The sequence below is a fragment of the Heterodontus francisci genome, chromosome 49 (assembly GCF_036365525.1).
Source record: "Heterodontus francisci isolate sHetFra1 chromosome 49, sHetFra1.hap1, whole genome shotgun sequence".
Classification (NCBI taxonomy): domain Eukaryota; kingdom Metazoa; phylum Chordata; class Chondrichthyes; order Heterodontiformes; family Heterodontidae; genus Heterodontus; species Heterodontus francisci.
The window spans coordinates 1,183,748-1,255,836 of NC_090419.1; the positions used below are offsets into that span (position 1 = coordinate 1,183,748).

The 72,089-nt window shown below is 44.7% G+C and overlaps 2 protein-coding genes across 2 annotated transcripts; both read right to left on the reverse strand.

Moving 5' to 3' along the window:
• Positions 1-27,076: 27,076 nt before the first annotated feature.
• On the reverse strand, positions 27,077-31,600 carry LOC137358269 (probable G-protein coupled receptor 139). The gene is made up of 2 exons (XM_068024172.1): positions 31,336-31,600; positions 27,077-27,975 (listed from the first exon to the last, which is right to left on the reverse strand). The coding sequence occupies exons 1-2, from the start codon at positions 31,598-31,600 to the stop codon at positions 27,077-27,079; spliced, it is 1,164 nt and encodes a 387-aa protein (XP_067880273.1).
• A 17,544-nt stretch (positions 31,601-49,144) lies between these two features.
• LOC137358270 (probable G-protein coupled receptor 139) lies at positions 49,145-55,003 on the reverse strand. The gene is made up of 3 exons (XM_068024174.1): positions 54,886-55,003; positions 50,538-51,394; positions 49,145-49,201 (listed from the first exon to the last, which is right to left on the reverse strand). Exons 1-3 carry the CDS (start codon positions 55,001-55,003, stop codon positions 49,145-49,147), a joined length of 1,032 nt encoding a protein of 343 aa, XP_067880275.1.
• Positions 55,004-72,089: the final 17,086 nt, after the last annotated feature.

Sequence of the window (72,089 nt, forward strand, 5' to 3'; positions counted from 1 at the left end):
CCCCTCAAACTAAGGTGGCCCCTCAAACTTATGCGGCCCCTCAAACTGAGGCGTCCCCTCAAACTAAGGCCGATCTTCAAACTAATGCAGTCCCTCAAACTAAGGCAGATCCTCAAACTAATGCAGTCCCTCAAACTAATGTCGACCCTCAAACTTAAGCGGCCCCTCAAACTTATGCGTCCCCTCAAACTAAGGCGTCCCCTCAAACTAAGGCAGATCCTCAAACTAATTCAGTCCCTCAAACTAATGCAGTCCCTCAAACTAATGCAGTCCCTCAAACTAGTGTAGACCCTCAAACTTAGGCGGCCCCTCAAACTTATGCGTCCCCTCAAACTAATGCAGTCCCTCAAACTAATGCAGACCCTCAAACTAATGCAGATCCTCAAACCAATGTAGCCCCTCCAACTCATGCAGACCCTCCAACTAATGCAGACCCTCCAACTAATGCAGAACATCAAACTAATGCAGTCCCTCAAACTAATGCAGACCCTCAAACTAATGCAGAAGCTCAAACTCATGCAGACCCTCAAACTAATGCAGACCCTCAAACTAATGCAGAAACTCAAACTAATGCAGACCCTCAAACCAATGTAGCCCCTCAAACACATGCAGACCCTCAAACTCATGCAGCCACTCCAACTCATACAGACCCTCCAACTAATGCAGACCCTCAAACTAATGCAGAACCTCAAACTCATGCAGACCCTCAAACTAATGCAGACCCTCAAACTAATGCAGAACCTCAAACTCATCCAGACCCTCAAACTAATGCAGACCCTCAAACTAATGCAGAACCTCAAACTCATGCAGACCCTCAAACTAATGCAGACCCTCAAACTAATGCAGAACCTCAAACTCATGCAGACCCTCAAACTAATGCAGACCCTCAAACTAATGCAGACCCTCAAACCAATGTCGCCCCTCCATCTCATACAGACCCTCAAACTAATGCAGACACTCAAACTAATGCAGAACCTCAAACTCACGCGGACCCTCAAACTAATGCAGACCCTCAAACTAATGCAGACCCTCAAACTAATGCAGTCCCTCAAACTAATGCAGCACCTCAAACTAAAACGGCTCCTCAAACGAAGGCAGCCCCTCAAACTAATGCAGCCCCTCAAACTAAGGCGGCCCCTCAAACTAAGGCGGCCCCTCAAACTAAGGCGGCCCCTCAAACTAATGCAGCCTCTCAAACTAAGGCAGCCTCTCAAACTAAGGCGGCCCCTCAAACTAAGTCGGCCCCTCAAACTAATGCAGCCTCTCAAACTAAGGCAGCCTCTCAAACTAAGGCGGCCCTCAAAATAAGGCGGCCCCTCAAACTTAGGCGGCCCCTCAAACTAAGGCGGCCCCTCAAACTAAGGCGGCCCCTCAAACCTAGGCGGCCCCTCAAACTTAGGCGGCCCCTCAAACTTATGCGGCCCCTCAAACTAAGGCATCCCCTCAAACTAATGCAGATCCTCAAACTAATGCAGTCCCTCAAACTAATGCAGTCCCTCAAACTAATGCAGATCCCCAAACTAATGCAGTCCCTCAAACTAAGGCAGATGCTCAAACCAATGCAGATCCTCAAACGAATGCAGTCCCCTAACTAATGCAGTCCCTCAAACTAATGCAGTCCCCAAACTAATGCAGTCCCTCAAACTAATGCAGTCCCTCAAACTAATGCAGCTGCTCAAACTAAGGCAGTCCCTCAAACTAATGCAGTCCCTCAAACTCATGCGGCCCCTCCAACTCATGCAGACCCTCCAACTAATGCAGCCCCTCCAACTAATGCAGACCCTCATACTAATGCAGTACCTCAAACTCATGCAGACCCTCAAACTAATGCAGACCCTCAAACTAATGCAGACCCTAAAACCAATGTCGCCCCTCCAACTCATACAGACCCTCCAACGAATGCAGACACTCAAACTAATGCAGAACCTCAAACTCATGCAGACCCTCAAACTAATGCAGACCCTCAAACTAATGCAGAACCTCAAACTCATGCAGACCCTCAAACTAATGCAGACCCTCAAACTAATGCAGAACCTCAAACTCATGCAGACCCTCAAACTAATGCAGACCCTCAAACTAATGCAGACCCTCAAACCAATGTCGCCCCTCCATCTCATACAGACCCTCAAACTAATGCAGACACTCAAACTAATGCAGAACCTCAAACTCATGCGGACCCTCAAACTAATGCAGACCCTCAAACTAATGCAGACCCTCAAACTAATGCAGTCCCTCAAACTAATGCAGCACCTCAAACTAAAACGGCTCCTCAAACGAAGGCAGCCCCTCAAACTAATGCAGCCCCTCAAACTAAGGCGGCCCCTCAAACTAAGGCGGCCCCTCAAACTAAGGCGGCCCCTCAAACTAATGCAGCCTCTCAAACTAAGGCAGCCTCTCAAACTAAGGCGGCCCCTCAAACTAAGTCGGCCCCTCAAACTAATGCAGCCTCTCAAACTAAGGCAGCCTCTCAAACTAAGGCGGCCCTCAAAATAAGGCGGCCCCTCAAACTTAGGCGGCCCCTCAAACTAAGGCGGCCCCTCAAACTAAGGCGGCCCCTCAAACCTAGGCGGCCCCTCAAACTTAGGCGGCCCCTCAAACTTATGCGGCCCCTCAAACTAAGGCATCCCCTCAAACTAATGCAGATCCTCAAACTAATGCAGTCCCTCAAACTAATGCAGTCCCTCAAACTAATGCAGATCCCCAAACTAATGCAGTCCCTCAAACTAAGGCAGATGCTCAAACCAATGCAGATCCTCAAACGAATGCAGTCCCCTAACTAATGCAGTCCCTCAAACTAATGCAGTCCCCAAACTAATGCAGTCCCTCAAACTAATGCAGTCCCTCAAACTAATGCAGCTGCTCAAACTAAGGCAGTCCCTCAAACTAATGCAGTCCCTCAAACTCATGCGGCCCCTCCAACTCATGCAGACCCTCCAACTAATGCAGCCCCTCCAACTAATGCAGACCCTCATACTAATGCAGTACCTCAAACTCATGCAGACCCTCAAACTAATGCAGACCCTCAAACTAATGCAGACCCTAAAACCAATGTCGCCCCTCCAACTCATACAGACCCTCCAACGAATGCAGACACTCAAACTAATGCAGAACCTCAAACTCATGCAGACCCTCAAACTAATGCAGAACCTCAAACTCATGCAGACCCTCAAACCAATGTAGCCCCTCCAACTCATGCAGACCCTCAAACTAATGCAGACACTCAAACTAATGCAGAACCTCCAACTCATGCAGACCCTCAAACTAATGCAGAACCTCAAACTCATGCAGACCCTCAAATCAATGTAGCCGCTCCAACTCATGCAGACCCTCCAACTAATGCAGACCCTCAAACTAATGCAGACCCTCAAACTCATGCAGCCACTCCAACTCATGCAGACCCTCCAACTAATGCAGACCCTCAAACTAATGCAGAACCTCAAACTCATGCAGACCCTCAAACTAATGCAGAACCTCAAACTCATGCAGACCCTCAAACTAATGCAGACCCTCAAACTAATGCAGACCCTCAAACTAATGCAGAACCTCAAACTCATGCAGACCCTCTGTCAAAGCGTCAGTCCTGAAGGTGTGCTGCACTGTCGGAAAATCAGTAGTGAGGGATTGCTGCACTGTCAGAGGGTCAGCACTGAGGGATTGCCGCACTGCCAGAGGGTCAGTACTGAGGGAGGGCCGCATTGTCAGAGGGTCAGTACTGAGGGATTGCTGCACTGTCAGAAGGTCAGCAGTGAGGGATTGCCGCACTGCCAGAGGGTCTGTACTGAGGGAGGGCCGCACTGTCAGAGGGTCAGTACTGAGGGATTGCTGCACTGTCAGAAGGTCAGCACTGAGGGATTGCCGCACTGCCAGAGGGTCAGTACTGAGGGAATGCCGCACTGTCAGAGGGTCAATACTGAGGGATTGTCGCACTGTCAGAGGGTCAGTACTGAGGGATTGCTGCACTGCCACAGGGTCAGTATTGAGGGAGCGCCGCACTGTCAGAGGGTCAGTACTGAGAGAGTGTTGCATTTGGGAGGGGCAGTACTGAGGGAGCGCTGTACTCTCGGAGTGTCGGTACTGAAGGAGTGCCACACTGTTGCCACAATAACCTCAACAGGAGAAAAACACCAACAAATCCAACAACAACCTCAACAGTGGAAAAACATCAACAAATTCAACAACATCAGAAGGGGGAAAAATTCACACCGATAAGCACAAGCTGTTGAGGGACGGGAAATCGTTTACGAAGGGCCAGAGTATCTGATCACAGCCGGGATGGTGTAATTGTTAGCAACAAAGCCCGTTTCAGCCTGAAAAATCGAGAGAGAGCAAAGCTGAGAGGGAATGAGTTGATTTTGACTGAGTTAATGAGGGGCAATGGCCTCCTGCGGCTCCCACAATGCCCCGCGACTGGGAAAGGCCCCTATCTGTGGTACAGGCCGCGTTGCACTCTGGGAGGAGCTTCCACACATGCGCATCTCCACAAGCGCGTTAACCGCCGCTTTTTTTCATTCTCCCGCGGCTCAGACGTTCAAGTTTCCTTCATTGAGATTGACGACTGAAGCCGCTTCGGCTTTTCCTTTAAGCTGCTTTTTGCGGAAACAAACGGTCGACGGGCGACGTAACGCAAACATGGAGACTGATGACGCCCCGTCCCAACCACTGTGTCCTGAGCTCTGATTGGCTGCGCTTCCCCCAGTGTTTGGAGGTCAAAGGGGTCAACTGGCACTCCAGCCTCCGCGCAGCCGCAGTTTAAGCGACCTGTGACCCCTCCTGGGGTGGGGGAGGGGCCAGCACCAGATTCTTAAAGGGACCCTGCACCGCCAGAACTGTACCAAACTCTTAAAGGGACCCAACAATGACAGACAGAGCAAGAGAGTTAGAGGGAAATAAAAGAGAGTGATGGAGAGAGAGAGAAATGAGATTGAAAGAATAATAGAGGGATGGAGAGACTGAGAGTAAATAGGTGATAGGGAGAGAGTGATAGAGCAAGAGATGGTGAGAAAGGGAGGGAGAATTTCCTCAATTGGACAGAGATGGAGAGAGAGTGAGAGAGATGTGAAGAGAGATCAAAGAGAAAGGAAGGTGGGGAGTGAGGGACAGGTAGAGTTTGAGAGTGAGGAAACAGATAAATGGAGAGATAAAGGTGAGGAGAGAGTAAAAGAGCGAAAGAGAGAGAGAGAGAGAGATGGAGAGAGAGTGGGAAGGTAAATGAGAAATTAGAGGAAAAGAGCAGACACAGGGTGTACAGAAAGAGTGAAAAATGAATGAGAGATAGAGTGCCCGTCAGAGAGAGAGGGAAAGTCCGGGATAGACGTGGGCAGAGAGAGAGGCAGATAGTGTGTGTGTGTCTGCGTATGTGTCTGTGCGTCTGCATCTGTGAGTGTGAGTGTGTCTGCGGCTGTGTGTGTGTCTGTGTGGGTGTGTGTGTGTCTGTGTCTGTGTCTGTGTGTGCGTGTCTGCGTCTGTGTGTGTCTGCGGCTGTGTGTGTGTCTGTGTGTGTGTGTGTGTGTGTGTGTGAGTGTCTGTCTGTCTGTGTGTCTAACTGGGTGTGCGTGTCTGTGTGTGCGTGTCTGTGTGTGAGAGAGAGAGATCAGCACACGTTCACAGTAAAAAAATGTCTTGCGGTGTCACACACTCATTTAATTGGGTGCACAACCAGACAAAAGTAACTTTATCCCCGGGCGAATGAGTGGAGTCAGACATATAAAAACAGATTGCAGGTTAATGCCCAGATAAGTCAGATAAAAGTTGCGGAGAGAAATCACCCAGTAATCCTGGTTGTAACCCATTGGACTCAATACAATGATCCAAAAATATTATCACTGCCAATCAAACAAATTCATCAGCTCAACAGCAATGAGTGAAATGATCCATAAACTGCAGTGTTACATGATTCAAGGAAGATTACAGAGCATGATAGAGAACATGTAAACAGACACAAAGTGTTTGTTTAGTTTCTCTGCCATTGTCCGATGATGAGAGGCTGAGTAAGTTGGACCTGTATTCTCTGGAGTTTAGAAGAATGAAAGGTGATCTCATTGAAACATATCAGATTCTAAAGGGACTGGATAGGGTCGACACTGAGAGATTATTTCCGCTGGTTAAGAAATGAAATTCTCCCTTATCCCTGCCTAACCAGCATATCCACTTGTCCTGTCAGCCTCAGGAATCAGTGAACATCAGTGAGCTTTCCTCTGTATCCTTGGAATTTAGAAGGTTAAGGGGTGATCTGATCAAAGTTTAAAGTGGTGGATGGGGTGCCAATCAAGTGGGCTGCTTTGTCCTAGATGGTGTCGATCTTCTGTAGTGTTGTAGGTTCTGCACTCATCCAGGCAAGTGGAGAGATACCATCACACACCTGACTTGCATCTTGTAGGCGGTTGAAAGGCTTTGGGGAGTCAGGGGGTGAGTCACTTGTAGCCACAGTATTGATGTGATTTCTTCAGGTCAGTTCCTGGTCAATGTTTCCCCTGGATGTTGATGCTGGGGGATTCAGCGATGGAATAATGCTTTGAATGCCAAGGGGAGGTGGTTGGATTCTCTCTTGTTGCAGATGGCCATTGCCTGTCGGTGTTTTTTTCTGTGTGTGTGTTTTTCTGTGCTCTGGGACCAATTTCCTCATGGGGACGTCATACTGGTGCCCCATAATTGACTAGTTAGCAAAATGAATACTCATGGAATGAACGGGACAGGGACAGAGTGGATACGACATTGGCTAAGGGACAGAACACAGAGAGTAGTGGTGAATGGTTGGTTCAGACTGGAGGACAGTATCTATGCCTGATATAATCTTATACACTTCTATTCAATCTCCCCTCAATCTCCTTTGTTCTAAGGAGACCAAACCCAGCTTTTCCAACCTAACTTTGTAGCTAAAATCCTTGAACCCTGGAACCATTCTGGTAAATCTCCTCTGCACCCTCTCAAGGACTCTCACCTCCTTCCTAAAGTGTGGTGACCAGAACTGGACACAATTCTCCAGTTGGGGCCTAACCAGAGATTTATAAATGTTCAGCATAACCTCCGTGCTTTTGTACTCGCTGCATACAATGTTCATTGTCGTACAGGGGTATTCCCCAGTGGTTTGGATTAGGACCACTGATCTTTTTGATATATATTAATGACTTGGACTTGGGTTTACAGGGCATAACTTCAACATTGTGCCATCTGCAATGTAATAAACAGGGAAGGGAATAGTAGTAGACTTCAGGAGGATAGAGGCAGTCTGGTGAAATGGTTAGACAGATGGCAGGTTAACTTCAATGCTGAGAAATGTCAAATGATGCATTTTGGAAGGAAGGCTGAGGAGAAGTGATATAAACTAAATGGTGCAATGTTAAAATGGGTGCAGGGACAGAGAGATCTGGGAATTTCATTTGTGTCACTTTTTACATCTAAAAGATTCAATTTGGGGCTTGCAATCTCTCAGTTGAATTTAGCTTCATCCTGAAAAGTGTTAGCAAACATGTTGGGAAATGTGTCAAAAGCTGTTTCCATTCAGACATTCCTGCATTGTGGAAATGTGAGCTATCTTTGCAGAGACAGGAAATAGGGGTGTTTGAATGGACCTGCAGGTTTTGGTTGATGCAATAAGGTGAGAATTTGAATTGTGTCCCTTGCAGATACACAGAATTGAAGGTATTTACACAACACCACATGAAGTAGTTTACCAATGTCTGATAAACTTCAAAGACTTCAGACACATGGAAGAAGAGGAGAAGGGAACAATATTTAAAACCTGAGACAGTCAGACAACAGCAGTAGGGAAATGAATCTTTTTTATGGGTTTTAATTTGAAGGCCTGAGCTGATGATTGAAAAAGCAGGAGTTCAAATCCCACACAGGGCTGTTGTGAATTTGAATTATGTTTTTTCCAACAGAAAAAACATATCTCTGGAAGTTTACCAATGACACAAAAATAGGCAGCATTGTAAGCAGTGTAGCTGGAAGTATCAAATTACAAAGACATATTAATATCTGAAGTGAATGGGCAAAACTGTGGTAGATAGATTTCAATGTCAGTAAAGAAGACTAGAACAGAGTACTTTATAAATGGTGAAAAGATAGAAACACTGGAGGCCCAAAGAGACTTGGGAGTGGGGGGTGGGGGGCGGGTCCATGTCCATTTGGGTGCAGTGTAGATTTCCCAGAATGATAACTGGACTCCAAGGGTTAAATTACAAGGTGATATTACACAAACTAGGGATTTTTTCCCTGGAATTTAGGAGGATCAAGGTGATTTGATCAAAGTTGTTGAGATATTAAGGGGAACTGATGGGGTCGTTTGGGAGAAACTATTTCAGCAGCTTGGGAACATAGGAACAGGAGTAGGCCATTCAGCCCATTGAGCCTGCTCCACCATTCAATAATATCATGGCTGATCATCCACTTCAGTGCCTTTTCCCCAGACCATCCTTATATCCCTTTATGTCTTTGAAAGATGCTCACCAATGCATTGACTATCTCCATAGCGACCGCTTTCAACACTCTGGGATGTAGAATATCAGGTCCTGGGAACTTCAGTCCCATTAATTTATCCAATCCAACCTTCTTACTAATACTAATTTCCTTCAATTCGTCATCACCAAGGCTGATTAAAAGTTCGAGTTTACCTCAGTGTTTTGGAAATATCAAACCCTGATCCCACACCCAGTAAAATATTTTACATGATGGGACGCTGCAAATATTGTTATATTCAGTACACACGGTACCTTCATGTTACAATAAGATGTTATAATCTCTATTCAGATAACTCTCATCCCACAGGGGCAAAATTCTACTGGGTCAACATTCTGACCAAACACTAAAACATTCCAGAAAGCGAGGCTCACAAATTCAACACAAGTTTCCTTTTCTGAGTCTCGCTGGTCTGTTCTGATTTTCTGTTGGGTGGCATCAGCCTAGATTTTATGTTCAGACCTGAACCCACAAACGTATAACTCAGAGGCAGGATTATTACCCACTGAGCTACATCTGGCTCCAATGTTCCCAGAAAATTTAATTGTTGTGCAGGGCCAGTTATCTTTTCCGTGCCCTGTCCTTTTAAATTTTTAAGAATCTTTGCAGACGTGTGTTATTTATCACGGAACAGGACCTGCGTGGTACCTTCCAGGCTGCTGCACACAGCTTTGCAGTAACACTGACCGACACTCTCCATCCCAATCTCTTCCTCTTTCTCTCTGGTAATCTCTCCCCATTGCTATCCTTCCCTCTATCTGTTATTCTCTCTCTATATCTATCCCTGTCTTTCTCACTTTTACTCTCTCCATCTGGATGGAGGAGGAGAAAGAGATGCATATATAGAGGCAGCTTTACTCTGTATCTAACCCCACACCGTACCTGCCCTGGGAGTGTTTGATAGAACAGAGAGGACAGAGATTTACTCTGTAGATAACTTGGCTTGGCAGCATTTGATGGGAAAGTCTAGACAGAGCTTTACTCTGTATCCCTGGAATTTAGAACGTTAAGGGGTGATTTGATCAAAGTTTACAAGATAATAAAGGAAACTGATTGGGTAGATAGAGAGAAAATCTTCTCACTAGTTGTGGGAGTCTTGGACGAGGGGCACAGTCGAAAAATCAAACATTAGTCGAAAACCCTTCCCAGGGTGAAATTTATTATCACTTCTACACACAAAGGGTGGTGGAATTTTGGAATTGTCTTCCACAAATGACCCCTCCCTATCTCTGCAATCTCCTCCAGCTCCACAATCCACCAATATCTCTGATCCTCTAATTCTGGCCTCTTGAACATCCCCAATTTGAATCATTCCATTGGTGGCCGTGCCTTCAAGCTGCCAAGGCCCTAACTCTGGAATTCCTTTCCTAAACCTCTCCGTCTCACTAACTCTCTTTCCTATGTAAAGACACTCCCTCAAAACAACCTCTGACCAAGTTTTTGGTCGTCTAGTCTAATATCCCCTTAAGTGGCTCGGTGCTGAATTATTATTTTTTAAAATTGATTCGAGTGACGTGTGTGTCACTGTCAAGGCCAGTATATATTGTCCATCCCTAATTTCCCTTGAGAAGGTGGGTGAGCCATGTTCTTGAACCACTGCAGTCCATGTGGGGTAGGTAGACCCACAGTGCTGTTAGGAAGGGAGTTCCAGGATTGTGACCCAGTGCAATATCGTTCCAAGTCAGGATGGTGAATGACTTTAGTTGTTGTCTGTGGCCAGCTTTTTCAGTGCACTGTTGCTTTCAATTTGTGATATTATCGCAGTTAGATGTAAATGTTCTCCTACAATCTGCCTGTCTCTCCCTCCCTCTTTCTGCCCATCTCTCCCTCCCTCTCTCTCTCTGTCTCTCTGAAGGCCAAGATCGCATATGTTTTGCTAATTACTCTCTTCCTATCTCCTGCCGCCTTCAAAGATCACTGCTCGTGAACCTCCAGCTCCCTCTGTACCTGCACACTCTTGGGAAATATGTCATCGTGTCATCAAACCAAGTCAACATGGATTCACGAAAGGAAAATCTCCTTTTAATCTTCTCTGTTCGAAGGAGAACAAGCCCAGCTTCTCCAGTCTATCAGTGTAACTGTAATAATCTCATCCAGGAACCGTTCCAGTAAATCTCTTCTATACATTCACAAAAGTCTCCATGTTCTTCCTAACGTGTGGTCCCAGAATTGGTCACAATACTGCAGCCGAGGACAAACTATTATTTTATAAAGGTTTAGCATCACTTCCTGACATTTACACTCAAGACCTGTTTATAAAGCTCAGGATCCCATCTGTTTTATTAACCCATCAGCAAAGACAGACATTCTCTCCATTGACCAGTTCCATTAGACATGAATCTTTGAGTCGATCCAAGGCTGGCGGGAGGGTTTAGGGGAGACCAGAGAGAACCCTGACCTGGTCAGCTTTTTTCAAACAGGAAACCATCAGTACATTGGCAGTGATATTAATAAATCCCTGAGGAAGACAGGAGGAGGCCATTCGTCCCTCGAGACTATCCTGCCCATTCACTCAGGTCATGGCTGATTTGCTCCTTCTCCACATTGAGCTGTCTCGGCTCCGTAAACATCAATACCCTTTCCTAACAAATCTCTACCGGCAATCAGGAATTAATGTCACTGCCTGTTAACACTGGGGAATTCCTTCCCTAAAGCTCTCCATCTCTATCTCTCATTCCTGCTTAAAGACGTTCCTTAAAACTAACCTCTTTGACCAAACATTTGGTCATCATCCTTAATCTCACCTGATGTGGGTTTGGCATCAGATTTTGTTTTATAATGCACCCTGTGTAGCACCTTTCGGACTTCTTATTCCTCCTCCTTCTCCCTCACCCATCTCTCTCTCTCTCTCTCTTCCTCCCAACATTTTATAAATAGAGGGGAAGAGTGTGTGTGTCTCTGTCACTAGTCCCATAATGTTACCCCAGGGTCTCCACACAGCCTGTCTCCCCGTCTCCCTGCTTCTAAAGTGTCTCAGGATCTCCTGGCACTTTCTATCTCTCTGCTTCTGTCTCTATCCCTCACTATCTCTCTGTTCTCTCTCCCTGTCTCTCTGTTACTCTACCTCTGTCCCTCTCTCTGTCTATCACTCTCTCCCACCTTGTTGGTTATCTTTAGGGGTCGAGTTAAATCACAGACAAAATAAACACTTCACCTGTCTGCCCCGGTATAAATAGCAAAATTTGTGGCTATTTTGTGTCTGTATTCACACAATATAGACAGGAGTGTACATTATATGATGGGATGCTGCAAATCGATTTACAATCATACTGCCGGAAAAACAACTTAAAAAGGATTATTCACAAGTCTAGTCCAACTTAACTACAGATTCGACCCGATGAGGTAATAAATGCCAACACTCTTGAGTTTGTTGCAGTACCTTAAACTTCACTCTGTATGGCTTTCAGAAATTAAACATAACACGTGCACTACAAGATTAAAGATTACACGTAGGTTAGGTTTCATAGAATTCCAGTAAAGTAGCACGAAAATCCCAGAGAATATTCCTGGAAAAATCAATGCTGCAAATGATCCCCACAGACTCTCACCTAGTCTGTGTCTTTAATCTCACCAAGTTCCCACTGTTCGATGATCAGTCGTTCAGGAGGGATCTTCTTCCACTAGCTGGCCCAGCTATCTGGACTGCAGTGTCAGATAAAGGAAAGGGACCCCCTTATATCCAGGACTGACCCTCACTCTCCCCTCGTGCACCATGTCACTGGGCTCAGTGTTAGGGTCTTTCCCTGCATGATCAATCACTGTGTGTGATCAATATATTTTCCTATACTGCCTCGACCACCCCACACACACATTGCATTTGTTTCTACATTCCAAGCCTCACCCGTAACTAATTTCTTGTCATTAAAAAACTCCATTTTATTCTCCATATCCTGCCTTCTTGTAATTTCCAGGTCATTTACTGTCCATATCTTGTCTTAGGAATGCAGCACATAGGACATTCCAGACCCATTTCTGTTGAGTGTTTACTTGTACAAGTGAATTGACCATTTAATATTTTTAACTTAGTTAACCCTTGTGTTCCCACAAAGATCAAGCTAGCAAATTCAACAGTGTCCACTTTGACTTCATCACATCGTGTCTTATGTACATTCTCACAGGATAGCAGGTATAACTGTAGTCATAGTATTCAGCTGAAAATTGATCAGTTACATTGTGATTTCAGTCCATATTTACAGTACACACGGGACCTTACTGTTGTAATGAAGTCATATAGTATCTATTCATCCCACTTGGGAAAATTACACTGGCTCAACATTCTCACCAAATACTAAAACATTCCAGAAGGCGAGACTCACAAATTCAACACAAGTTTCCTTTTCTGAGTCTCGCTGGTCTGTTCTGATTCTCTGAGGGATTACTGATGCTTATCCTCCACATGAGCAGTCGTCCTAATCCTGGGTGCCTATTCTGCCATGCTTTTCTTACGTTGCCTGAGTCTGAACATTGGATTATTTACGAGTTGGGTCATTGCGTGGGAAACCGTGAGTGTTTGACCTGACCCGGGATGACAGATGGTTCAATTTTTTTTTGTTTCTTTGTAATTGAGCCATTCAAGTAATTACGAGATAATGATTGTTTAAGATAAAAGCAAAATTCTGCAAATTCTGGAATGCTGAATTAAAAACACAGAATGATGGAAATACTCAGCAGGTCTGCCATCAGTTGTGCAGAGATAAACAGAGTTAACGTTTCAGGTCTGTGATCTTTCATCAGAGCTGTTAAATGATAGAAAAGTAATAGGTTTGAGAAAGCGATTGGGGTAAATCGGTCTCCATAGCATTTATTGTGTCAAGAAAACATAAGGAATTTTCGTGTGCCCAGGCATGGTAGCGATATTGTGTCACATTGAATGACATAATGTACCTGGGGCAGCGAGTATTACATGGAGATCACTCTTCTACACAGTGTTTAATGGTATTACTGTTGTTCTTTGATATTGCTGTTCATTGCATGTGTGAGGTCATAATTGTAGTGAATAGAATATAACCACTGTTATATTCGAGTCACTTCAGAATTTGGAACAATAGTGCAAAAGAATAATTGAAGGGTAATTGACTCTCGCACCCCGACATCCAACAACTGACGAGCCGGTCAGGAATGATAAGAAAGTTGCTTCTAATTTTAAATATATATTCCAAATAAGCAGGATCTGAGGGCATGTGACATAGGAAGTGAACCTTCAGGAGTGTAGGTATTTGCATATCCAGTCGTTTACTGAATTGGAAAAAAAGAATGGCTGACTAGATGTAGGATTAGCTTCCTTTTCTTTCCTTCTCTGCCGCTTCTCTGTCTCATCATTAAAGCGTTTGGACACAAAAATAACGCAGTTTGATGGACAGGTTGTCGCCATATTGAACCAGTCTTAGCAAGCTCCTCCAAGCCATCAATGTCAATGCTGCCGCATTTCAAAGAGAGCTTCAGATTTTCCTTGAAGGGTTTTTTTTTCCTTCCTTGGAAACCCTGGCCATTTGAGAGTTGGCAAAACAGAACCTGGCTGGGGAGACGCAGTTCAGTCATCTTTACAGTGTCCAGTCCATCGAAGTTGGTTTTTCAGGAATTTTGCCTGAATGCTTGTGGATCTGGCTTCAAGAAGTACACTAGAGTTTGTCCAACTGTCCTCCCATTGAATCCAGAGTGTCTGACAGAGACATTTCAGCTGGAATTGCTCCAACACTCTTCTGTTTATCTGCTCTATAGTCCAAGTCTCACTGCAGTACACGAGTGTGCTGACAACTGCTCTGTGCACTAGGACTTTATTTGACTTGCAAGGCCTTTGCTGTCAAACACCCCCGGCCATAGTTTCCAGAAGGCTGAGCTGGCACAGCTGATCTGGTGTTTGATCTCCTCATCAATGGTGGCCTTTTGAGAAAGATAATGGGAAGTGCTCAACATTTTCCAAAGTCTCTCCTTCAAGTTAGATGGGAGGTGGATTATTTGGCCGACCAGGTGTCGGTAAAAAAAATCAGGTTTGTTTTGGTAAATTTCAAGGATAGGCCAAACCTCCTGCATACAGAATTGAAGAGATCAAACGCAGCTTGAAAATCTGGTGCAGTGTCGGCAACGACACTGCAGTCATCCACAAACTGTGGATCTGCATGCCTATGGTGGTCACTTTTTAGTTTAAGCACGGAGGTGAGTGAGGTTAAAGAGTTTGCCATCTAGGTGGTATTTACTACTCACACTAGAGGGCAGCTGATCTTTGTTGAGGTGAATAGCCACAGTCAAGAAGATTGCAAATAGTATGGGGACTATGACAGTACATCGCTGGAACCCAGTCCTTGGATTTGCCTGGCAACAAAGACCATGTTGGAGGTTCCTCTGGAAAGTCGAGAGTAACATTTTGGCTCTGGGAAGATTTCCTCCATCACAGGAAGTAGATGATTCAGGCGAAAGAGTGTCAGGATTTCCCCTGCTGTGCACAAGAGGGAAATACTGCAAACTTTCCACTGCATGATTTCTATCCCTTCTTGAAGATAGTTGCAATATCACATTCCTGAATTTGTAGGGAGTTATTGTCCTCCCAAATCCGTAAGATGAGTGCATGGAGCTTTGAGGTGATCAACAACCCACCGGCTTTGAGTACACAGCTGTAATAACATCGAAGAGGCAAAACACTGAGCCAGGCATTATGGATTCAGGGTCATTGGCTCAGGGCTTAGATCTTTAGGGTCACTAGCCAAGGGCATCGAGTGTTACACGTATTGTGGTTCAGGGTCACTGATCCAGATCATTGAAGTTTAGTCTCACTGACGAAGGGCATTGAGTTTTCATGATTACTGATCCAGGCTTTGTGGTTCAGGGTCAATGATCCAGAGCATTGAAGCTCATTGTAACTGACACGGGATAGTGTGGCCTCAGGGTCACTGACCCAGGGCACTGTACCTTCAGAATCACTGACCCAGGCCACTGTACCGTCAGAATCATTGACCCAGGCCATCGGGGGTTCAAGGTCACTGAGCTAGACATTACCGCGTCAGAGTCACTGACCTAGGGCTTAGTTTCAGGATCACTGACCGAGGCATTGTTGGCAGAGAGTCACTGACCCATGCATTACAAGTTCAGCGTCACTGCTCCAGGCATTATAGGTTCAGGGTCATTGACCCAGGGCCTTGTTGGTGCAGGGTCATTGACCCAGGGCTTTACAGATTCAGCGTCACTGACTCAGACGTTGCAGGTGCTAGGTCACTGACCCAGAGCCTTGTTGGTGCAGGGTCATTGATCAGGGAAGTGAGCGTTGAGGTTTAATGCCACAGGACATTCTGGTTTCGAGGCTACATTCTCAGGGTATTCAGGTTCAGGGTCAGTGACCCAGGGCATTGAGTATTCTGGATCTTTGACTGGTGTGTTAGTATGTGTATCAATATTAATGTAAATCAATGGGCCCACAGGAAAGGACTCTTTCTCAGTATATAATGTCGGAATGAGTTCTGATGTTGAACGATTTTCAATTCTTCTCACATTTTAATGACTTTAACAATTAGTTTAAAGGGATACTTGACCACATCCTTCATCTGCTCCCTGATCTTAGTTTGCGTCACGGCATAAATAAAAGTATTTGTGCAGCAACTCAGCTGTTGTAGCATGAACCCCAGTTAGTTTAATGTATTCGGTGGCGATATCGTATCATACCCAAAAACAAACATTTGGTACCATATTGAATGCAATGCAAACACTGCCCATAGCAATATGAAATTCCACGAGATAACAAACAATAAAATAATGGATTTCCTTCGACTCTCCATCTCTGGGTCTTTGGGACGGTCCCCAATGCTTTTCCCCCGGAGTCTCCTGCGAGCTCTGCTACTCACTAAAATGTTCCTGACAGTGAAAACATTGAGCAGCAGAATCAAAATAAATGGGAGAGCGGGGTTTAGAAGATGATGAATGGCTATCACTATTAACCAGAAGAAAGATCTCATAACAACAATTGGCATAAAACAAAACCAGGGGAAATTGATAAATGGATAGTAATTTTTGAACACAAAATACCAGAAAATGTTGCTTAAACAACACAGTACAATCACTGTTCCCAGAACCACAGCCGCTATTCTCTCAGTACAATATTTTCTCCAGTTTCTGGCAAGTAATGGCTACAAAACGATCAAAGGTGAAAGTGACAGTGGCCCAGACAGAACAGTCAGTAATGGCATAAAGCAAGACGGCGTGGATATTACACACACGGATGTAATTCATGAAACGAAAATGTTCCCGATAAACAATTGGAATGTGCCTTAATATCAGGTCGAGGAAAACAACCAGTAAATCCATCACTGCCATGGTCACCAGGTAGCGAGTGACACATTTGGAAAGACCACACTTTCCTCGATACAGGATCACAATCGTCATCAAGTTAGCTGTGAGGATGGGAAATAAAAAGAGAAATGATGCATCAGGCTGGGAACCAGCTTTAGGCAAATGTTTTATTCTACCCATTGATGTATTGAAATGATTATACCTGTAAGAACACAGGGGAAGGTCAGGGATCTGGTGGACGGTAGGAGAAGTTAAATGGCAAATGAATGATACTGAAATTGTTGAACTTACTGTTGATCATCATCCTCCCGTCCACCTTTGGCTGCGTGTCCTACAAATTGTGACATCTCCATGTACTCCCAGTTCTAACGCAGGGTCATCAACCAGAAACGTTATCTCTATTTGTATCTCCACAGATGCGGCTGGACCTGCTGATTGTTTCCTGCATTTTCTGGTATTATTTCAGATTTGCAGATAATACAGCACTTAGCTCTCGGATAAAAAGACTGACAGAGAGATTCTCTGACCCGTGACAGTCAGCATGGTTTCAAAAGAGTACTTTGCACGCCTGGTGCCTGGATAAAGGATGTACAGAAAGCATGCAGTACTTTCTACAATAGGAAGGGAATGAGGCAGATGTAATGATACACTTTGGTGCCAATGACACAGAGAGAGTAGGTATTGAAGTCCTAGGTCAGGAACTAGTTTGGAAGTTAAGGAGGAGGACCTCGAAGGCAAACATCAGTGGCTTACTCCCAGTCCCACGTATTAGTGAGAGTAGAAGTAGAAGTTTAGGTGTATCAATGCGTATCTTGACGATGATGTCGGAGGGAAGGCTTCAAACTCTGAGGTAATTAGGACCAGTAATGAGGCAGGAGTGGTGCAGTGGTTCGCACTGCAGCCTCACAGCTCCAGGGACCCGGGTTCAATTCTGGGTACTGCTTGTGTGGAGTTTGCAAGTTCTCCCTGTGTCTGCGTGGGTTTCCTCCGGGTGCTCCGGTTTCCTCCCACATGCCAAAGATTTGCAGGTTGATAGTAAATTGGCCATTATAAATTGTCCCTAGTATAGGTAGGTGGTAGGGAAATATAGGGACAGGTGGGGATGTGGTACGAATATGGAATTTGTGTAGGATTAGTATAAATGGGTGGTTGTTGGTCGGCACAGACTCGGTGGGCCGAAGGGCCTGCTTCAGTGCTGTATCTCTTTAAAAAAAAGGAGGCACCTAATCACAAGGGACAGGTTGCACCTCAACTGGAGTGGACCAACATCCTCGTGAGGAGATTCATTAATGTGATTGGGGACTGTTCAGACTAAATTGGCAGGGGATGGGCACTAACATGTAGACGTAGAAAGGAGGAATAAGGTGCATATTGTGAGACTGTTGGACAGTAATATAGAAGGAAATGCTTCCGTCCTCGATGGGATTGGACTAAGAAGGACTATGAGGAATGTGAATCCAGGATTACAATGTAAGTTTGTAAGCACCAAATGTGTGGTAAATAAGGTTGGTCAATTACAAGCACAAAAAGCAGTTCGGGATAATGATGGTGTGGCAAAAATGGAAACATGATTTCGAAATGGTGAGGACCAGGCGCTTAATATGCAAGGATATAAAGTGTTCAGAAAAGTTAGGGAAGGAGTGAAGGAGAGGTGGGATGGCAGCAGTGATTAGGGCAGACATTGCAGTTTAGGAAAGGGAGGATGCCCTTGAGGGAGCAAGGACAGGCTTTATTTGGTTAGAATTAAGAAGCAACAAGTGTATGAACACACAAATAATGATACTCGATAGGCGTCCAAATAGTGAGATTGAGATAGGATTAAATTTGCAGGAAAATCACAGAGATGCGCAAACATTATAGATGGTGATATTGGGGGGCTCAACTATCCATTAGGATAATTCGAGAGTGAAGGGTAAGGAGGTGGAGGAATTCCTGAAATGCGTTCAGGAGAGGTCCCTCGATTAGTATGTTCTCAGCCCAACTAGAAAGGAGGCAGTGTTAGATCTGGTGCTGCATAATGAGTGGGACAAGTGGACCAAGTGTCTTTGGGGGAGAACTTGGGTGAGAGTGATCATCACATGCAAGGATTTTGACCATTAATGCAGAAGCACCGTGAACGAATTAAGGGAGAACGTCTGGAGTGGAAGAGGACAACGTTCAGTGAGATGAAAGGGATCCAGCCAGGCTCAAATGGAACCAAAAACTAACAGGCAGACAAAGTGTCGTCTTCAAGGAAGAGTGCCTTCAGCTACAATCTAGTCACATTCAAATAAGGCCAAGACGTTAGGAGACCAGCAACAAGGCTCCTTAGATGACGAGGGTGATAGAGATTATGATGAAATAATGAGTGGTTGTATGATATATGTCAGTTAAACTCATCAAGTGAGAAGCAGGCCAAATACAATCTATTGAGAGGGAAGATGACGAGGAAGGTCAGACTGTCAAACAGAGAATATGAGAATAGAAAAGCAGAACAATCTTCTACCGGCGTGTAAATGGAGAGTTGGTAGTAAGAGGTGGATTGGAGTGCTTAAGGACAGGGAGACTAATATCTGCCTGGAGGCGCAGCGACAGGCTAATTTATATAATGAGTACTTTATGAGTACTTTGTATCAGTTTTCCCTGAGGAAGTGGCATCTGACAAAACATCTGTCGAAGTAGAGAGGGTAGAGGCGTTGGATTGGGTCAAAATTAAGAGGTGGGAGGACGAAAACAGCAGTCTATGCATATGGTAGATATGTCACCTTGTCTGGATGGCTTGCATCCAAGGTTAATAAAGGAAGTGGGGATGCAGAGAGCAGAAAGGCGTGCCATAACCATCCAATCTTCCTGGATGTGGAGGAGGTACCTGATGATTGGAGATTGGAAAATGTGACTATCTTATTCCAGAAAAGGTGCAGCGACAGTCGCAGCAACTACAGGTCAGTTAGGTTTAACGTTAGTTACTTAGATCTTGAGTAGGTTAAAGATTCGGCATAACATCGTGGGCCGAAGGGCCTGTACTGTGCTGTACTGTTCTATGTTCTATGTTCTATGTTCTATGCTGGTGGTAAGTAAGTTATTGGAAACAATTATAAGGGAAGAATCAACAGACACTTGGAATGATAGTCAGCGAGGATTTGTAAAAGACAGATGATGCTTGACTGACCTAAATTAATTTCTGTTGAAATATGAGAGAAAATTGATGAAGGGAATGTGGTTGATGTTGTTTCTATGTATTTTGAGGAAGCTTTTGAGATGGTGCCATCTGAAAGGCTGGTTCACAAAATTAAGGTTGTTGGAATAGGAGGCTCCCGATCATGTTGGATACAAATGTGACTCAAGAACAGAAGAAAAGCGAGTTGTCGTAAAACGTTTCTGCTCAGACTGAAGGATGGTACACAAGTCAGGAATGTGACGGAATACTCTCCATTTGCCTGGATGGTTGGAGCTCCAACAACACTCAAAAAGCTCGACACCTTCCAGGACAAAGCATACCGCTTTATTGGCACCCTTCGACATATATTCACTCCCTCCACCACCGGCGCACAGCGCCAGCTGTGTGTACCATCTACAAGATGCACTGCAGCAATGCACCAAGGCTCCTTAGTCAGCACTTTCCAAACCCGCGACCTCAACCAACTGGAAGGACAAGGGCAGCAAATGCATGGGAACATCACCACATGCACGTTCACCTCCAAGTGACACACCAGCCTGACTTAGAACTATATCACCGTTCATTCACTGTCGCTGAGTCAAAATCCTGGAACTCCCTTCCTAACAGCACTGTGGGTGTACCTACCCCAAATGTACAGCAGCAGCTCAACCAGGCAGCTCATCACCACCTCTCAAGGGCAATTAGGGATGGGCAATAAATGGCCAGCGACGCCCAAATCCCATGAATGAATTAAAAAAACATGGCATCTGCTAACCTCCACAGCACCAATATTTCGTGCTGCTCGATGCACTACACTTTCACACACATTCTGACTATGCCAGCCGGGCACCTACCTCTCACTAGTTCCACATGCCTCCAGATAGTCACCAAAACTGTGCAAAACAAACACTGATATTATTCCCTCTCTCCTGCAGGGCAAAGTGGCCTATAATAGCAGGCAGCCATAATGAACCAATGTGGGTCAAGCATAACTTCATCCCCGAGCCTGAGGGAGGAGATGGTTCTCTGCATTCTGAGGCCAGCTGTAATAGAGCACGGAACACTCAGCATCACCGAGAGCATTCAGGATGACGCCATGTTCCTGCATTATGCACTTCTAAAGCCCCAGCTCACCTTCATTCTGATATCTTGAATGATGTGCAAGTTGCCGACAGTAGAAGCATGAATATTTTGCTTCCTATCCCCAGTTCCTCACACCAGCCCTTCCCTTCTGAATTTATTATTTTCATTGACAATCCAAAACTGTCATGTTCCTAGCTGCATGAGCTCCAGGAGTCCGAAAGACAGAGAGATAGATAGATTGAGAGAGACTAAGTGACAGAGAGAGACAGAGGGAGAGAGAGAGAGAGAGCAATAACACAACACTGATGATGAAGCCCCGTCAATTTGTCTGATGCTCTCAGCCATCAACTCAAATTGCATGTTCCTTAGAGGCTAGTATAGAGTTTGAATCTTCACGTGGTGTGGGACAGAGCACAAGTGGTGTGCAGACAGGCCGGAAGGAATGTATAGCTCGTGGGCCACTTCATCAGGGGACGATATCACAAGCGAATTTTAATACATGGGACTCAGGTGAGAAAAAAAACATCTGCTGTAGCTAAACAGGAGCATGGAGGTGTCCAACTCCAATGTGGCACAGGACATTGTTGTTGAGCCTATGCTCAGCTGATCCAAAATGTACCTCAAAAGCTGCTGAATCGCCTTTCCTAGTATGGAGGACCACCTGGGGCACGCTGGAAGTGAACAGCAGCATGCCCTGCACCATTAGATGTGTTTCCAGCTTTATAGCACTGACACCAGTGGATCTCCATAGCCACAAATTGTGGCCAGGCTGAGATACAGATGAATCGAAATGTTCTTTACAAAATGAATTAGATAACGAGTGAAAGGAAACAAGCTGCAGGAATATGGGAATGGGAGTAACTGAAGGGTTGAGGCCATGGAAGCAGGTGAAAATATTAGAATTAAGGGATTTCCAGAGTGGAAACCTATGTAGTTCAGTGAGCATGGGGTTTTGAATGGGATTTGGCGCTAGTTAGGATATGGGCAGCAGCTTTGGATGAGTTTTGGTCTATTAAATGTTGCAAATGAAGGGTGGAACATTAGGGCAACCGAGTCTGGATTTGACAGAGGCACAAATGAGGGTTTATATTGCAGATGGGTGGAGGCAGAGGGCAATATTATGGAGGTGGTCGTCAGCATGATGGGTGAGGGAGAGAATGTTGAATCAGAACTCAGCTCAGGGTGAAAGAGTCCGTGAGTTTGTGAACAGTCAGGGTCAGCCTCAGACAACAGCCTGAGTGGGGAATAGATTCGGTAGACACGGTGCAGCGTTGGTTTTGGGAACTGAAGTTAATTTCATTTTTTCCAATGTTGACATGACAAGAGCACTAGTATAGTGATATAAGATGTATCGATTTAATAGCTGGATATAGCGAATTACCAGGGACCCCAGAAACAGCAAAAATGAAAGAGCAAATTACCTCTGCAGTCATAAAGTTAGAAATGATTTATTGCTCTAATAGCTGCATACAAGGTCTTACCAAAAATACCAACTGCAACAAAGTGAGAGAATAAGTGACAAAAGCAGTAACATGGTTAAACCTTGTTTATAGAATTAATATCTGAATTGAAAGACTTACTAGGGACACCGATGATAGCAAGGATGGGATAGTAACTGTACTGAATCATTTTCAGTCCGAAATAGATCCGTAGATCTAATGATCGCCGATCATCATCTTCAGTAAATAGGTGAAACCAAACCAATATATTCCTGACGACTGTTGCACCATTCCAATCTATGGTTCTCAGCTTCTGATCCATCATTGTAACATTCCAATCCATTGTTTTGAAATTCCAGTCTATCCTCTCCCTCTCTCTGGAGCCGCAATCCCCGTTAGTGCTAGAGGTGATGTTCACGCTGACACATTGAAATAAGTCCCTTATTAATAGAAGTGGGAAATCCTCCAGTGACACAATGACTTGCCCACGGAGATTGACATTAATTCCAGTCACTGAACAAATAGGTTTAGTTAACTCCTTTCAATTCAAAACATTTTCTTTAATTTTATAAAGTAGAACTTTTATGCAATATGGTTGGGATGTATGAAGGTTGCTGAGGGAAAGAATGGTGGACATTGCAGTGACACTGAGATAATCTTTCAATCACCTTTTGGCAATGGAAGGGGTGCCAGAAGGCAGTGATTTACCAATGTCAAACCCTTTTTAGAAAAAAAACTGTATTAGGTAAACCCCATAACAAGGATAAATGTGTCTTTTTCAGAATGGCAGGCAATGACGAGTGGGGTATCGCAGGGAACGGTGCTAGGATGCTAGCTATTCACTATATACAAGGGTGATTTGGACAAGTTGAGTGAGCGGTCTAATGCGTGGTAGATGCAGTATAATGTGGATAAATGTGAGGATATCCACTTTGGTAGCAAAAACAGGCAGGCAGATTATTATCTGAACGGCTATAAACTGAGAGAGGGGAATATGCAGTGAGACCTGGGTGTTCTCGTACACCAGTCGCTGAAGGTAAGCATGCAGGTGCAACAGGTGGTAAAAAAGGCAAATAGTATGTTGGCCTTCATAGCGAGAGGATTCAAGTACAGGAGCAGGGATCACTTGCTGCAGCTACACAGCACCTTGGTGAGGCCACATCTGGAATATTGTGGGCAGTTTGCGTATCCTTATCTGAGGAATGATGTTCTTGCTATGGAGGGAGTGCAGCAAAGTTTTACCAGACTGATTCCTGGGATGGCGGGAGTGACGTATGAGGAGATATTGAGTCGGTTAGGATTATATTCGCTGGAGCTCAGAAGAGTGAGAGGGGATCTCATAGCAACTTATAAAATTCTAGAAGGGAGGATTTCAGATATTTGGAGCATTGGGATCGCGTCAGGGACAGATGGGACCTGTACAAGAAGGACGGGTTGCATCTAAACTGGAGGGGCACAAATATCCTGGCTGCGAGGTTCACTCACGTCACTCGGGAGGGTTTAAACTAGTGTGGCAGGAGGGTGTGAACCAGTGCAGGTAAATAAGGCCAGTAAGACTAAGAGGAAAAGCAGGCATGGGGATGTTGCGGGCTGGTGGCCTGAAGTGAATTTGTTTCAATGCGAGAAGCATAACAGGTAAGGCAGATGAACTTAGAGCTGGGATCAGTGCTTGGAACTATGATGTCGTTTCTATTTCAGAGACACGGTTGCGAGAAGGACAGGATTGGCAGCTAAATATTCAAGGATTTAGAATCGTCAGGCGGGATACAGGGGGATGTAAAAGGAGTGGGGGAGTTGCATTACATGGTAAGGAGAGTATCACAGCTGTACTGCGGGTGGACACCTCGGAGCTGTCGTGCATCAAGGCAATATGGGTGGAGCTCAGGAATAGGAAGGGTGCAGTCACAATGTTGGGGGTTTTGTACAGTCCTCCTAACAGCCAGCGGGAGGTCGACAGATACGTGAACAGAATTTGGAAAGATGTAAAGGTGGGTAATTTTAACTTCCCCTATATTGACTGGGGCTCACTTAGTGCTGGGGGCTTGGATGGGGCAGGATCTGGATGGAGCATCCAGGAGGGCTTCTTGAAACAATATGTAGATAATCCAACGAGGGATGGGGCCGTACTAGACCTGGTATTGGGGAATGAGCCCGGCCAGGTGGTCGACTTTCAATAGGGGAGCATTTCGGGAACAGTGACCATAATTCCATACGTTTTAAGGTACCTGTGGATAAGGATAAGAGTAGTCCTTGGGTGAAGGTGCTAAATTGGGGGAAGGCTAATTATAAAAATATTAGGCAGGAACTGAGGAATTCAGATTAGGGGCGGCTGTTTGAGGGTAAATCAGCATCTGACATGTGGGAGTCTTTCAACCATCAGATGTATAGAATCCAGGACCAGCACATTCCTGTGAGGAAGAAGGATAAATTTGACAAGTTTCAGGAACCTTGGATAACGTGGGATATTGTGAGCCCAGTCAACAGGAAAAAGGAGGCATTCTAAATATCCCCCAGGAACAGACTCCCATCTAAATACCTCCCCAGGAACAGACTCCCATCGAAATAAGCCCCCAGGAGCAGACTCCCATCTGAATACCACCCCTCCCCCCGGGAATGACCATCCCTCCATCATAAGAACAGAATTAGTGATGTTGACTGATAATTTCAGTTTTCCATACCATTCACAACTCCTCACATACGAAAGCAGCCCATGTCCAGATGCAGCAAGAATTGGACAACATCCAGGCTTGGGTGGATTCGTGCCACACAATTGCCAGGCAATGACCATCTCAAACAAGAGGGAATCTAACTCCTTGAAGTTCACTGGCGTCACCATCACTGAATTCCACACTATCAACATCCTGGTCTTACCATTAATCAGAAACTGACCTGACGAACCACATAAATACCAAAGCAGGTCAGAGGTGGGGAATCTTGCAGTGAATAACTCAACTCATGATTCCTCAATGCCTGTCCATCATCTACAAGGCACAAATCAGGAGTGTGATGGAATACACTGCACAAGCCTGGATGAGAGCAGATCCAACAACACACAAGAAACTCGGCACCACCCAGGACAAAGCAGCCCTTTTGACTGGAAGCCCACTTACCACCTGCAACATTCACTCTGTTCACTACTGATGTACAGTGGCAACAGTCTGTACCATCGACAAGAAGCATTGCAGAAACTCATCAAGGCTCCTTAGGCAACAGCTTCCACCTAAAAGGGCAAGGGCTGAACATGTTTCCCTTCAAGCCACACACCATTCTGACTTGGAACGATATCGCTGTTCCTTCACTGACGCTGGGTGAAATTCCTGGAACGCCCTTCCTAACACGTGTACCTAAACACCAGCACTTCAGCAGGCCAAGAAGGCCACTCACAGGTCACGGATGAATAAAATAAGCTGTTGAGTAGGGTTTTAAAGTGTTATGAATTTAATTAAGTGTTATAAAAGATGATAAAGAGTACAATGTTTGCAGTCGATTATAAAAACAATACAAAAGTTCATGAAAGATTACGAAGTGTCATATCTTGTTATAAAGGTGCTTATATTATTATGAAGGATGATAAAGTTGATGAAGTTTCAAAGGATTATAAGGTGTTATAAAGGATGATGAATGGTTACCGATCATCATAAATATTATAACATTCTATTAAAAACTATACTCAATGTGAAAAAATGGTTATAAAGAAGTACAAAGAATCCAGGCTCAGTCTTCACACCATCATCGGTCTTCTTGGTTTTGTTGTTCTTTATGTTGCTATCCTGGTCGAGATGGAGATCACCAATGGACAGGGCTGCTGGTGGTGCTTTTCCCTTATACTTTCCACTGCATCATTGGCTGTGCATGGTGGGCGAGGCTGGAGAGCCTCAGACGCTGCCCCCGTCCATTGTGCCATTGCCATGTGGAACAGCCTCTGCTACCACTTCACAGTCACCATGGGGAACAGACCCCGCCCAATCCCAGTCACAATGATGAAGAGACCCTGCTCCCACACATCCGCTGTGATGTGAAACAGGCACCGCCCATAATCTCCAGTCAACATGGGGACCAGGCACCGACTCTCTCTTCATTGAGCAGGGCAACAGGCCTCGGCAAATCCCAGTCACCACGGGGAACTCCGCAAAGCTTCATTCCCCCGGCCACCATGAGTAACAGGTCCCCTCCCCACTCAATTTCCACCATGGGAAAGAAGCCCGACCACCACACCCCACTCACTAATAGAACAGGCTCTGCCGCCACTCCATCATAACCATGCCGAGCAGGCCTCACCGCCCCCACCCCCGCCCTCCCCCGGCTGTATGCATGGAGAATGGGCCCTGCGACAAGTCCCTCATCACTATAGCGACTTTCCACAGCTCCAAATTATCCGTCACACTAGGGAACAGGCAATGCCCACCCTGAGACGTCACCATGGGGGACAGGCCAAACTGCTTCTTCAACAAGGTGAACAGGGCACTCCCAGCACTCTCATCATAGTGACACAAACCGCAACTGCTCCATCACCTTGGTGGAAGAACATGACCCTGCTCTGTCACCAAAGTAACAGGCCCCACCCCTAGCTCTGGCACTACAGCGGTAGCCTCCACCCTCGATCTGGCACCATGGCAGCAGACTCTGGCAATGGTTGGTGGAAGTGTGAAAGAAAATGACAAGCTGCTGGAAATAAGCAGTCATTTATTTATTTAATTAATAGAACAATTTGAGAAAAGGGATATGTCAGCACATTCTTCAACTGCTCTCTGAACTGAGTCTGGGTCAGTGCATAAATCGCAGTGTTTGTGCAGCAACTCAGGAGCTGCAGCATGAAGCTCAATTGGATCAGATAAACGGGTACTGATGGAGCCACCGGCTCCAAATCCTGTATTCTTTGCCACATCGTATTCACCATTAACACAGCCCATAAGAGTATGAAATTGGCCGAGATAACGAGCAGCAAAATTATGGATTTCCTTCGATTCTCCAGCTCTGGGTCTCTGCGACACTCCCTTCTGCTGTGGGCTCGGAGTCTCCTGCGACCTCTGCTGCTCACAAAAATGTGTCGGATGGTGAAAGCATTGAGCAGCAGAATCACCACAAATGGGACACAAGGGGTTAGAATGTGATGGAGGAACTCGATTGCTGCCCAGACATGAGAGAAATAAACATACATATTTGCATAACAAAACCAGGGTCTGTTCGCCTTCAAGTACCAACCTGTCAACATAAAATACCAGAAAATGTTCTTTAAGCAGCTCAGCACATTCACAGTTCCCAGAACCACAGCCGCCGTTTTCTCGGTGCAATATTTACTTTTCAGCTTCTGGCAGCAAATGGCCACAAATCGATCAAAGGTGAAGGTGACCGTAAACCAAACAGAACAGTCTGTAGCTGCATGAAGCAGGACAGCATGGATATTACACATGCGTATGGCCAACAGGAATTGAAACTGTTTTGGATAAACAATGGGAATGTGCCTCAATATAAGGTCGATGATAATGACAAGTAGATCCGCCACTGCCATGGCCACTAAGTAGCGAGTGACACATTTGGAGAGCCCGCACTTTCCCCGAGACAGGATCACAATCGTCATCAAGTTAACTGTGAGGAAGTGAAACAAACCGAGAAATTATACATCAGGCTGGGAGCAAAGTTAACATTTTTGACTGAATACATATTCAGAGTTACAGATGTGTTCCTGTGCCCAATGGTGCATTTAAATGGGTATACGTAAAAAAAAAACTGAATGGTTCTCACTGGCTGGAAGGCGGAAGAGATTAAATTGGAAAGGGGTTATGCTAAACTGAAATTGCTGAACTCAGTATTGATCAAAATCCTGCAATCCCTCCTTTCCCATGCCGAGTTTTAAAACAGTCCAAGTTCCAGCGAATTTCACTGATCTAAAACACATTTTCCTGTTTCTTTCTCCACAGATGCTGCCAGCCCTGTCGAGTCGTTTCAGCATTTTCTGTTATTATTCCAGATTTGTGGCTTCTGCAGCAATCTTGTACATAAAGTTAAATGTTGGACTGACTGAGAGATTCCCTCAATTGTGGCAGGCAGCATATAATTCACTTATTCCAAAACAATAATTGGACATGAGTCCACTAAAAAAAATCAACGAAACAATTAATCCGAATTGTCGCTAAATTAACTGTAAACTAGGGAGTAAAAATAACAGTTGAAAGGAGTTTGGTATGACATTTGAGCATCAGTGATCACTATCAGTGGTGGACCTTCTTTAGTTCCTGTGACAGAGCTTTCTGTTGGAGATAGGGTTTAAATGAAATAATCCTGATTTGTTTGGGAAATGTAGAGTAAAAATATGGATTGAATGTGGAATCAGGAATGGATTAATGAGAAGTAAAATAGCAGTATTAAATTAAACATAAACACGATCGATGCTGGGACCCCTGCTACTTGTACTGTACATTAATGATTTAGATGTGAATATAGGATGTATGATCAATAATTTCAAAGATGACACGAATATTGGTGGTGTCATAAATAATGAGGAGGAAAGCCTTAGATTGCAGGACGATATAAATGCGCTGGTAAGATGGGCAGAGCAGTGGAAAATGGAATTTAATCCTGAGAAGTGTGAGGTGATGCAACTTGGGGGAACAAAAAAGACAATGGAATATACAATGGGTGGTAGGACCCTAGGGAGTACAGAGGGTCAGGGGGACCTTGGTGTACTTGTCCATAGATCACTGAAGGCAGCAGCATAGGTAGATAAGGTGGTTAGGAAGGCATATGGGATAATTGCTGAGGCATAGAATATAAGAGCAGGGAGGTTATGATGGAGCTGTCTAAAACGCTAGTTAGGCCACAGCTGGAGTACTGTGTACAGTTCTGGGCACCACACTATAGGAAGGATGTGACTGCACTGGAGAGGGAGCAGAGGAGATTCACCATGATGTTGCCTGGGCTGGAGCATTTCAGCTGTGAAGAGAGACTGGATAGGCTAGAGTTGTTGTCCTTAGAGCTACTTCACAATAAAACATCCACAATGTATTTACCATTGAACTCAAGCTTGTCTAGTAACGTATTGCTGCCAAAACAATAAAACAATTAATGACTTCAAAAGGAAATTGGTTGGCCACTTGAAATAAATAGACCTACAGGGCTAGAGGAATTGAATGGGGCAGTAGGACAGACTGATTAGCTCCGTGGAGAGCTGGCATGGGGTCGATGGGCGGACAAGTCTGCTTTTGTGCAGTAAAAGATACTATCACTCAATGACAGCATAGCATTCTCCCTCGATAAGTAACATTCTGCTTCGCTCTGGAGGTGCAAAGATGGTGAGAATGGCTGACTGCCTCAGATTGAAGCTGCTGTAGCTACTGCCAGGATAGTGAACATTCAGCAACTTTCAGCAACGTTTGCACAGTCACAAATCAAGTGCACATTAATCGATAAGAGTTGTTCATTTCCTTTACCTCTCCACTTTGACATTGGATTCCGCAGAGCCACATGAACCATCTGGAACTCCACTGCTTTGGCAAAACCATGGGATTTCTGATCCTGTATTCTCTGTGAGGGATAAAACGATGTTTTCTACTCACCTGGCCTGGATGCCCTCTGTCATCTCCCGAATGCATCAATGTACACACATTGGGAGGTGTTGGATATGTTGCTCCCCCACCACCTGGAAAGATGTCGATGCAGAGAATGGTCTTATCTGCCACTGACAGCTCTGTCTTGGCTTTGGTGTGAGACTCCAGACTATGTTGATGGAGGCTGCACATCTCTGTGACCACCTCCTTGTTGAATCGGAGTTACCACGCGTACAAATCTTGTGTTAGGTGTTGGTAGGAAACGTGCTCTTGAAAATCTCGGGTTGTCCAGCGCAGATCCCGCCAACGCCTTCCTCTTCGCAGAGCTTCCCTTTTCTGCAGCTTCTGCTCCATTTCTTGTAGATCAATAAGCGCTGTAACAATTGTCTCCATATCTCATCCAGAGTTGGGTCAACACTTCCTCAGCCCTCCCTGAATGTATGCAGCAGCTCACAAACCAACCTCCAGAAAAAAATCTACAGCACCTTAAATAACTTGGCATTAGCAGAGGTAAGTCAATAGCTCCTCACCTGTGAGCTGTATGCCTGGAACGGGCGTTCGGTGGACATGCAGAGACAGACCAAATTTCAAAGATGTGCATCAAAGTTGTTTGAACACCCTGCCCAACATGGAGACCCACACGGATACACCAGAAGTGGCTGGCAGCTTGTCCTGCACCATATTGTGTTTTATAACCTTTGCAGCACCAGCAAAATAGATTCATCCTTCTGTGAGGCCCAGAATCATGGCCATGGAGAGATACAGATGAAAAGAAGTAATCTTTCAAAAGAGATTTGTGATAAATACTGAAAAGGAACAACTCACAGGGATATGGGAAATGGACAGAGGTTTTAGGAGTAATAGGAGGGGCGAGGACATGGAGGGGTTCAAACACAAGGATGGGAATAGGAAAATTGAGGTGCTGCTAGACCAGGAACCAATGCATTTCGCTGTGAACATGTGGATGGGTGCATGTTGTTTGGTGTGATTTAGTATTAGTGATTTGAATCTCCTGTGGTGTAAGAGAAGTTGTAACTGTGAGTCTCACCAGTATAGTTTTGGAAGAGGCGAATCTGGATTTAAGAAAAGCAATGATAAGGGTTTATACAACGGATGGGCTGAGCAGGAGTGCGACATTGTGCAGGTAGTAGGAGTCAGTATTGATGGCGGCCATAATATGTGATTTCAAGTCAGCTTAGGATCAAAATGATTGCCCAGGTTGCAAACAGTTGCTCCAGCCTCAGATATTGTCAAGTGAGGGGGATTGAGTCTTTGGTTAGCATGTTGACTTTGTACCAGGAATCAAAGGAATGGCTTCCATTTCCTCAATATTGAAACAACAAAGATTTGTAACAGAATGAATCATGGTTTATAGATATAATAACTGGACTGAGAGACTTACCAGGGACACCAATCATAGCAAGGATGGGATAGTAAATGTGTTGAATAATCACAAGTGCATATTTGATCCGGAATTCTAATGTTAGCCAATGATAATATGCAGAAAGAAAATAAAACAAATAGGTTATACTTCTGCTCATTGCTGCCGCATTCCAATCTTCCATTCTCAGATTCTGATCAACTGTTGTAACTTTCCAGACTTCTGATCCCAGATTCGGGTCCATTGTTGTCGCATTCCAGTCCATTGTTCCCAGATCCTGGCCCATTGTCGCAATAATCCAAAATATTCTTCTCAGATCCTGACCTATCCTCTCCCACTCTCTGTAGCCACTGAACCCTGTTATCACCGGGGATGATGCTAACGTTGACACAATGGGATAACACATTGCAAAGAGTCCTTTATTAATGGAACATGGAATCCCCCCAGTGACACAATTAGTGACAATGGAGACAGATATTAATTACAGTCACTGAACAAACAAGTTCAGTTAATCTCTTTCAATGCAACACATTTTCATCGAGTCGTAGAGATATGCAGCACAGAAAGAGGCCCGTCGACCATTCGTGTCAGTGCCGGCCATCAAGCATATAACTATTTAAATTATATCATATCTCCCCTCAGCCTACTGTACTTTAAGGAAAACAACCCTAGCCTTTTCAGTCTCTCTACATAGCTGAAATTCTCCAGCCCAGGCAACATCCTGGAGAATCTCATCTGAACCCTCTCCAGTGCAATCACATCTTTCCTATGGTGTGGGGCCAAGAAATGAACAAAGTACCCCAGCTGTGGCCTAACTAGCGTTTTATACAGCTCCCTCATAACCTCCCTGCTCATATATTCTATGCCTGGGCTAATAAAGGCACACATACCATATGCTTTCCTCATCACCTTATCTACCTGTGCTGCTGCCTTCATTGATCTAAGGACAAGAATACCAAGGTCCCACTGACCCTCTGTACTTCCTAGGGTCCTACTACCCATTGTATATTCTCTTGACATGGTAGTCCTCCCACACTGCATCACCTCACATTTCTCAGGATTATATTCTATTTGCCACTGCTCCACCCATTTTACCAGCCAATCTATATCGTGTTGCATCTAAGGCTTTCCTCCTCACTATTTACAGCACCACCAATTTTCGTGTCATCTGTGAACATATTGATCATACCACCTGTATTCAAGCATAAATCATTAATGTACACTACAAACAGCAAGGGATCCAGCACCGATCCCTATGGTGCACCACTGGCCACAGTCTTCCACTCGTAAAGACAACGCTCGACAATAACCCTCTGCTTTCTGCCACTAAACCTATTTTGGATCGAATTTACCAAGTTGCTCTGGATACCATGAGCTCTTATCTTCTTAACCAATCTCCCATGTGAGACCTTATCAAACGCCTTACTGAAGTCCATGTCGACTACAGCAACTGCTATGCCCTCACCTACACATCTAGTCACCTCCTCTAAAAATTCAATCAAGTTAGTTGACAAGATATCCCCTGACAAAGCCATGCTGACTATCCCTGATTAATCCTTGCCTGTCCAAGTGGAGATTAATTCTGTCCCTCAGAGCTTTTTCCAGTAGTTTCCCAACCACTGATGTTAGACTCGCTGGCCTTTAATTACCTGATTTATCCCACGATGTTGTGCCGAACATTTAACCTACTCTAAGATCAAACTAACTACCTACCCTTCATTCTGCCATCATCCATATACCTATCCAAGAGTAGCTTAAATGCCCCTAATGTATCTGCTTCTACTACCACCGCTGGCAGTGCATTCCACGCTCCCACCACTCTCTGTGTAAAGAACCTACCTCTGACATCTCCCCAAAACCTTCCTCCAATCACCTTAAAATTATGCACTCTGGTGATAGCCCTTTCCAACCTGGGAAAAAGTCTCTGGCTATTCACTCTATCTATGCCTCTCATCATCTTGTACCCCTCTTTCAAGTCACCTCTCATCCTTCTTCGCTCCAATGAGAAAAGCCCTAGCTCCCTCAATCTTTCTTCATAAGACATGCCCTCTAGTCCAGGCAGCATCCTGGTAAATCTCCTCTGCACCTTCTCTAAAGCTTCCACATCCTTCCTATAATGAGGCGACCAGAACTGAACACAATATTCCAAATGTGGTCTAACCAGGGCCTTATAAAGCTGCAGCATAACCTCGTAGCTCTTAAACTCAATCCCCCTGTTAATGAAAGGCAACACACCATACGCCTTCTTAACAACCCTATCAACTTGGGTGGCAACTTTGAGGGATCTATGGACATGGACCCCAAGATCCCTCTGTTCCTCCACGCTACCAAGAATCCTGTCTTTAAGCCTGTATTCTGCATTCAAATTCGACCTTCCAAAATGAATTACTTCACACTTTTCAAGGTTGAACTCCATCTGCCACTTCTCAGCCCAGCTCTGCATCCTGTCAATGTCCCGTTGCAACCTACAACAGCCTTCCACACTATCCACAACTCCAGCGATCTTCGTGTCATCGGCAAACTTGCTAACCCAGCCTTCCACTTCCTCATCCAAGTCATTTATAAAAATCACAAAGAGCAGAGGTCCCAGAACAGATCCTTGCGGAACACCACTGGTCACCGAGCTCCATGCTGAATACTTTCCATCTACTACCACCCTCTGTCTTCTATGGGCCAGCCAATTCTGTATCCAGACAGCCAACTTTCCCTGAATCCCAAGCCTCCTTACTTTCTGAATGAGCCTACCATGGGGAACCTTATCAAACCTCTTGTACCACTCCTGTGAACAGAGAATATCTGAAAATTTCTGTCAGTGCCCCTGAAATCTCGTCCCTTGCCTTTCCTTTTGTCACTCAATAAAGTAAAATATTTACCCAATCCACATGGGATGTATGACAGTTGCTCAGTGAAGGAATGGTGGAAACAGCAGAGTCACCAGATAGAAAATTTCAATCTTCCTTGGCTGTCGGAGGCAGCAGAGGACTGGAGGACTGGAGGAGAGAAGCAGAAGAACGGACATCAAGCCGGCTACAGACGCATAAAACAGTGAGTATGAGGGAAAAGGTGTTACCTCATACTGGTGGAAGGTGGGGAGTGGTGTTCCACATTGACCAACGCTGGGAACAGTATCGTTCACCAGTTACATAAAAAATGAAGCACAATTTGCAACTTTGCTGACAAATCCACACTGAGAATATAGTTAATAAAGAGGCAGAATGCAACAAAGTAGCGAATTCATTAAAAAAATTATGTTCATATATTTTCGTAATGGACAATTAAACAGCAAATTAATTTCAATATAATTATATGTGAGGACTTTTGGTCAGAAGAATCAGGTTCTGAAATGCACCTTAGAACATAAGTGCCTGAATAGGGTAGAGAGGAACAGGTAATCAGAGATAAAGAGTTCAAATTAAAATTTTAAAGAGCAAACATGAAAGGTCACAGACCTAAAACGTTAACTCTGTTTCTCACTCCATAGATGCTGCCAGACTTATTGAGTATTTCCAGGACTTTCTGTTTATAAAACTGGATTTCTCTTCGAAAGAAATGGAATTGAAAAAGCAGAGCTGATATTAAACTAATACAGAACCTTTGTTACACAACACTTAGCGTACTATGTACAGTTCTGGTCTCCGTGTTGCAAAAAATATATTGATGTACTGGAGAATATGCACTTATTTTAACCAGGATGATTCCAGAACTGAGAGAAGTGCGCTATTTATTTCATTGTTAACTCATTTATTAATGCTATCATTTATTTCCCTCTGTCTGATCTTCACATTATGAAAACCAGATATGTATACTCCTCAGTTCTCTGTGACTCTTCTCACAGGGACACTCCTCACTGAGCTCAGAACAGTCAGTGGTACAGGTTACACGTGTAGAGACTCTGAATCATATGTAACAATATATCCATCAAATCTCAAGCAGTTCGAGAATAGGTTGTTTCAATAAACACAGTCCAATATTCTTCCTATGCAATAGCAAGACAATAAAATTCATCACTCCTGACACACAGATTTTTATGACCCAGCTGGGGGGAAGGCGATACTCAGCAGTAAAGTAAATGTAGTGTTTACAGTAACTATACTTCGAGCAAGAAATTCATTGTACAGAGAATTAGAATGCTATGACAATGCGATGTAATGTCAGTAATTAATTAACATCCGTTTCTGTTGGTGCAGTTTAATAGGTGTCTCAAACTCCGTTTTTTCATGGTTGTGCTTTCAGACAGAACTGTTCATGATATGAACATAGGAAAATGGGAACATAGAAGCAAGAGTAGGCCATTCAGCCCTTGGAGCCTGCTTCGCCATTCAATTAAATTTGGCTGATATTCTACTTTCCCGTGCTATCCCCACATCCCTAGATGACATTTGCATCTGGATATCTGTAGATTTCTGTCTTCAGCATCCTCAATTCCACAGTCCTCTAGGGTAGAGAATTCCAAAGATTCATCACCCGCTGAGTGACGAACTTCCTCCTCATCTCAGTCTTAAATGGCTTACCCCTTATTCTGAGACTATGCCCCCTTGGTCTACACCCACCAGCCAGGCGAGATATCCAATCTACATCCACTTTTGTCACGCTGTTTAAGAATTTTGTAAGTTTCAATGAGATCACATTATATTCTTGGAAACTCGAGAGAATACAGGCTCAGTTCCCTCCATGGAAAGTAGATTGTTCCTCAGATGAGGAGATAAAAACTCTACACAATACACAAGATGTGGTCTCACCAAGGCTCTATACAAGTGCAGCAAGCCTTGCTTACTCCTCCACCAAAAACCCCCTTTATTTAAGCTGAACATACTATTTGCCTTCCTAGTTGTTTGCTGCAGCTGCATGCAAGGTTTTAGTGATTCATGAAAAAGGACATCCAGGTCGCTTTGGACATCAACATTTCCCAATCTCTAATCATTTAAGAAATAGTCTGTTTTTTTCTGTGTTTTTCTACCAAAGAAAATAACATCACACTTATTCACATTACATTCGATCTGCCATGTTCTTGCCCATTCCCTTGGTCTGTGAAAGTCCCTTGAAGCCTCCTTGCATCCTCCTCACAACTCAAATTCCCACCTAGTTTTGTGTGATCAGCAAATTTGGAAATATTACATTCGGTTGCCATATCCAAATCATTTACATAGATTGTGAATGGCTGCGGCCCCAGCACTGATTCCTGTGGTATCCCATTAGCAACAAGCTGCCATCCTGAGAACGGCCAGTTTATTCTGTATTTTAACCAATTCCACATTCATTGCAGTATATTGACCCTAATCCCATGTGTTCTAATTTTGTTTGCTAACCTCCTGTGTGGGACAGTATCAAATACCTTCTGAAAATTCAAATACACCACATCCACTGGTTCTCCTTTATCTATGCTGCAAGTAAAATCCTAAAAAACTCCAACAGCTTTCTCAAACATGATCTCCCTCCATAAATGCATTTTGACTCTTTAAAATCATATCATGATTTATTAAGTGTCCAGTTGTCAGATCCTTTAGAATAGATTCTACCATTTTCCATGCTACCAACGTCAAACTCACAGGTCTGTAGTTACCCGTTTTCTCTCTGCCTCCTTTCTTCAATAGTGCGGTTATATTTGCTACTTTACAGTCCGAAGGGAACTTTCCAGAATCGATAGAATATTGAAAGATAACAGCCAATGCATTCCCTCTCTTTTCGCCACCTCCATCAACACTCTGGGGTGTGGCTCATCTGATCCCGTGGATTTCTCAACCTTCACTCCGGTTAACCCTTCGAGTGCTAACTCTTCATTAATACTAATTTCTTTCAGTTCCTCATTTTTGAAAGTCCCTTGGTTTCCTAGTATTCTGGGACATTTTCTGTTTCTTCCTCCATGAAGACAGATACAAAGTAATTGTTTATTTTGCCTGCCCATTCCCTATTCTCCACTGACAATTCTCCTGTCTCCACCTGCAATAGGTCTGTCCTTGCTCATCTTTTCCTTTTCACATACCGAAATATACTTTTACCATCCACCTTTATGTTTCTTGCTATGTTGCATTCATATTATATTTTCCCTTTTCTTATTAATTTCTTGGTCATCATTTGCTGGATTCTAAATTGCTCACTATCCTCGGGTTTACCCATTTTTCTGACAGCCTGATAAGCCACGTATCTTGATCGAGGCAACCTTTAACTTTTACTGGCCACGGTTAATTTATCTTTCCTGTTTGGCTTTTGTGTCTTAGAGGAAAGTTTATTTGTTTTAGACCATGTAATGCATCTGCAAATTCTACCGTTACCATTCTCTGGACAAATGCTTTGCCTTTTAGTATGTCTATTCCTAATCCATTTGCCTTTCATCCCATGACATCTTTGTCATTTAATCTCTCCTTCCGTCCACCCTATCACACACCTTCCCTTTTGTTTTTCTTCCCCCTCCACCTTCACTCGCACAAACACAACTACATTTCTAACCATTTCCAGTTCTGACGAAACGTCAGAGACCTGAAAGATAAATCTGTTTCTCTCTCCCCAGATGTTGCCAGACATGCTGCGTATTTCCAGCTGTTTTTATTTCAGATTTCCGTAGTATGTTGCTTTTAGTTTACCTGAATAAATGATTTCGAAATAGAACCATGTTCTACCATTATATCCATACAACTCCACGGAGACAGATACTCCCAGTGGAACATGATAACTGGGATCAGGTGTTCCACTCCGGCTAGTGACCCACTCTCAGTTCAGCTTAACAGTGACAGATACTCCAAATAATACATGACCACTGGGATCTTGTGTCCCACTATCGTTAGTGAACTTAACTCAATACAATACTACAGAGCCAGATACTGTCAGTAATACATGGTCGTTGCAGTCAGGTGTTCCATTCTGGTTAGCGATCCACACTCAGTATGATTTTGCACTAACTGATATTCCCACTAAAAATCTTACTCGGAGAGTTACTGTCACTGAGCTCCAATTCAACATTACATGAAATTCTACAAAATGCCATAACTACATAATTCAGAGAGCCTGTCAAGTTACAAACAGAGGTTTTATCAACTAATGAAAATTCGAAGCTGCATTCTCCCAGCAATGAGGGTGTTCTTTCCAACACCCTTAGAGCCATCCCTCGCTCTCATTTTGTTTTAGCGAGGTCCTTCACTCCATTGTGGTTCAGAAGGGGAAGAGCAGATTGTGTCCATCATCCATCTGGGCCTTGTGCTGCAGGATCTCACTGCGATGTATGGAGAATTGGAATGGCAAGCGATGAAACTCTGAGGAGTCATTCACTGTCTCATTGGCGAGAGTCTTCAACTATTCCTGGGGATGGGAGAGGGAGGACGAGACAACATGCAAGGACAGTTTTAATCAGACATAGAGATTCACTGTCCATCGCCATGACTGACCAATCAGAGAAAACGCAGGAAAAGGAAGAGGCCATTAAACCCTCTTGAGACTGATAAACAGGAACAGGAGGAGGCCATTAATCCCCCGAGAGGATGTTACACAGGGACAGGAGGAGGTCATTCAGCTCCTCGAGCCTGTTATGCAGGAACAGGAGGAGTCCATTTGGCATCCTCGGGCCTTTCCGCCATTAGATGGCAGTTGTGGTGGGGAAGGTGGTAACTGGGCAATAGCTGATTGTTTTAACGTAGCAGAGGCTCTCTCAGCAGGAGACGGGGTCCTGGAAGAATTTATCTCCACCTAAGTGGGCAAACGGGACCTAGGCATAACCTGTCATCCAAACAAACAGCACGTCCAACATCGCAGTGCATCCTCAAAGCGCCTCTTCGACAGGACAGCATTCCCTCAGTAATGCTCCTCCAACAGTGGAGCACTGCCTCAGTACTGCCCATCCGATTGTGCCGCATTACCTCAGTATTGACCTTTCGACATTGCAGTGCTCCCTTAGTACTGCCCCATTATCACCGTAGCACTCCCTCAGTGCTGCTCCTCTGATTGTCTCAGCACTCCCTCAGTACAGATCCTCGGACAGTGCAGTGCTCCCTCAATGCTGCTCCTCCGACTGTTACAGCCCTCCCTCAGTGCTGATCATCCGACATTGCAGTGCTCCATCAGTACTGCTCCTCTGACAGTCTCGCCCTCCCTCAGAGCTGCCCATCCCACTGTGAAGCACTCCCACAATGCTGGTACTGCCAATAAATCCGAAACAGGGGATGCTTGTTCACAAGACATTCTGGTGGGGCAATTTGAGAGGGCTGATTAAAACATATACTGGATCCTGGGATCTATACAGAGAGGCACAGCCTAGAATACATGGACATTGCACTAAACCTTTATAAAACACTGATTAGTTCCCAAATGGAATATTTTCTCCAGTTCTGGGCACCGCAGTTTCAGAAAGATGTCAAGGTATTAGACAGGGTGCAAGACGTTATTTCCCAGAATAGCCACAGGTATGAGGGATTTCTGTTAATTTGGAGAAACGAGAGAATTTGGGATTGTTTTCCTTAGAGCACAGAAGCTTAAGAGTATATTTAATCAAGTCTTTCAAAGTCACACAATTTTTTGATAGAGTCAATATGCATAAATGTTTCCAGTGGCAGGAGGGTCTGGAACCAATTGACAAAGATTTATTATAATTGACTATGGCACCAGAGGGGGCAATGAAAAATGTTTTGACACAGTGAGTTGTTGTGATCTGGAATGCACTGCCTGAAAAGGTGCTGGAAGAAAATTCAAGAGTAACTTTTAAAGGAGAATTGGATAAATACTTGAAGGGAATGAATGTACAGAGCTATGGAGGAAGATCGGTGGAGTGTGAGACTAAGTGGATCACTCTTAAAGAGCCAGCACAAGGACAACGGTCTGAATGACCTCCTGTGCTTTATGATTGTGAATTTAGGTGTATTACTCAGATTGAGAGAGTGCTCTGGGTTCATCACGAAGCATGCAGGGCAGCGACTGGAAAGCGCAGAATTCCAGGTGACACACTTGAAGGATACTTTGTGTTCAGCAGAATTGGAGGATGAAAGTAGCGTTTCCAGTAACATAAAGGCTAGAATAGATAATGAGTATATTGTATCAGTGTTTACTAAGGAAGATGAATCTAACAAAATATCAATAGAAGCGGAGAGTTGAGCCAATGCATATGGTAAAATTTGAGAGAGGCAGGTGCTGAAAAGGCTGGCTGTGATAGGGGTAGATAAGTCACCTGATCCAGATGGACTGCATGGCAGGTTACTAAACAAAGTGGGGGTAGACATTGCAGAAGGGCGTGTCATAATTGTGCAATCTTCCCAGATATGAGGGAAGTGACAGAGGGTTAGAGAGTGGCAAAGTGAATCCCTTATTCAAAAAAGGGTGCAAGGACATTTCTGGCAACTGTAGGCAGTTGGCCTAACATCAGTGGTGGATAAAAGTTTAGAAATAAGACTCAGCGAAAAATCGACTAGCACTTGGAGAGGTTTCAGTTAATTTGTGATAGCCAGCACGGATTTGTAAAAGGCAGATCATGCTTGACGAATTTGATTGAATTGTATGATGTTCAACAGATAAGGTTGAGGAAGGATATGCAATGAATGTTGTTGACATGGACTTTAAGAATGAGTTTGATAATGTACCACATAATAAGCTGCTTAACAAAATTGAGGCTCATAGAATAGGAGAACCAGTGTTCAACTGGATACAAAATTATCTAAAGGACAGAAAACAGCGAGCCATGCTAAATGGTTGTTTTTTTTTTTGCAGACTGGCGGATGGTAGATAATAATTTTCTCCCAGAGTCAGTGCTCGGAGCATTTTTTTTTTGCTATATTTAAGTCTTACATCTTTGAATGCAGAATCTCGAAATGTGTCGATGGCACAAACCCTGGTGGTGTGGCAAACAGTGAGGATGATATGAACAGCCTACAACTGGACATAGATGTGCTAGAAAAATGGAAAGACAGGTGGCAGATGGAATTTAATACAAGTAAGCGGTCATGCATTTTGGCAGAAGGAATAGGGAGAGGCAATATGGACCGAATGGCACGGTTCCAAAACGTGTGCAGGAACAGAGAGACCTGGGGATGCTTGTACATCGAACTTTGAAAGTTGAAGGACATACTGAGGGAGTGGTAGCCAAACATATGGCATTGTTGACTTCGTAAATAGACGCATTGTGCAACAGTCAGGGAAGTTATGTTGAAACTTTATAACAATCTGGTTATGCCCCAATTGGATTCGTGTATGCATTTCTGGTCATCACACTTTCGGAAGGATATGAGGATCCCTGAGAGGGTGCGGAGGAGATTTACCAGAATGGTTCCAGATGAGGGGATTGCTAGCTGCAAGGTGAGGTTGGAAAACTTTTCTTTGTTCTCCTTGGAGCAAAGGAGATTGAGGGGAGAAATGATAGAGGTGTACAAGGTTATGATATTCTTCGATATGTTAGACAAGGAAAAGCTGTTCCTATTAACTAATGGTATAAGAGCTGGCAAACGCAAAAAATGCAGAGGATGTGAGAATAACTTTTATTTACCCAGTGAGTGATAATAACCTGGATCTCGCTGCACTTGAGCGTGGTAGAAGTGGACACAATCGAAGTTTTCTAAAGAAATTGGATGGGCGCTTAAACGAAAGAGACTTGGAGTGCTGCGGTTATTAACCGGGGGAGTGGGACTGACTGGATTGCTCCATGGAGAGCTGGCATAGACTCGATGGGCCGAATGTCTTCCTTCTATGCCGTAAATGGCTCTAGGACTGTGCCCGCCGGTGCACCCCATTCCTAATGGGTATGATCCGATTGCATCATTTTTGTGATTTGATCTGCCATTGATGGATTTCCTTCTAATGGCCAATTCTCTCTCTCTCCCTCGCTTTCACTCTGATTCTCGTCTGTCGGTTTGTGCTTTGCCTCAGGCCAGTTTCAATTATCTTAACCAGCGCAAAATCCCAAAAAGACAGAAAATGGAATGGTTGCAGCCTAGTTCATCAACCACAATTTGTGGAACCTGGATTGTCTGCTCCTTGCAAGAAGAACAAACCACATGGTCCGGCCGCAACTATTGGCAGTGTTAAGGGGTAGCACAGAGCAGGTAATACCCAGGATTCATCCCACCCGCTCCTCATCTCACCCGTTCGACATATCCTTCTATTCCTTTCTGCCTCATGTGTTTATCCAGCTTCCCCCAAAATACATCTACACCATTTACTTCAACCACTGCCCGCGCTATTGAATCCGAAATTCTCAACATTCACTGGGTAAGGAAGCTTCTCCTGAATTCCATTCAACCCCCTCGAGTCGGAGAGATGATCGGTTCATTCTGCACCAACCCCAAACTCTCTATAATGGTAGGTCCAGCGAGTCTGCTCTGCAAAGTAAATGACGGGGTGATACTGAATGAATCTACCGGTGACCAAACAGATTGAGAGCTGGTGTGTTAGTGAGAGGAGTTACGGGCCTGGAATAAACCCTCCTGCTTCGATACGAAAATAAAGTAAAATATTCTGTCTCTAAATGAGTTTTGGTTTATTGATTGCTCACCAGAATTCTCATTCATTTTTTCCATTCCGTGTGTTAACCGTTGCTTACTTGGGGCTGTGAGGTGTGTACTGAGCCCCGCATGCATAGAGCAGGAAGATCCCAGGCTTCATCCCGCCAGCCTATATTGAGTTATCCGATCTCGCCGTGTGAGGTACTGACTGATCCGCTCCTCTTCGTGTGTAACAAGCTCAAGGGGTTTGAATGACCTCCTGCTGTTGCTATTTAACAGGCTACAGAGGGCTGAATGGCCTTTTCCAGTTCCAATGGGGTGCTGAGGGATTGTATCTACATACTTTAAATGTATATATACGTGTGAGTGTTGCATGTGCAGCTCCTGCAAACCTCCATATCGCTGCAATTGTCTCCAGCATCTACAGCCCCCCTATCTGAGTATTCTCATCCAGCCCCTACAACCCTCCATATCTCTGTAAACTCTTCCAGCTCCTACAAGCATCCCTATCGATGCAACACCCTGCAGCCCAACAAACCTCCAAATCACTGCAACCTCCTCAAGCTCCGACAACCCTCCCAGTCGATGTGACCTCCTGCAGCTCCTACAACCCACCATATCTCTTTAACCTCTTTTTGACCCTATAACCCTCCGATATATATAGCCACCTGCAGCTCAAACATCCCTATCTATTTTACCTCCTGAAGCCCCTACAACTCTCGGTAACTTACTCCAGGTCCTACAACCCTCCCCATCTATGAAATACCCTGCAACCGTCCATGTTTCTGTAAACTTCTCCAGCTCCTACACCCGTCCCAATCTCTGATACCTCCTGCATCTCCTGCAACTTACCATAACTCTCTATCCTCCTCCAGTCCCTATAATCCTCCATATATTTGTAACCCCCTCGAGCTCCAACAACCATCACATGTACGTAACCTCATGCAGCCGCTACAACCCTCCATAAATCTATAATCTTCTCCAGCTGCTACAGCCTCTCTATCTGTTTTACTCTCTGGAGCCGACAACTCTCCATATCTCTGTAAAGTCCTCCAGCCCCTACAACCCTCCCAATCTCAGTGACCTCCTGCAGCTTCTGCAAACCTGGATATCTCTCAGACCCCATCCAGCGCCAACAACGCTCCATATTTCCTAACCCACTAGAGCTCTTACAAACCTCCCTGTCTATGTAACCCCCTGCAACGCCTACAGACCTCCATATCTCTGTAACCTCCTCCAGCTCCGACAACCCTCCCAATCTATGTAACCCGCTGCAGCGCTGACAAAACTCCACATTATTGCAACCTCCCCCTGCTCTTACAACCCTCCCTATCTATGAGACCTCCTGCAGCTCAAATAACCCTGTATATCTCCGTAATCTCATCTGGCCTCTACAACTCTACATATATATGCAACCTCCTCCAGCTCCTACAACTCTCCCAATCTATGGGACCTCCCGCAGATTCTGCCACCCTCCATATCTCTGTAACATCCTCCAGTCCCTATAAAACCCCATTTAAATGTAAACACCTACAACCATCCCGATGAATGCATCCACGTGCAGCCCGTAGGACCCTCCAAATCACAGCAACCTCCAACAGCTCCCACGACACACCCTATCTATGTAAACTCCTGAAGCCCTTACAATCCTCCATATCTCTGCATCGTCCTCCAGCTCCTACAACCCTCTCTACCTCTGTAACCTCCTCCAGCCTTTATAATCCTCCAAATATATGTAAACCCCTGCAGCCTTCCAAGCGTCCATATCTCTGTAACCTCTTGCAGCTCCGACAACATTCCCTATCTATGTAGCTCCCCACAGCCCCTGCAACCCTCTATATCTATGCAACCTTCTCCAGCTCCTACAACCCGCCCCAATCCCTGTTACCTACTGCAGCTCCAAAGCCCCTCCATAACTCTTCAGCCTTCTCAAGACCCGATAACCATCCATATATATCTAAACCCCTGCAGCCCCTACAAACCTCCATATCAATGCAACCTCCTCCATCTCCTACAGCACTCCCAATCTACGGGACCTCCTGCAGCTGTACAACACTCCGTGTATCTATAACATCCACCAGCCCCAATAATCCTCCATTTAGATCTAACCACCTCCAGATCCTACGAACATCCCTAGCTATTCAACCTCCTGCAGCCCCCACGACCATCCATATCTCTGTAACTTTCTCCCACTCCTACAACTCACCCTATCTTTGGACCCCCCTGCAGCCCCGACAATCCTCCATATCTCTGTAATGTCCTCCAGCTCCTATAAACCTCCCCATCTATGTAACCCTCTGCAACCCCTGCAGCCCTCCATAACAAGGTAAACCTCTCCAGCTTCGAGAGCACTGCACCATCCCTCCCCACAAACATTGTGACCACCTGCAGCTCCTACAACACTCCATAACCCTGGAACCTCCTCCAGCCCTATAACCCTCCCTATCTCTTTAACTTCCTCCAGTCCATACAAACCTCCAGATATCTCTAATCTCATCCAGCCCCTATAACACTCCATGCACAAGTAACCTCTCCAGACCTACAACCCTCCCTATCTGTGCACTCCAACAGCCCCGACAGCCCTCCTTATCTCTGTAACCTACTCCAGCTCCTGCAACCCTCGCTATTTATGTAAGTCCTGCAACCTCTAGAAACCTCAATTGTTCTCTTATCTCCTCCATCTCCTGTAACCCTCTGCAGCTCCAACATTGCTTCATATCACGGCAACCTTCTCCCGCTCATGAAACCCTCCTACTTTAAGGGATTTCCTGCAGCTCATAAAAGCCTCCATATCTCTTTAACCGCAACCAGCCTGTATAATCATTCATATATATGTAAACCCCTGAACCCCTACAATCATCCAAATCACTGTGACCTCCTCCGCCTCCTAAAACCCTCGCTATCTATGCCACCCCTGCGGCCCTTCAACCATCCATATCTCTGTAATTTCCTCCAGCTCCTATAACCCTCCCTATCTATGCAATACCCTGCAGCCCCTGCTGCCGTCCATATTTCTGAAACCTTCTCCAGCCCCGACAACCCTCCCTTATCTATGTAACCACCAGCAGCCCCTACAACCCCCCATATCTCTGTAACCACAACCAGTCCCTACAGCCGTCCCTATCTATATAAGCAGCAGCAGCCCCTAAACCCCCCCCCCCCATATCTCTGTAACCACATCCAGCTCCTACAACCCTCCCTATCTATGTAAGCACCTGCAATCCATAGAACCCTCCATATCTCTGTTATGCCCTCCAACTCCTATAACCCTCCCGATCTATGTCACCCACTGCAGCCCCGACAGACCCCCATATCACTGCAACCTCCTCCAGCTCCTACAACGCTCCCACTTCAAGGGTCCTCCTGCAGCTCATACAACCCTCCATATCTCTCTAACCTAATGCAACCCTTGTAATCCTCCATATATATGTAACCCCCTGCAACCGAATACCGTTCAAATCGCTGTAACCTCATCCAGCTCCGACCACTCTCCCTATCTATGTATCCCCCTGCATCTCCTGCCGCTCTGCATATCTCTGAAAACGTCTGCAGCTCATAAACCCAGCCCCCATCGATGTGACCTCAGGTAGCCGTTACTGCCTTCCTTATCTCTGTAATGTCCTCCAGCTCTTCCAACCCTTCCACTCTCAGGGACCTCCTGCAGCTTATGTAAACATCCATATCTCTCTAAGCTCATCCAGCCGTTATAACCCTACATATATATGTGACCACTCCTGTAACCATTCCTATCCATGTAAACCCGTCCAGCTCGGACATCCCGCCATATCTCTGTAACCACCTCCATCTCTTACAACCCGACGTATCTACCTCAGCCCTTGCAGCCCCTAAAAACCTCCATATAAGTGCAACCTCTTCCATCTCCGATAGTCCTCCCAATCTATGGGACCAACTGCATGTCCTACAACACTCCATAACTCTATAACCTCTTCCAGCCCCATAACCCTCCATATATATATAACCACCTCCAGCTCCCACAACCATCCCTATCGAGGAAACCTCCTGCAGCACCTAAGATCGTCCACATCTGTGTAACCTGTGCAACCTCCTCCACATTGGGGCGGCACAGTGGCGCAGTGGTTAGCACCGCAGCCTCACAGCTCCAGCGACCCGGGTTGAATTCTGGGTACTGCCTGTGTGGAGTTTACAAGTTCTCCCTGTGTCTGCGTGGGTTTCCTCCGGGTGCTCCGGTTTCCTCCCACATGCCAAAGACTTGCAGGCCATTATAAATTGCCCCGAGTATAGGTAGGTGGTAGGGAAATATAGGGACAGATAGGGATGTGGTAGAGATATGGAATTATTGTAGGATTATTATAAATGGGTGGTTGATGGTCGGCACAGACTTGGTGGGCCGAAGGGCCTGTTTCAGTGCTGTATCTCTAAACTGAACCAACTCCTACAAAACTCCATATCACTGCAACCCCTTGAAGCCCCTACAGCTCTCCTCATCTCTGTAAACACCTCCAGCCTTTGTATTCCTCTCTCTCTCTCTCTCTCTCTCTCTACATAAATATATATATAATCCCTGCAGCCGCTACAACCGTCCAAATCTTTGTAAGCTCCTATCACCCTCCCTATCTTTGTAACTCATACATCCGCTTCAACCATCCATATTCTGCAACCTGCTCAAAATCCTACAACCCTTTCTATATATATATCTCCAAGCAGCCGCTGCAGCCCTCCATATCTCTGAAACCTTCTCCATCTCCGACAACCCTCCCCATCCATGTGACCTCCTGCAGCTCCTACAACCCTCCCTATCTCTTTAACTTCCTCCAGCCCCCTACAAACCTCCATTTATTGTAGCCCGCTGCAGCCCCTACATCCCTTACCATTTCTGCAGTACCCTGCTGCTCCAACAACCTCCATATCTCTGTAACCTCCTCCAGATACTTCAACTCTCCCCACCTATGTAACACACTCCACACAACTATCCATATCTCTGCAACCTCCTCTCTCTCCTGCTTTCCTCCTAATGTATTTGACCTCCTGCCGCTTCTACAACCCTCCATATCTCTGTACTCACCTCCAGCGTCTGAACACATTGCTAACCAAGTAACCCCCTGCAGCCTCTTCAGCCATCCATATCTCTGTAACATCCTACAGCTCCTATAACTCTTCATTTATATATAACCCACTGCAACACCTGCAGCCCTCCATAACTCGGCAACCTTCTTCAGCTCCTTCCACCCCCCACTAACCTTTGTGATCTCCTGCAGCTGCTACAATCCTCCATAAACCTGTAAACTCCTCCAGCTCCTATAAACATCCCTATCTCTTTAACTTCCTCCACCCCTTGCAGCACTCTATATCTCTACAACCACACCCACCCCTATAACCCTCCATATATATGGAACCTCCAGCAGCCCCTACAACCCTCCCTATCTATATAGCAGTCCTGCAGCCACTACAACTTTCATATCTCTGTAACCAACTCGAGCTGCTACAACCCTTCCTATCATTGTAACCCACTGCAGCCCCTACAACTCTCACTGTCTATGTAACATCCTGCAGCGCTTTCAAACCTCTATATCACTCCAACCTACTCCATCTCCTACATCCCTCCCAATCTGTGGTACATCCTGCAGCTCATACTACCCTACATATCTCTGTAAATCTTCCAGCCCGTGTAACACTCCATATATATGTAGCCACGTCGAGCTCCTGCAATCCTCCTTATCATTGTAACCCCCTACAGCCCCTGCACCCATCCATATCACTGCAACCTCCTCCAGCCTCTATAATGCTTTATATATTGTTACGACGGATGGTTCCAGTCAAAGTCCCCCCTGTCTAAATATATGATTCAGATTATGTTGGGAGCATCGCACTGCAAATTCAATCCCTTCATTCCACAGATCACGTAACATATAATTTTAATGTTTCTAATTTAAAGAAAGACCCTGCCAAATTGTACCATCTATTCACCCCCTCATGAAACTAACCAAACCAAGTGTCTTTAAATCAACAAATTAAAAGTTTGATTAGAAAATGAAAATTCTTAAACACTAATAAGACACAAACAACATTTGAAATAGAAAAAATATAGTCCTTGCAAATTTGCAGCCCATTGTTGCTTGAAGTCCTCACAGCCGTTGGATGGGGACAAAATAGGTTATTCAACAGTAGAACAGTCTGTCGTCGAAATCCAGTAGTAAGTGATGTTTTCCTTCTCTAGCGGTGACCACAGTAGATCAACAACTCACAACCACTTTTAATAGAATCAATCTGGCTTTAGAGTGCTTGGGTGATAAAAGATTGTCACAGTTTAACTTCCCTTCCTTCTGGTTAAATTATCAGAGATATCAGTTTAGGCCTGATTTTTGCTTCTAATTTTGAGAGATAATAATAAATAAACAGACTAAATTCTCTTCCTCCAGTTTAAAATGGGCTAAGACTCTTCTTCAGGTGCTAACACATCGATGTCTGCCTGCTTCCTCTGTTAGAATACTCTGTTTGCACTACAAGACAGTTCAAAATTAAGTTGTAACAAACGTGTCTCGCGATGCTCAGTCCGAATGGCTATATCCAAGACAATGAGAATGCACTTTTGCGGTAACTCTTAAGGCCTGCTTGTTCTTAAAGCAGTATTGATACTTTACAGTCTTAAGGACACACCATATACTTCCCGGAGGGAATAAAAAGGATCATGACAGGATACGTAACCTCCTGCAGCTCCTACAACCCTCCCTGTCTATGTAACTTCCTTCAGCCTCTGCAACTCCATATCTCTGCAACCTCCTGCACCCGGTATAAGCCAGCCACCCCCACCCACCCCGCCCCATATCTCTGAATTCTCCTGCAGACCCTGCAGTCATCCATACCACTGTAACCTCCTCCAGCCTCAACAATCCTTCTTATCTCTATCCTACGACAGCCCAGACGACCTTCTACCCTCCCTATCTCTGCGACATCCTCCAGCCCCAGCACCCACCCTCTACCTGTAAACACAAACAGTCCCTACAACCCACTGAGACCTCTGCACTCCTCTAATTCATGCATCTTGCAAACCCCAAATGAGCTCCAGCAGCCCACCGTATGACTCAGTGAGAGAGCAAGGGCTGGCAGTGAACATGTTGCGGGAAAGTAAGGGAGATAGACTAAATACCATCTCTCAAAAATGAAAGCAAATAATAGTAATCAACTGACAAGTGTAGATTTCCAGCATCTGCAGCATTTTGATTTTGTAAGAATAACTTTTGTTTTCAGCAATTGACCGAGTTGGGGTTTTGGAGAGACAGTAGCTTCTGATTCCATGTCTCTCCAGCAGGGGACGCTCTGACTCTCCTCCTGCCCCCTTCCTCTCCGCTCCTCCAAAGGTCACCTCATTGCCTCTGAGCTGCTGCCTTTCGACATGTGTGATGCCCCTGCCCCCGCTATTGTATTTCTGGTCATCTGGCTGTGAGTCACCTCTTGTTCACTGTCCCAATGCTCTTTGGGATGTGTGAACAGCAGCACCCACCACCCACCCCCCCATCCCGCCCCCTCCGCCCGCCGCCAATATATTTAGGATCATCCAGCTGTCGGTCAACTCATGTCCACTGTCCTGATGCTCTTTGGACTGTCCGACCACACCCCGCACCACCACCACCGACCCCCTCTCCACTATCCCCGCCCCGACACCCGGCTGCCAAGTTATTTCGCATCATCTAACGCTAACACTAACCCTAACCCTACCTCTTGCACATCGGGGATGAATATTAGATTCATGGACTGCAAACACTGGGACTTGCCTCTGGGCTGCAGTCAGTTTTGTTTGTTGATTAATTGAATAATTGATCTAACCGGACATCTCACCGCACTCTTGACCTGCTCTCTGAACTTGGACTGAGTCGCCCCATAAATAAATGTGTTTGTGCAGCAACTTAAATTCCGCATCATCAATCCGACTTGTCGAAATATGTATTCGGAATCAGTGTAATCCCTGTGATCCGTTCCTGATATGGTATAATATAAGAATTCTATAACAAATACCAACCACAGAAGTATGAAGCTGCCAGATATGGTGAAGAGTAAGATCACAGACCTCCTTCTGCTCTCCATCTCTGGGTCACTGCAATTCTCTCCCTTGCTATGACCCCTCAACCCCTTGCGAACTCGATTGGCCACCAAAATGTGTCTGACAGTTAGAGCATTGAGCAACAGAATTAAAGCGATTGGGAGCAATGGGTTTAAAAACTTATCAAACACGCCAAACCCCACCCATACGGGATCAGTATAAGAGCTTGGCTTTGCAGAACAGAACCATGGTACTTTGCTGATTTTCTCTGCAGGTTCACAAGCAAAGTAAAATGGGACGTTTTGTAAGCAGAGCAGAATGCCGGTTGTTGCTAGAACAACAACTGCAGTTTTCTCAGTGCAATATTTTGTTTTCAGCTTCTGACAACAAATGGCCACAAATCGATCAAACGTGAAAGTGACGGTGAACCAGACAGAACAATCTGTGGCTGCGCGAATCAGAACAATGATAACATTACACACAGGCGTGATGTAAATTGTAACTTCTGGGAAATAATAAAAATTGATCCTGAGCAGTATGACCCCAGAGATAATGACCAGCAGATCCGTCGTTGCCATGGCCACCAGGTAGTGAGTGGTGCACGTGGAGAGGCCGCATTTTCCCCGGGACAGGATCACAATCGCCAATAAATTAACTGTAAGAGAGAGAATGGGAAAGAGATTGGAAGTAACCGATCAAATGCTCGAATTGTCTGACGCAGACAGTAAGCACAGACACAGACCATGCACCGGGATAGCAGAAAAATGGTGCAGATGCTGGAAATCTGAAATAAAAGCAGTAAGTGCTGGAAATACTCAGCAGGTCGGGTAGAATCTATAGAGGTAGAAGCAGAATTAACATTTCAGGTCTGTGACCTTTCATCACAACTGTTCTGAGCAAAGAATATTCCATGTATCTGATACAAAGGCAACATATCTAGTACATGCTGCCAGAGCGACTACATTTGAGTGTGAAATATTCTAATGTTTGCACCACATGTCCACATGCCTAACATTTACAACAGTGTCCCTGCACAGGGGTCAGGATCAGGATACTCTGAGGATTTTCATTCCAAGAGCAGAGCTGCTGAAAAAGAGAGGAGTTCCACTGGAAATGGCGAGTGAATGAAACAGCACAAATAAATTCGAAGTGGGGCTCTCAGAACGATCCAGCCAGAGACGGTCGATGGATACCATCCGGGAAAAGGCTTCATAGTGTCTGCCAAGCAAGATCTCATCCATTGGGAGTTGAAGGACAGCTCGGCTTTACTGGACTTTGGACCAAAGAGGGGAAGACTGACATGTACAGAAATGTAAATGAACCTTTGTGGCAAAGCTCCGAGCTCTGAAGGAAGGAAGTGTCGTGCTCTGTGGGACAATTGGGACAGAAAGACTCACTGGATTAGTATTCGGAGCCTGAAGAAAGGAGGGAGACCTCTGAGGGGAGGATTTAATGTCAGTTAATGGTGAATACATTCAATAAAACCGTCATGACATTTAAGGTAGAAAGTGGGGAGATACATGATAGATTAATCAAAGAAAGGGCAAACTGTCTAGTTCAGATGGATTGCATCCATACATACTTTGAGAGATGGGGAAGCGATAAGAGAGACACGATTATCTGTTCATCAATGTTCATCAGAGTAGGGAATAGTGCCGGAGAACTGATGGACAGCTAATGTGATTCTTGTATTTCAGACAGAAGATAGATAAATTTGAAGGAACTATAGACAATTAAGCATAACGTTACTGATAGGAAAAATAATTGAATACTTATTCAAAGGTTTAACAGGAAAACATCCAGAAACACCTCGCAGTGTCGTATTATTGTTAATTATTATCATAAACGTGTTTAAATAATATCAAAAAGAGTAGAGAAGTGTAAAACAGTTCATGCAATTGACATTAATTTTCCAAAGGCCTTTGATAAGCAGCCAAACAGCAGATTCATGGCTACTGTCAAAAATAGTTGTGTTACGGGATAAGCAGCAGAATGGACAGCAAGCTGGCTTGAAAAATAGGAAACATGGAATACGGGTAAAAGTTTGTTCCTCAGATTGGCAGAAGGTGGGAAGTGGTTACCATAAGGATCAGCCCTAGGAATACTGTCATTCACCAGTTACAGGAATGATATGAACTCGGGCAGGAGGAGCACAATTTCAAAATTGGCAGAAAAATCCAAATTGAGAGTATAGTTAATACAGAGGAAGAATGCAACAAAATACCTGAAAACATTATTAATAACAGTTAACAGATTTGCACAATGGGAATTTTAATAGCAATTTTATTTCATTGCAGCTAAGTGTGAGTTGTTGAATTTTGGTTCGAAAAATAAGCTTCCCAAATAATCTTTGGAAGGTAAGAGTCCAAATCGTTTAGAAGGGAAAAGGGGTTCAGGGGTTTAGATTGAGAAATCGTAACATAGATTAACACGACCATAAAAACACTAACAAAGCACTGGAGTTCATTTCCTGAGAAAGGAATTGTAACAGCCGAGAGTTGAATTAAACTCATATCGAACGTTGGTTATTCCACAATTAGCGTTCTATGTACAGTCCTGGACTCCATTTGACTAAAAGGCTTTATTGGAGAAGGTGCAATTATTTTAACCAGGACGATAATCGTACTGAGAGAAGTGTACTATTTGTTTCAACATTAACAGTTCATTAATATTATTACTCAATGCCCCTGGTCTGATGTCTGTCATGAAAATCTGATATGTGAGATACTTAGATACAGCTGCCTCTCCTCACTGAGACACACCTCATTGAGCTCAGGGAAGCAATTGTTGCTGCTAACATGTGTCGAGACGCTAAACCAGGCATAAGAACTGATTGGAAGAACCTTAGTCATTTTCAAAAGTGCATGTTTGAATAACTGCAATTCGATATTCATTCCGTGCATTAGCACGATAGTAAAAAGCAGCACTTTTGACATACAGATTCTCAGAACCGTTTTGGGGCAAGGCATTATTCAACGCTAAAAATACTTAAGTGTTCACAATAAATATAATCAGAATCCGAAACGTAATTTTACAGAGGATTATAATGCGTTAATAATGCTTCTCTGATGTGTAACTGTAAGGAAGTAGTTAACATCTGTTTCTGTTGGGGCAGTTCAATGGAAGACAGAGCAATACTGATACATTTTAATGTATACACTTATTAGCAAACATCAGCGAAAATCGTCCCCTTTTGCTGTCAATTACTTGCGTCAATCACACAGGCAACTCCAAGGAAAGGAGAGATCTGTCACCAGAAAAAATGATTTCAACACAGAATCGGATTGTACAATTGTCCTCAGTACAAAACGAGAGTGACACATGCTCCCGGTAATACATGACCACTGGGGTCAGGTGTTCCACTCCAGTTAGTGACCACACTCAGTACACTCCTAAAACTGACAGGTACTCCCAGTAATACATGGTCACTGGTGTCAGGTGTTCCTCTCCAGTTAGTGACCTGCACACAGTACAAATCTATAGTGACAGGTTGTCCCATTAATACATGACCACTGGGATCAGGTTATCATTATGGTTACTGATAGGTTAACAGGCACAATTTCATAGTTGCGGATGCTCCCTATAGTACATGGTCACTGACATAAGGAATTCCATTTTAGTTACTGACTGACATGCAGTACAATTCTACAGTACGTCAGGTGTCCCATTCTGGTTAGTGACCCACACTCAGTACAAATCTACAGTGACAGCTACTCCCAGTAATACAATGTCACTGGGATCAGGTGTTCCACTCCAGTTAGTAACCCACAGTCAGTACAATTCTACAGTGACGGTTACCCCCAGTAAGAAATAGCCGCTGGGACTTGTGTTCAACTACAGTCAGTGACCAACACTCATTTCGATTTTACACCAAGTGATACTCCCACCAGTACCTTCACTCTTATAATTATTCTTACTGATCTCCAAGTCAATGTTGCACAGTATTCCAAAAATTCTGATCTGTGAGAGAGCCAGTCAGTTACAAACAGACGTTTATTCTCAGCTCAGTCAATGAAATAAAACTAGAGGGATAATTTTATATTCGATACAGGAACTTATCAGGTGTCTGTATACTAGATCAGTATGTAATATTATCTGCCAGAGGGTAAAATCATAGGCCAGCTCACAGCCAGATTTACTACTTACCGGGAGCACCAATGATGCCAAGGATCAAGTAATATATTTTCAAGATACTATAAAATGTTGCAATCATTTTCTTCGTGAAGTAATCCGTTCGTTCTTGGTCCAGGCAATCCCGCTGCATTAAATTCTGAGGCAATATATTTCCAGAGCCTGTTATTTATAGTCTGTGGGATCTCCACGGAGTATTGATGTTGCCACATTGTTCAACCTGTTTTTTTTTTAATTGAACAAACAGATTATGACGTCAAGCTCAGTCTGTGTTGTGATAGAATATATTTATTTTGGAGATTGTATTGGCAAACTTCTAAGACTGGAAAATTCTCATCACATCATATAACTAATGCAAATTCGAAACTGTATTCGCCGAGCAGTAAGGTTGTCCTTTCAAACACTGTCGGTCACACCTCCAGATGCCATGATGTTTCAATGATGTTCTTCACTCAATTGTGGTTCGGGTGGTGAAGGGCAGGTTGCAGTCATCGTCCATATGGGCCTTGAGCTGCAGGATCTCACTGTAAAAATGCGGAGAAGCCCTCTCGAGCCTTCTGTACAGATACAGGATGAGACAATACAAACTCTTGAGTCTATTATGCAGGAACAGGAGGAGGCCAGTCAGCCCCTCGAGCCTCTGCTGTCTTTTCATTGACTTGCGCGGGAAAGGAGGAAGTTGAGGAATAGATGAGAGTTTTAAGGCCTCTTGGCAAGGAGTGGGGGTGGGGGTCATGGATTTGTTTGCATTCGCCTGAGAGGAGAAAAGGGATCTCATTATAAGGTCTCATCCTAAACAGCATCTCAACACTACTGCACTCCCTCATTACCTCCGCTTCGACACGGCAGAACTCCATCAATACTGACTCTGACCGTGCAGCACTCCCTGAGTACTAAGCCTCTGACAGTGCAGCGTTCCTCCAGTACTGACAGTCTGACAATGCAGTGCTCCCTCATTCGTGCCCTTCCGACACAGCATCACTTGCTTATTGCACCTCCATCAGTGCTAGTCTCCCTTAATGTGGCACTCCCTTAGTACTGACCCTCCAGCAGTGCCACATTCACTGAGTACTGACTTCCGACGGCATAACATACCCTCAGTACTGACCATCGGACAGTGCAGCATTCCCTCAGTACTGGCCATCGGACAGTGCAGCATTCCCTCAGTACTGGTACTCTCAGTAAATCTGAAAACGGGGAGCTTTGTTCACAAGACTTTTCAAGTAGCGGGCGGGTTGAGAGTGCTGATTAAATATGCCGGCTGGAGCCTAGGATTTATAAGTAGAGGTACAGCATGCAAAAACTTGCAATTACACTAAACCTCTATAAAACACTAATTGCGTTCCAGGTGGAGTGCTGTTTCCAATTCTGGGCACCAAACTTTGGGAAGGATGTCAAGGTCTTGGAGAAGGTCCTCGAGGCGATTGACAAGGATGGTACCAGGAATGAGGGAATTCAGAGAATGTGGAGAGACTGGAGATGCTGCAATTGTTCTCCTTAGAGCAAAGATGGTTCAGAGGAGACTGAATCGAAGTTTTAAAATTCATAAGCTTCTGCTGGAGTAAATAAGGAGAAACTGTTTCCAGCGACAGGAGGGTCCAAAGCCAGAGGGGCACAGATTTAAGGTAATTGGCAAAGGAACCAGGGAAGGAGATGAGGAGCATTGTTTTTATGCAGTGAGTTATTGTGATCTGGAATGCGCTGCCTGAAAGGGTGGTGGAAGCAGGTACAATAGTAACTTTCAAAAGGTGAATTGGAGAAATGCGTGAAGGGGGAAAATTTTACAGGGAAGGAGCAGTATGAATGCGAGACTTGCTGGATAGCTCTTTCAAAGAGTCAACGCAGGCAGGCTGGGCTGAATGGCCTCATGTGCCGTATAATTCTGTGCTTGGGTGTATTATTCAGAGTTAGGGAGAACGCTGGGTTCAGCATGATGCACCCATTGCAGGTACTAGGGGAGGACTCACTTCTGCGTGGCTCACATGAAGGATCTGGTGAGATCGGCAAAATTGGGTGATTAAAGTCGAGACTTCCAAGTTTGAGCACATTCAGAATCACTCTACAGTTTCCAACCTCATCGTCCCGCAACCCCAGACAGCCCGATTCTAACTCCTTCCGAAAATCCACAAACAGGATTGCCCTTGCAGACCCATTGTTGCAGTCTGTTCCTGCCCCACTCAACTTATTTCTTCCTACCTTAACTCGATCTTTTCTGCCCTGCTACAGTCTCTTCCCACCTACCTCCGTGACGCTTCAGATGTCCGACGTTATTTTGTCAATTTCCAGTTTCCTGGCCTTAGCCGCCTCCTCCTCACTATGAATGTCCAATCTCTCTACACCTCCATCCCCCACCAGGATGGTTTCAGGGCTCTCTGCTTCTACCTTGAACAGAGGCTCAACCCGTCCCCGTCCACCACCATCCTCCTCCACCTGGCTGAACTTGTTCTCACATTGAACAGCTTCTCCTTCATAGAAACAGAAACAAAGAAACATGGAAAGTAGGAGCAGAAGTAGGTCATTCGTCGCTTCGGGACTGCTCTGCCATTCATCATGATCATGGCTGATCATCCAACGCAGTAGCCTGTTCCCAGTTTCCCCCCATATTCTTTGATCCCTTTCACCCCAGAAGCTACATCTAACTCCTTCTTGAAAACATACAATGTTTTGGCCTCAACTGCTTTCCGTGGTAGCGAATTCCACAGGCTCACCACTCTCTGAGTGGAGAGATTTCTCCTCATCTCAGTCCTGAAAGGTTTACCCCGTATCCTTAGACTATGACCCCTGGTTCTGGACTCCCCCACCATCGGGAACATCCTTCCTGCATCTACCCTGTCAAGTCCTGTTAGAATTTTATAGGTTTCTATGAGATTCCCCCCTCATTCTTCTGAACTCCAGCGAATGTAATCCTAACTGACTCAATCTCTCCTCATATGTCAGTCCTGCCATCCCAGGAATCAGTCTAATAAACCTTTGCTGCACTCCCTCCATAGCAAGAAATCCTTCCTCAGATAAGGAGACCAAAACTGCACATAGTATCCCAAGTGTGGCCTCACCAAGTCCTCAGCGAGACATCCCTGCTCCTGTACTCGAATCCTTTCACTATGAAAGCCAAAATACTATTTGCCTTTTTTACCATCTGTTGCACCTGCATGCTTACCTTCAGTGACTGGTGTACGAGAACACCTGGTCCGGTTGCATATTGCCCTCTCTCAGTTTGTAGCCGTTCAGATAATCATCTGACTTCCTGTTTTTCCTAACAAAGTGGATTACCTCACATTTATTCACATTATACTGCATCTGCCATGCATTTGCCCACTCATGTAACTTGTCCAGAAGCCTCTCTGCATCCTCCTCACAACTCACCTCCCACCCAGTGTTATGTTATCTGCAAACTTGGAAATATTACATTTAGTTCCCTCATCTAAATCATTAATGTATATTGTGAATAGCTGGGGTCCGAACACCTATCCCTGCATTACCTCACTAGTCATTGCCTTCCAACTTCAACTCCATTCACTTCCTTCATGTAAAAGGTGTTGCTATGGGTACCCGAATGTGTCCTAGTTATGCCTGACTTTTTGTGGGATGTGTCGAACATTCCTTACTCCATTCATACTCATGCCCCCTCCTCCAACTCTTTTCCTGGTACATTGATGACTCTATCTGCGCTGTTTCCTGATCCCGCCCTGAACTGGAAAACCTTTATCAACTTTGTTTCCAATTTCCGCCCTTCTCTCACGTTTACATTGTACATCTCTGACACTTGCCTTCCCTTCCTAGAATTCTCTGTCTTCATCTCTGGGGATAGGCTGTCTACTAATATTCATTAAAAGCCCACCGATTCCCACAGCAACCTCGACTACACTTCTTCAGACCCTGCCTCGTGTAAGGACTGCATTCCATTCTCCCAGTTTCTCCATCTCCAATACATCTGCTCTGATGATGCTACCTCCATGACAGCGCTACTAATATGTCTTCCTTTTTCCTCAACCGAGCATTCCCCTCCACTGTGGTTGACAGGGCCATCAGCCATGTCCAGCCTATTTCCCGCACCTCTACCCTCACCCCTTCCCCTCCGTCTCAGAACCGCAACAGGGTTCCCCTTGTCTTCAATTTCCACCTCACAGCCTCCACATCCAAAGGATCATCCTCCGCCATTTCCGCCACATCCATCGTGATGCCACTCCCAATTACATCTTCCCCTCGCTTCCCCTGTCAGCATTCCAAAGGGATCCTTCCCTCCGAGACACCATGGTCCACTCCTCCATTACCCCCACCATCTCATCCCCTTCCCAGGGCACTTCCGCCTGAAATCGCAGGAGGTGCAATACCTGCACTTTTATCTCTTCTGATTTCACTATCCTAGGCCCCCAAACGCTCCTTTCAGGTGAAGCAGTGATTTACTTGTACTTCTTTCAATTTTGTATACCGTATTCGCTCCTCACAAGGTGGTTTCCTCTGCATTAGGGAGAACAAACGCAGATTGGGTGTCCACTTTGCAGAACACCTCCGCTCAGTCCAAAAGCATGACCCCAACCTTCCGGTTGCTTGCCATTTCAAGGCAACCCCGTGCTCTGATGCCCACATCTCTGACCTGGGCTTGCTGCAGTGTTCTGGTGAACATCAACGCAAGCTCGAGGAACAGCATCTCATTTACCAGTTAGGCACACTGCAGCCTGCCGGACTGAACACTGAGTTCAATAATTTGAGCACGACGCCCCCCTCCCCCTTCTTTTTATTTTCAGTTTTTTTTCTTTGTTTCATTTTTTTTCTTTTTATTTTATTTTAGTTTGTTTCATCATTCATTCTTCTTACCATATGCCTGCCCACTGTATTTTTCATGTTTGTGCTTTGAGCCAGGGGTGTTCAATTTTATTTCCATTAACACCCTCTCTGCAGAAACACTTTGACTTTTAGTACACCATTAACATACCTTTTGCCTTTGCTCCGTTGCCTTCTTGTCAATTATTCTCTGTGACCTTGCCCTATCAACACCTTTATTTTTGTTATCTCTTGCCCCACCCCCGCTTTATTTGCTTAAAAGCTATTACATTTCGAACCTTTGCCAGCTCTGATGAAGGGTCACTGGCCTGAAACGTTAACTCTGCTTCTCTCTCCACATGTGCTGCCAGATCTGCTGAGTATTTCCAGCATGTCTTGTTTGTGTTTCAAATTTCCAGCATCCGCAGTATTTTGCTTTTATTATCCCATTAAGGACCGGCATGCCAGAGCTACTTCACCATGACTATTGCATTTTTTTTCTGATCAGCAATAATCACTCCCTTGCTATGGGACCCCGAGCTCCACGTTTAACATGGCGATGTCCTCGTTACCTTGTGGCCACTTCCAGTGCCTCCTCGTCGGCTTGATTTAAAGGACCACTGGTCCTGGCCGTCGACCACCACTTGTGGGCCCTCTTCGTCTGAAAGAGCAAGGATGCAGATATTGAACATTGCCAAATGTAAACATCACGGTTCAACTAACATGGGCACTTCATCAACACCTGGACGATGCTTTGTCTGGCATCCTAACTCAAACTGTTCTGGTTCTAAGTTGCTCTGAGGTACTAACGACGTAGACCTGATTCACATATGCAACCACCCATCTGCCATCACGCTGCTATGACCACCCTGTCTATGAAATGGCAGTGGAACCCATGTGGAAAACAGTTTAGTGACAACCAGATCACACCAAACGATTTGGAAACGTGCCACTTAACTTTGTTGAATGCAAGAGATCATTGACCCTCTCCCTGCACAGGACCTAGTTTTGTTTTGTGACTCCAGGGCTGCCAACAACCGCTGCAACCTCTGTCTAGGCTCCCTTGGTCAGGCGGGAGGTTCTCTTCTTGTCATTGCTGTGGAAAATGACCTCTCGCCTTTCCTTCATAGCATGGAGGAAAATAAGCAGGGAGGGATCATTACTGAACCAAGTGGCCAACATTTATTGGACCACTAACATGATCAGAAGGATCCCTGTGTGGCGACTTGCTGAGTTTTATCCTTTTTGGTCAGCACAGAAGTGTTGATTTAGTGAACTTCTATAGGATACAGGGAGGCAGCAAATCCAGGACTGGTAGGCTTTCGAAGACAGCGCCAGCACCTAGTCCTACATCAGGTGAGGTCATGAACAGCTTCTACATGTCTGCCCCCTCCACGTGATTGAGGAAGATGGCATTCTCCATTATGCAAAATGGCGACCCGCCGCATAATTGCAGAAGCTCGGGTGATCACGAGAGAAGCGGGAGCCCCGCCATTTTGCACATCCGCCACCATTTCCGGCAGCATGATCATGAAATTCAGTCCTTTGTGCGCTCAACACCCCATTGACTCTGCGTGTGTCCCTGCGTGATCACTCTCCCCCCACCACCACCCCCCCCCCACCGTCCCCCCGCACCTGCCACCACCACACTGTCTCTGTGTGATCTGCTCCCGCTATCTCTGTCGGCTAACCCCCCCCCCACCCGGTCGCTGCATGATCACCACCCCCGACTGATTGCACCAGTCTTCCTGGCAAGTCCCGCCTCCTCCACCCACCTATTCAGCAAAGGCCTGCACTCATGCAAACTGTTCACGCATTCGATTGGCGAGCTTCCACATAAATCACACCAACATCATTCTTCCTCCACCTCTCCCTTACTGCCGCTGGCTGTAGGAAAGGAAGACTGGTGATTGTTCAGGTACAGGCAGCACTGCAGCAACCCTCTGCAGCAGATGTGAGGAGATGATAATAGCACGAGTAGAGATTGAAGAGAGAATCTGAATGCTGTTCAACCTGCTGTCCTGCAGGGATTCTTTGACTACTCTCCACACCGTGCTTTCTGATCCCATTACTTCTGGTCCACCAAAGGTCATTCTTGCACTTCGCCCTGCGACTCCTCGTCAAGCTCAGACCTGCCACATTTTCTAAAACATCGTCCAAGGGGCGGGGCGTCGTCCTATTACAGCTGGATGTGTATTCAAAGGGGTGCCTGAACCATTCTGTTTCTGTCTTATAGAGTACAGTCATAAGTCTGTGAGGGGGCGGGTTTGTGCACACCCCGAACATTAAACACCTCCCGTTAGAGGAGTATTCTGCCAAGATAGGCGTGACCTAACATTTTCAGCACAGAAACAGGCCATTGGGACCAAAAGGACATGCTGGTGTTTATGTTCCACTTGGTCCTCCTCCTCCCCTTCCTCATCTCACCCCATCAACATATCCTCTAATTCCTTTCTCCCTCATTTTATTATCCACCTTACCCTTTATTCCACTGACACTATTCAGCTCAGCCTCTCCCTGTGGTAGCGAGTTCCACATTCTCACGGATCTCTGTGTAAAGACATTTCTTCTGAATTCTCGACTGGATATATCAGTGACTGTCTCATATTCATGGTGCCTAGTTCTAGTCTGGCCCACCAGTGGAAACACCTTCTGTGCGCCTACCCTACCAAACCATTTCATACTGTTAATGATCTTTATTAAGAGGTCATGCCTCAGCCGGATTTCTTTTCGAGAAAAGAGCCCCAGCCTCTTCAATATTTCCTGATAGTAGCAACCTCACAGTTAATTCTTTCCTGATAGGTAGAACCAGCTGCGTTATCTAGAATCCATTTCGTTATATACATCTTCAAATGCCTTGATGTGGGTGTCACTGTTAAGGTGGAATTTATTGCCCGTCCCTAGTAGCACCTTGGCAAGATGGTGGCCAGCCCCTCTGATGAACCACTGCACTTAGTGTGGTGTATGTAAACCCACACTGCTGTTTAGTAGGGAATCGCAGGGCTGTGACATGCTACAATGAAGGGATGACCAATAATGAGTATGACTCAGAAGGGAATTTGCAATGGTGGTACACCTGTTGCCCTTATAATTTTAGGTGGTACAGCCCGCAGGTGTCTCCAACAGTGCGAGCAAGTGGCACTTACTTAACAATAACCTGCTCACCGTTGCTCTGTTTGGGTTCCACTGGGGCCGCTGGGCTCCGAAACTCATTACAGCCTTGTTTTCCCAATGATGGACTAGAGAGCTTAGTTCCAGAGGTGACATGAGAGGGACTGCCCTTGATATCAAAGCAGCATTTGACCGAGTGCAGCATCAAGGAGCCCGAGCAAAATTGAAGTCAATGGGAACCACAGGGGGAGATCTCCACTGGTTTGCGTCATGCCAAGCACAGATGAAGATTGTTATGGTTGTTGGAGACCAATTATCTCAGCCCGATGGCATTGTTGCAGTAATTCCTCAGGGTAATTGCCATGACCCAACTATCTTCAGTTGCTTCATCAATGACATGCTCTCCAACAGAGATAATTCAGGAGAAATGTCTTACCACACTCAAAGATCCATGCACATGCACAACAAGCTCCCTCTGTTCCTTCACAAGCTTTAGAACTGCACAATTGTGCTCATATTCCCCTCACCCTATTCCTTCTGCCAAAATACATCCCCTCACACTTGTCTTCATTAACTTCCATCTGTCACTTATTTTTCCCATTCTGCTCGGCTATGTATGTCTTGTTGCAGGCTGTTCATATCATCCTCACTGTTTGAAGCTCCTTCTAGTTTGGTATCATCAGAAAAATTTTAAATGCTATTATGAATTCCAAGATCCAAGTCATTTATATAGAGCTTTCAAAAAAGAGCGGCCTAGCAGTGCCCCTTATGGAACACCAACGTCTACCTTCCTCCAGTTTGAACAAAAAAAACAACCATTCATCATGACTGATCCGCCGATTTCACCTGCCTCAGTTTTGTTAACTAGCCTTTTTATGTGATATTTTAACAAACGTATTATTAATATCCATATAGATAAAACAAACTACCTTCCCTTCATCAAGCTTCACTCATATTTCATCAACGAATTCAATTAGATTGATCAAGCATGAATTGCCTTTCACAAATCCCTGCTGGCTATCATTATTTAACTCAACCTCTCCAAGTGCCTGTTGATATTTTTCCGTGACTGTTTTGTTTTTCTGAATCCTTACCCATGACTGATGTTAAACTGACTGGCCTATAGTTGCTCACAGTGTCCTTTCACCCTTTCTTGAAGAAGGGTGTTACATTTGCCACTCGTAATACTCTGACACCTCCCCGGTATCAAGGGAACATTGCAAGATTATGGTAAGCCCTTCCTCTATCTCCAACCGCTATTCGATTGTTATTTTCTCTCTTAGCCAGTCTTCTTTTGCTCTAAACTTCCTTTCCCAACTTATTGCATTTGGCCTGGTTCTGACTTGAAGACTTCACCTGACGTACATCATACATCCTCTTTTATGTTTCATCATGATCTCTCTTTCCCTCGTCATTCAAAGAGCCCTGTTTTTGGTTCCCCGACCTTTCACCCTTGTTGGAATGCACCTAACCTGTAACTGAAACATTTCTTCATTAAATTAATCAGTTGTTCCATAACAGCTTTTTTCCTGTCAGTCTTTAGTTCCATTTTACTCTGGTTAGATCCATTCTCATCGCATTGAGATTAGTCCTGTTCAAATCTTAGAGGTTCTACCATATACCGTTCCTTGCATTTCTGCATTACGTGTCTAAACTTTATATTCCGATGATCACTCTTACCCAAATGTTCCCCCACAGACACTTGGCCCACTTGTCCCAGCTAATTCCGCAGCACCAGATCCAGCAATGTCTCTTTCCTAGTTTGACTGAGAACATACTGATCAAGGAAATTCTCACGAGCACATGGCAGAAATTCTTCCACATCCTTTTCCCTTTAGTTTAACATTGCTCAAATTGATATTTCTGTAACTAAAGACCCCCAGAAAGTCCATAGTTGTTGCACGTCTCTGTGATTTATCTGCAGAATTGCTCCTCTCTCTCTCTCTCTCTCGTTATTTGGAGACCAATAAAATACCCCCAGTAGCGAGATCATGCCGTCTTTTGCTTTTCAACTCTAAGCAAATGAATTGTGCCCTTGCACCCTCAAGGACATTCCCTCTTTCCAGCTCTATAATGTCATCCCTAATCAGTACTGTGGGAACACCACTTACAATCCGAATTAAACTGATTTAGTGCGAACAGAGGAAATCAGTGCATGGCATCAAAGAGAGAAAGATACAATACTTTGGCCGCATCATTCGAGAAGGTAGACAGAGACAACTATTGGAAGGAAAGATCGATGGGCAACGTAGGAAAGGAAAGAAAGGAAGATATTAGGTGAGATATAAAATGGAATGAATGCAGTTAACCTATGTAGAATGTATAGGGATAGTACTGGAAGGACAGACGTGGAGATCCATGGCAATTCGCCTTGTAGGAAGAAGATAACAACAACGAATGAACTGGATGTAAACAGAATGTGATCCTCAAGCATTTTTACAAGATCTTGATCATTACAGCAGAGGTGCCAAATTCCATCATCGAGTAACGTATGAGTAAAATAAAGCAGAAGTGATAAAGAATGAATCTGTTTAATTGCATAGCTAATTTTTGTACAGGAAAATGTGTTGTTTTGCAGGAAGTTTTTATTACTCCATAGGGGCGGGTGGGGGAGCTCAGAAGCAAAAATGTTGACAATCCTTGCAATGTGAACCTCGTTGGAGAAACACTTGTGGAGCAGACCAAACAAGAAGGCATAAATATTAGAGATTCACGAAGAAATCCAATATATAGTGTTATGACAGAGGTGCGAGGAGTGCACTGTTAATTGTAGTTCCACTTCTCCATAGGTCACAACATATATTCTTCCTTCTCCCACTTACCGATGGTCAATCAGCAACTCTATTTCTATTCCAGAGCAAAACACACCAACGAGGCTTCTTTAATAAACAACAACAAACTCAGTTTATTCGAAAATAATGTTTAACCAGTAATGAAGTAAAGATTAAACACACATATTGATATATCAAAGTTCCGTTTTTACCTTAGCCTCTCACTCTCACTCACACACATACACCAGTTAATTCGAAAAAATATGTTTTTGGTTGGTGTTTTAGTGCTCCATTAAAGACAAACGACACTTGGGCTCGGTACTTGCGCATTCTTGAAGAAACAACAGATGAAATGCATTGTGTTCCAAAACTCGCATGCAGTCCAGCCTTTGAATAGTCATAGATGGGTAACTGCGATCTTTTAGAACAGTTCTTTTCAGGTGACATTGAGAATTAATTTCGTTGGCTTTTCTTCAAAGACATAGAAGAGATGAGTTGAGACAATGGAATTCTCAGGGTTTTTTTTAGAGAAGTGCTGGAAGGCTGAGCTGGGTTTTGGTCTTCCTTCCTTTCTTGGGGATTCTCTTCTCTCCTTGGAAGTTCTCTATATTTTTATACAGTTCACCACAATTGGAAACAATTGGAAAACGAAACAAGCAACAGGTCAACCTTTTGACCTCCAGCAATCTTGATCTGTCACTTCTTAGTAAACAACTTCTCCAGCTGTCCAGATTTCTCTGTTGTTTATTGAGCCGGGAGTCAGGTGGTTTCCCGGAAAGGCTTGCTTTCCTCACAATACGTCGCAATTCCCCTTAAAAAAAACTTTCCAGGGACTGCTTTTCAAAGTTAAGTGATCTTTGTATCACCACCTTTCAAAACCCCAAAGTTTAATATTTCTTCAATCCTTCTAAAAGGAATCCTCAAAATATATTTAACCAAACAGAGGCACATTCGTAACAGAAGTTCTGCGGAATCTTCTTAGAGCGTGGAACTTGCTACCACATGGATGAGGCGAATTGCAATGATGTGTTTAAGCCAAAGCTGGGTAAACACAGGTGGATGAATGGATAGAAGTGAATGATAATAAGGTCAGGTGAAGACAGGAAGGTGGAGGCTTGTTTCGAACATAAACGCTGGCACAGACCTATTTGAATAAATGACCTGTTTCTGTGTTATAGGTGCAATGTGACTTGTTGAAGATCCTGTGCAGGTTGAAGCAGAATACAAACATTTTCCAATACAGACCATCTCCCAGGTGCAGAATGCAACTATAAAGGACTCAGAATTTGTCGATTAATTTTGTTCAGGTCTCCTGTGTGGCAGGTATGAATTATATCACTGAACTACAAAAGCTTGTCTGGGAGCTGTCTCCATGGGCATAATTCTGATTATGCAAGTATGATCAGTTATGACATTTAACGTTCAGTGCAATGGGGCGTTCCTGCATTGTAAACTTCACGCTGGTCCATAATGGATTTTAACCCAGCATTTGGGCACTCTAAACATTAGCACACACCGAACAGAATGCAGACAAGTCACTTCACACCTGCTGTGTTTCACTTGCTCAGTGTTTCCGGCAGTTTTAACTTTTTATCTTCCATTGATTACACTCTACCAGCCACAGCTACCCTCGTTGTCCCTCTCTCTCCCACCATCTCTCCGTCACTTCCCCATTCACCGCATCGAAACTTCCTGGTTAAACAGCAACTATCATCAGCTGCTCCGCTCCAATCCTATTAACGTAACAGGAAAATATTCCCAAACTGACATTTCCAGGGAGTTTCATTCAGCCCAGGTGAAGAGAAGATTGCTTCATTGAAAGAAGAAGGGGGCCAGGTCTCGTGTGCAGGCAGAGGGCCAAGTATGGGTTTACTGCCATTAGTTTGAGTGATGTGAGGTCAGGAGCGGAATCCCCCCTCTGATTCTCTAACCTTATAATTCTGCTAAATATCCAACTCAATGCAGCTGCATTAGCTCAGTTGGGGAGGGTTGGATAGAAGATCAAAAGGAGCCTCCTTTCCTCAAAATATTCCTACTCATTTGGCAAATTTCCAAATATTTCCATGAGGAAATGGTTTTCTTTCCTCCTTTCTTCCTTCCTTTCCTTCTTTCTTTCTTTCTTTCTTTCTTTCTTTCTTTCTTTCTTTCTTTCTTTCTTTCTTTCTTTCTTTCTTTCTTTCTTTCTTTCCTTCTTTCTTTCTTTCCTTCTTTCTTTCTTTCTTTCTTAATCTTTCTAGCTCCACCTCTATTCTCCACATTTCAATTCTCTTCATCTCTCTTCTTTCTTTTAGAATTTAGAACATTTCAGCGCAGTACAGGCCCTTCGGCACTCGATGTTGCGCCGACCTGTGAAACCATCTGACCTACACTATTCCATTTTCATCCATATGTCTATCCAATGACCACTTAAATGCCCTTAAAGTTGGCGAGTCTACTGCTGTTGCAGGCAGGGCGTTCCACGCCCCTACTACTCTCTGAGTAAAGAAACTACCTCTAACATCTGTCCTATATCTATCACCCCTCAACATAAAGCTATGTCCCCTCATGTTTGCCATCACCATCCGAGGAAAAAGACTCTCACTATCCACCCTATCTAACCCTCTGGTTATCTTATATGTCTCCATTAAGTCACCTCTCCTCCTCCTTCTCTCCAACGAAAACAACCTCAAGTCCCTCAGCCTTTCCTCGTAAGACCTTCCCTCCATACCAGGCAACATCCTAGTAAATCTCCTCTGCACCCTTTCCAAAGCTTCCACATCCTTCCTATAATGCAGTGACCAGAACTGCACGCAATACTCCAGGTGCGGTCTCACCAGAGTTTTGTACAGCTGCAGCATGACCTCGTGGCTCTGAAACTCGATCCCCCTACTAATAAAAGCTAACACACCATATGCCTTCTTAACAGCCCTATTAACATGGATAGCAACTTTCAGGGATTTATGTACCTGGACACCAATATCTCTCTGTTCATCTGCACTACCAAGAATCTTCCCATTAGCCCAGTACTCTGCATTCCTGTTACTCCTTCCAAAGTGAATCACCTCGCACTTTTCCGCATTAAACTCCATTTGCCATCTCTCAGCCCAGCTCTGCAGCCTATCTATGTCCCTCTGTACCCTACAACATCCTTCGGCACTATCCACAACTCCACCGACCTTCGTGTCCTCCGCAAATTTACTAACCGACCCTTCTGCACCCTCTTCCAGGTCATTTATGAAAATGACAAACAGCAGTGGCCCCAAAACAGATCCTTGCGGTACACCACTAGTAACTAAACTCCAGGATGAACATTTGCCATCAACCACTACCCTCAGTCTTCTTTCAGCTAGCCAATTTCTGATCCAAAGCTCTAAATCACCTTCAACCCCATACTTCCGTATTTTCTGCAATAGCCTACCGTGGGGAACCTTATCAAACGCCTTACTGAAATCCATATCCACATCCACTGCTTTACCCTCATCCACCTGTTTGGTCACCTTCTCGAAAAACTAAGTAAGTTTTGTGAGGCACGACCTACCCTTCACAAAACCGTGCTGACTATCGCTAAAGAACTTAATCTTTTCAAGACGATTATAAATCCTGTCTCTTATAACCCTTTCCAACATTTTACCCACAACCGAGGTAAGGCTCACAGGTCTATAATTATCAGGGTTGTCTCTACTCCCCTTCTTGAACAAGGGAACAGCATTTGCTATCCTCCAGTCTTCCAGCACTATTCCTGTCGACAATGACGACATAAAGATCAAGGACAAAGGCTCTGCAATCTCCTCCCTGGCTTCCCAGAGAATCCTAGGATAAATCCCATCTGGCCCAGGGGACATATCTATTTTCACACTTTCCAAAATTGCTAACACCTCCTCCTTGTGAACCTCAATCCCATCTAGCCTAGTAGTCAGAATCTCTCTGAATCTTCTACCTCTGTATTTATTTACCCTTTACAGGCACTTTTAGCCGACTGAGTTTATTGACACACATAACAAACGTGTGTATTATTTTACACACTTCAGTGAATTGCATACATATTTGCTCCTCAATTTCCCGCTGACTATCCGGGGGTCTATCATAAACACCTAGTAATGTGGCTGTCCCTTTTTAATTCCTGAACTCTACCCATAAAACTTCATTTGATGCCCCCTCCAAGAAATCGTCTCTCCTTACTGCAGTAATTGACTCCTTGTCAGTCGTTGGGAAAATGATGGGAACTATTATCAGAAAGTCCTAACGGAGCAGGTTGTGCTCTCATTTTAGTTTTATGTGTGTCTGGTGCTACTCCTGGCATGTTCTCTTACACTCCTCATTGGACAATGGTTGGCTTTATGGTAATGGTAGGGCGAGGGAAATGCTGGGCACGAGTTTAAATGCTGTGGTGGAATACAATTCTCTTGCTCCTGATGGTGCACAGGACCTCGTGCAGCTTTGAGCTGCCAGATCTGTTCTGAATCTATCCCATTAAGCATAGTGGATTCGCCATACAACACGATGGATGGTGTCTTCTTTGTGAGGACAGGACTTTGTCTCCATATTGACTGTGCAATTGTCACTTCCACTATTACTTTAACTTGCACTTGCTTCAATGACAGGTAGATTTCTGAGTTCGAGGTCAAATAAATCTTTCCCTTTTGTTGATTCTTTTTTTTCTTTAGAGATTAAGCACTGAAACAGGCCCTTCGGCCCTCCGAGTCTGTCCAAACCAACAACCACCCATTTATACTAATCCTACATTAACCCCACATTCCTTACCAATCCCCACCATTTTCATACCACCTATCTAAACTAGGGGCAATTTACAACGGCCAATTTAGCTATCAACCTGCAGGTCTTTGGCAGTGGCAGGAAACCAGAGCACCTGGCGGAACCCCACGCAGTCACAGGGAGAACTGGCAAATTCCACGCAGGCCGTACCCAGAACTCAACCTGGGTCACTGGAGCTGTGAGGCTGCGGTGCTAACCATTGCGCCACTCTACTCTCTTGCCACCTAACACAGGCCCAGACTGGCAAACACGTCCTTAAGGAATTGACCGGCTCAGTCTGGAATGTTGTTGCCGAGCCACTCATGGTGATGCATATTGAAGTCCCCCATCCAGAGTATATTCTATGCCCTTCTAACACTATGTTTCTTTCTAGCTGTGTGAAGAACACTGATGCATCAGCTGAGGATGAGCAGATGGCTTCCATGCCCGTATTTACGGTGATGTCAATAGAATTCATAGGGTCCGGATTCAATGTTGAATAATCCCAGGGCAACTGCCTCCTGACTGTATACCACTGTTCCACCACGGCTGGTTGGACTGTCCTGCTGGTGGGACAGGACATACCCTGGGATGGTGATGGAGCATTCTGGGGCATTGTCTGTAAGATATGACTGGTTGAGTATGACTATGCAAGTTGTTTGAGTTGTCTTTGTGACAGTTTTCTCAACTTTGCCTTTTGTTAGTAAGGAGGAGTTTGCATTGTTGACTGAGAGGGTGTACCTTTGTCGTTTCCACTGCCTAGAGCATGGCTGGTATGTCCTATTGTATTCTTATTCAACCTTTCTGTAGTGGGTTGATGCAACTGAGGGAATAGCTGAGCTATTTCAGAGGCCATTACCAGTCAACCACATTGCTGTGGATCTGGAGTCAGATGTGGGTCAAACCTAACAAGGATGGTAAATTTCCTTCCTTGAAGGGCATAAGTGAACAAGACGAGTTTTCACGACAATCTGGCAGTTTCACATTCCTCACTACTGAGACTATCATTTTGTTGTAGATTTATTCATGAGTATCTACGAATCATGAGTGAAGCCTCAGCTCACTCGTCCAATAACATTCTCACTTTGCAATTATTCTCATTAATTATTAAATTGAACCTGATAACAATGAGCAAGTGAAATAAGTTACCGTTAATTGTTCAATCGTATGTTAGAAATGCACTAATTCATTTGGCTCCTTATTGAATTTGTTTTTGTCGGGAGTGCATGCGGTTAAAATGGTTAATTGTTCAAGTGGAGATGATAGTCCATACACCCTTGAAGGATGTAACAATTAATTAATTAAATGTGAAAATATTTAGCAAACGACTGTGGGAGAAGTTACTGTTATTTACATTTGAAACGGCAAATAATACCCTGTTGTATAAAGTTACAGTTAATTGATATATTGGGCGGATAGAGTACACATGGGAGGACTGCTGCATTTAATTGTTAATTTGGTCGTGATAACCGATACAAAGGGAATAAAGTTACTGTTAATTGTTTAATTGGACATGTTACGAATCCATAACGGAACAAAAATATAGTTAATTGTTATATTGGGCTTGGCAACAATATAGGGGTGAATTACGTTGGTGTTCATTGTGATATTAGTCTTGTAATAAAGTTGCAGTTAGTTTTTAGAGGCATTCAAAGGGGGATTAGGTAGTTAATTGATATATTAAGCTTGATGGAGTACACATGGGAAATTGGCTACATTTATTTGGTCAATTGTCTTGATAAGCAAGGAGGAATGGACAGGGTTACGGGGAGAAAGCGGGAGAATGCTGATTTAGAGAGCCAGTGCAGATATCATGGACTGAATGGACTCGTTTTATATTTTAAC

Excerpts from the sequence above, each read along its gene's own strand:
- LOC137358270 (XM_068024174.1), bottom strand. The coding sequence starts at position 55,003 with ATGCAGCGGGATTGCCTGGACCAAGAACGAACGGATTACTTCACGAAG. Across the intron at positions 51,395-54,885 it reads TGGCATCATTGGTGCTCCCG|TTAATTTATTGGCGATTGTG; the intron begins GTAAGTAGTAAA and ends TCTCTCTTACAG. Across the intron at positions 49,202-50,537 it reads GAGAGCAGGTCAAGAGTGCG|TGCAAACAGAGTATTCTAAC; the intron begins GTGAGATGTCCG and ends ACTGTCTTGTAG.
- LOC137358269 (XM_068024172.1), bottom strand. The coding sequence starts at position 31,600 with ATGGGCCAGGATCTGGGAACAATGGACTGGAATGCGACAACAATGGAC. Across the intron at positions 27,976-31,335 it reads TGCTATGATTGGTGTCCCTG|TTAACTTGATGACGATTGTG; the intron begins GTAAGTCTCTCA and ends ACTTCCTCACAG.